The 72,089-nt window shown below is 37.0% G+C and overlaps 1 protein-coding gene and 1 long non-coding RNA gene across 2 annotated transcripts; both read left to right on the top strand.

The window, feature by feature from the left end:
• Positions 1-23,328: 23,328 nt before the first annotated feature.
• LOC146912809 (putative serine/threonine-protein kinase WNK4) lies at positions 23,329-26,706 on the top strand. Its single transcript, XM_085716142.1, has 7 exons — positions 23,329-23,635; positions 24,174-24,439; positions 24,522-24,745; positions 24,876-25,033; positions 25,120-25,423; positions 25,556-25,864; positions 25,958-26,706. Exons 1-7 carry the CDS (start codon positions 23,546-23,548, stop codon positions 26,185-26,187), a joined length of 1,581 nt encoding a protein of 526 aa, XP_085572268.1. The 5' UTR covers positions 23,329-23,545; the 3' UTR covers positions 26,188-26,706.
• Positions 26,707-31,717: 5,011 nt separating this feature from the next.
• LOC146912808 (uncharacterized) lies at positions 31,718-60,671 on the top strand. Its single transcript, XR_015013139.1, has 4 exons — positions 31,718-33,820; positions 57,858-57,922; positions 58,555-58,628; positions 60,469-60,671. It is a non-coding gene; the product is annotated as an uncharacterized LOC146912808 (long non-coding RNA).
• Positions 60,672-72,089: the final 11,418 nt, after the last annotated feature.

The following is a 72,089-nucleotide window of genomic DNA, read 5'->3' as shown; positions in this document are numbered from 1 at the left end:
AAGATAAAACAGCTGGCGACTTCACTGGGGAGATTCGAGAGTTACGCCTAGTCTTTATTTCCACGCTTGCGCTTGTATTTTTACTTGCTTTCCTATGTGGATAAATGTTTAAATTCTTGCAAACGTGTGGGGTGAGAATATCAAAAGTCCTGCACCCGGGCTGAGTGAACTTAGGATTTAGGAGGGATATAATCGACAATTCATTCCGGGGGTTGCCTCGTGTTTTGGATTATGCGATCAATCCCACATAGCTGAGGCATTTTAGGGGTGATGTTGTCGGCGCGTGTTGTCGCGTTTAGGCACTTTACTTCTATTTGTTCTATGACGCTATGAACCGTAGATAACCAAACCCATCCATGGCCATTTTCTAGGACGTAGTGCGGAGGCTAAACCGAGTGTTGTCTCGAATTTTAGTCGTCACGCGATACTACACTCAAGTTAGACCTTCCACGGATAATCATGGAGCGAGTGTTGTCTCGTGACACCGTGATATACGTCGGAGAGGTTGCAACTTGGGAACCTTTTTAGAACCCGGTTACTATTATCCTAAAGCCCTAGATTCACCGGACGCCGTGTCCACCCATGACTCCTCGACTTTGAACTTCACCCACCATGTTTTCTCCGAACTTGAACATAATCATGCATTCATGCATACATGCATTCATGCATAAACCTTTTGTCATGCATTGTTATCGAAGGGCTTAGACAAGTTGAATTTGTAAACATTGTAGGAATGAAGATGACTAAGTCCTACAAGTTCAAGGAAGTGGATTTGGCTAGTTTGAGAGATTTGGCACTCAAGATTGAGGATCCGACCGGTTTCCGACACCGTTATGGGGCTTTACTTCCTATTCTCCATACTAATGTGGATGAGAAGCTTGTGCACACTCTAGTGCAATTCTATGATCCGAAGTATCGGTGCTGCTTTACTTTCCCCGACTTTCAGTTGGTACCTACTCTAGAGGCTTATTCTTCCTTGATGGGTCTGTCTATTGCTAAGGGGATACCTTTCTCAGGACTTGAGCCTCCTCTTACTCCATTGGTTATTGCTAAGGATCTCTATCTCAGGACCACCGACGTCTCCAAGAATCTTGTCACTAAAGCACGCATCCGAGGGTTCACTTCAGAGTATCTTTTTGGGAAAGCCAACCTCAATACCACTTGTCAGGACACTCTTGAAGCTATTCTTGCACTTCTCATCTATGGGCTTGTTCTCTTTCCGAATCTTGATGGCTTCGTGGACATGAATGCTATTATGATCTTCCACTCCAAGAATCCGGTTCCTACTTTGCTAGCTGACACTTACCATGCTATTCATGATCGTTCCGGCAAGGGTCGTGGCTATATCCTTTGTTGTGTGCCTCTCCTCTATAGGTGGTTTATTTCGCACCTTCCGGAGTCTTTCCACGCCAATCCGGAGAATTGGTCTGTTTCACAGAGGATTATGGCTCTCACTCCTAATGAAGTGGTTTGGCTCACTCCCGCTTCTAGGGTTAAGGAAATTATCTTTGGTGGTGGTAAGTTTCTTAATGTACCTCTTCTTGGTACCCGAGGTGGAATTAACTATAACCCGGAGCTTGCTTTGCGACAATTTGGTTTTCCAATGAAAGATAAGCCCATCAATCTTGCTACAGCTCCTTACTTCTTTCACTACTGCAATGCTCCCACCGGAATTAGAGAAGATTTCATGGAAGCTTGGACCAAGCTTCGGAAGAAAGAGGTGAAGCATATGGGTGTAAGGTCCGGTATTGCTCACGAGGCCTATACACAGTGGGTGATAAACCAAGCTGAGGAGATTGGTATGCCTTACCCCTCCATGAGATATGTGTCTGCATCTGTTCCTACCATGCCTATACCTCTACTCCCACCTACCCAGGAGATGTATCAGGAGCATCTAGCTATGGAGAGTCGGGAGAAGCATCAGTGGAGAGCTAGATACTATGAGGCTGAGAACTTGATCATGACTTTGGATGGAAAGGATGAGCAACAGACTCATGAGGTCTTGACACTGAAGAAAGAGTTAGCTAAGGCTAGGAGAGAGATTGAGGATAAAGATAGGTTGCTTATGAGGGACTCCAAGAGGGCTAGGAGTGCCCGTGACTTCTATGCACGATACTGCGACTATGAGTCTGAGTCTGAGGACGACGCTTCCACTTCCTATGCTTGAAGATTTCCATTCTCTGTTGTTATTTCCATTTGTTTACGTTGAAATCGCCTTGTAAAACTATATGTTGGTTGATTGTTTCCCGTTTATGTTGATTGTTGTTTAGTAATGTTTACAAGTTTCTAGTTTGTCTAAAACCCTTCGATAACACAAAAAGGGTCTTTTTGCATATGCATTTACACATTTCATGCATCATATGCATCCATTGGTCACAAAAAACTTCTCTCGTGCTCATTGCCTCCTGGTTTTGTCCGCCGCAGTCTGAAAAGTGGCTCGTGTTCGCAAAGTCTACCAACCAGATAGAATTCATCAGACAAGATTTCACAAGAGAAGGATGATGGCTAACTTTGAAGAAGAAAACGCTCAGCTCCGTGCCGAATTGGCTGCTATGAAAGAAGACTTGGCTAAGGCTCATGACACTATGTCTGCTCTGATGGCTGCACAAGAACAACCGGCCACTTCTGTTCCAGTTACTGCTGAGGTGATTCCCTCTATCCCACTGTCTACTGTGGCTACTGATGCTCGGTTTGTTATGCCCAACGGCCGTCCTTATGGCCTCTCAACTTACTACTCTCCTAATACTGCTGCTGGTGTCTCTGGTGTTGCTGGTCAAGGACAGATTCCTGTGTCTACTGCTATGCCTCAAGTAACCACTGTTGTTACCGACCCTATTGTACACACTGTGCAACAGGTGATTGATGTTGATACTCCGCGTGGACAAGATCCCGCAATAGAAGCTATGAAGAGACAGTTAAGGGAGTTGGCTGGAGAACTCCGTGAGGTCAAGGCTAGCCGGGGAAACAATGGTGCTCCTACTAAAGCTCGCGATCTATGCTTGGTATCCCGATTTGAGGTTCCTAAGAAATTCAAAGAGCCAGAATTTGACAAGTACAATGGGACTTCTTGCCCACATAACCATGTTATCCGGTATGTCCGAAAGATGGCTAACTACGCCGACAATGATGCACTGATGATCCACTGCTTTCAGAGTAGCTTGACAGATGATGCAGCAGATTGGTACACTAGTCTGAGCAAAGATAACATCCATACCTTTGAGGAACTCGCTGCTGCTTTTGAAGGTCAATATGAGTTCAATACCCGTCTAAGGCCAAATAGGGACTCTCTTAAAGCCCTATCTCAGAAATCAGATGAGACCTTCCGTGAATACGCTCAGAGGTGGAGAGGGGCAGCTGCCCGTGTTTCTCCTCGACTCGATGAGGAGGAGTTAACACAGACATTCCTGAAGACTCTGAAGAAGGAATATAAGGAGAGAATGATAGTCTCTGCCCCAAACAACTTCTCCGATATGGTTACAATGGGAACGCGCCTAGAAGAGGCTGTCCGAGATGGTATTATTGTCCTTGAAAAGGGTGAATCTTCAAACAGTGCACCAAAGAAGTACGGTAACGGTCATCACAAGAGGAAAGAATCTGACGTAGGAATGGTGTCTGGTAACCCATCTGCAGCTGCTACACAATTACCTCTGCCTTATCACTACATGCAATACTCTCAACACCCTTTCTTCCCACCATTTTATCAGCAATATCCTCTACCACCGGGTCAACCACCAATGCCCGTCAATGCTATCCCTCAGCAAACACAACAACAGCCTCCTGCTCAACAGCAACGGCAGCAACAACAGGGTCCTCGACCCAAACCTTCTTTTCCAACAATACCAATGCGGTATGGTGAGCTGCTCCCAACTCTATTGGCTAAGGGACACTGTGTTACTAGACCAGGCAAGCCTCCGCCTAATCCATTGCCTCCCAGGTTCCGTCAGGACCTAACATGTGAATTCCATCAGGGTGCTCAAGGCCATGATGTCGAAGGTTGCTTTGCTCTGAAATATATTGTGAAAGATCTAATAGAAAAGGGACGGTTGACTTTTGAGAACAGTGTTCCTCATGTCCTTGACAATCCGCTTCCAAACCATGCTGCTGTTAACATGATTGAGGCCTTTGAAGGGGTCCCCGTTCCTCAAGAGGATCCCATGTTGGATGTCCGCAATATCGTTACTCCTTTGGTGCCATTACATGTCAAACTTTGCCAGGCTTCTCTGTTCAAACATGATCATGATTCTTGTTCAGAATGTCTTCGGAATCCTATGGGCTGTTGTGTTGTGCAAAATGATATCCAGAGCCTGATGGATGACAAGTACTTGATTGCCAGTGATGTATGTGTGATTGTGCCAGTGTTCCATGACTCTCCTGTTGAAAGTGTATCTCAGGCAAAGAATGTTGAGCCTTTGGTGATCAGGCTACCTGGTCCGGTATCTTATACCTCTACCAAAGCAATTCCTTACAAGTACAGTGCAACCATGATTGAGAACGGAGTAGAGGTGCCTCTGATATCCCCGGCTACAGTTGACAATGTTGCTGGTGAAGTTACAACTCTGAGAAGTGGAAAAGTCCGTCCACCCTTGTTTCAAAAGAAGGTGGTGACACCCATTGCCACGATAACTCCACCAGTTGCTCCTCCTGTTGACAAGAACACCGGTCCAGCAGGCCAATCTATTGAGGAATCCAATCTGGACGAAATCCTGAGGCTTATCAAGAAAAGTGACTATAAGATTGTTGACCAGCTGCTACAAACCCCATCAAAGATATCCATCTTGTCTCTACTTATGAGCTCAGAAGCTCACAGGAAGGTGTTGATGAAAGTACTGGAGCAAGCTTATGTTAACCACGAAGTCTCTGTGGATCAATTTGATGAGATAGTGAGTAATATTACTGCCTGCAACAACTTGGGGTTTGGTGACGATGAGCTCCCTGAAGCAGGGAAACGCCACAACTTGGCTCTACACATCTCGGTGCACTGTGGGTCTGATATGATATCCAACGTATTGGTGGACACTGGATCGTCTCTGAATGTAATGCCTGAATCCACACTAAGGCAATTGAGCCATCATGGAATTTCTCTGAGAGGTAGCAGCTATCTGGTTAAAGCTTTTGATGGATCCCGCAAGGATGTTCTCGGGGAAGTGGACTTGCCAATTACCATTGGTCCCGAGACATTCCAAATAACTTTCCAAGTCATGGATATCAATGCTTCCTACAGTTGTCTCCTCGGAAGACCATGAATCCATGACGCTGGAGTGGTAACTTCCACTTTGCATCAGAAGCTCAAGTTCATGAGGAATGGTAAGATTGTCACTGTGCATGGTGAGGAAGCATATCTAGTTAGCCAGGTATCATCGTTCTCTTGTGTTGAAGCAGGGTCCGCTGAAGGGACGTCGTTTCAAGGCTTGACTGTTGAGGGTGCAGAGCCCCGGAGGGCTGGTGCTAGCATGGCTTCACTGAAGGACGCCCAGAAGGCTGTTCAAGCAGGGCAAGCTGCTGGCTGGGGCAAAGTAATTCAGATCTTGGAAAACAAGCGCAAAGAAGGCCTTGGATTCTCCCCGACATCTGCTGTTTCAAAGGGAACTTTCTACAGTGCTGGGTTCATCAACGCTATTACTGAAGATGCTGCTGAAGGAAGTCACGTGCCTACATTTGTTATACCAGGAGGCACTGTGAGGAATTGGGAAGCCGTTGATGTTCCTTTAGTCATGCATGCTTCCATGTAATGTGTTTTGTTGCTCATGTTTTTTTGTTTTCAAAATAACAATCCTTTCGCTCTGCCCAAGGCGAAAGTGATATCTTTGTAAGGGCGTGTTTGTTTCGGCATTGCCGTTAATCAATAAAAAGTTGTCGTCTTTCTCACGACTCTTTGTTTTTTACTTTTTAGTGCCTTTTTCTTGGAGATAATGGTAATGCCAGAAAAAACCAAAACATCTGTATTTTCTTATTAATTTCAAAAATCTGCATGAAAAACTTTTTCTAAAATCATCCCAATCATATTATGCAGATTGAACCACAATAAACCCGTTGAACACAGTGACCCTATGGTTCCTCCAAATTTTGAATTCCCTGTATATGAAGCTGAAGATGAGGATGATGATGAAGAGATACCGTATGAGATCACTCGACTGCTTGAGCAAGAAAGAAGAGCCATTCAGCCTCACCAGGAAGAAATTGAGCTTATCAACCTGGGTACTGAAGAGAACAAGCGAGAGATCAAGATTGGTGCAGCACTTGAGCCAGAGGTGAAAAAGAAGATCATTCAGCTTCTACATGATTATCCAGATGTCTTTGCGTGGTCCTATGAAGATATGCCGGGCTTAGATCCCAAGATTGTGGAACATCGGATACTGACAAGACCTGAATGTCCTCCTGTCAAACAGAAATTGAGAAGGTCTCGTCCAGACATGGCTCTTAAGATCAAGGCTGAAGTACAAAAGCAAATTGATGCAGGTTTCCTCATGACAGCTGAATACCCTGAGTGGATTGCCAACATCGTACCAGTACCAAAGAAAGATGGGAAAGTTCGAATGTGTGTTGATTACAGAGATTTGAATAAAACTAGTCCAAAAGATAACTTCCCATTGCCTCATATTGATGTACTTGTTGACAGTACGGCTCAATCCAAATTGTTCTCCTTCATGGATGGTTTCTCTGGTTATAATCAGATACGAATGTCTCCTGAAGATAGAGAAAAGACGTCCTTCATTACTCCATGGGGAACGTTCTGTTATAAAGTGATGTCGTTTGGCTTGATAAATGCTGGTGCTACCTATCAAAGGGGTATGACCACTCTGTTTCATGATATGATTCACAAAGAGATTGAAGTATATGTTGATGATATGATTGTGAAGTCAAGTGATGAAGAGCAGCATGTTGTGTATTTGAAAAAGATGTTTGAAAGACTGAGAAAGTACAAGCTGCGGTTGAATCCTAACAAGTGTACATTTGGTGTAAGATCTGGAAAGTTGCTAGGCTTCATTGTCAGTCAAAGAGGCATTGAAGTTGACCCCGACAAAGTCCGAGCCATCAGAGAGATGCCGGCCCCTCAAACTGAGAAGCAAGTCAGAGGTTTCCTCGGACGTCTGAATTATATTTCAAGATTCATATCTCACATGACTACTACTTGTGGTCCAATTTTCAAATTGCTCAGAAAGAATCAGCCTGTTGTATGGAATGATGAATGTCAAGAAGCTTTTGATAGCATTAAAGAATATCTGTTAGAGCCACCTATCCTCGTCCCACCAGTGGAAGGAAGGCCTTTGATTATGTATCTGTCAGTGTTGGATGATTCTGTGGGTTGTGTTCTCGGTCAACAAGATGAGACTGGTAAGAAAGAGCATGCTATCTACTATCTGAGCAAGAAGTTCACCGACTGTGAGACTCGGTATACAATGCTCGAGAAGACTTGTTGTGCTTTAGCTTGGGCTGCCAAACGCCTGCGTCATTACATGGTGAATCATACAACTTGGTTAATATCCCGAATGGATCCAATCAAGTACATCTTTGAAAAGCCTGCTGTTACTGGAAAGATCGCGCGTTGGCAGATGTTGTTGTCTGAATATGATATTGTATACAAAGCTCAGAAAGCAATCAAAGGGGGTGTCCTTGCTGAGCATCTTGCTTGTCAACCTCTTGATGATTACCAGCCAATTAAATTTGACTTCCCTGATGAAGAGATTATGTATCTGAAAGCAAAAGACTGTGAAGAACCATTGATCAATGAAGGGCCGGATCCCAATAGCAAATGGGGACTGGTGTTTGATGGTGCTGTTAATGCTTATGGTAAAGGAATTGGGGCCATCGTTGTAACTCCGCAGGGGCACCACATTCCTTTCACCGCCCGAATAACTTTTGACTGCACAAACAATATAGCGGAATATGAAGCATGCATCTTGGGCATTGAAGAAGCCCTCGATCTGAGAATTAAGCACCTTGACATCTATGGAGATTCTGCACTTGTTATCAATCAGATAAAAAGGGTGACTGGGAGACTCATCATGAGAAGCTGATCCCATACCGTGACTATGCAAGACGTCTGTTGACATACTTTACAAAGGTTGAACTGCACCACATCCCTCGGGATGAAAACCAGATGGCTGACGCTCTTGCTACTCTGTCTTCCATGTTTCGTGTCAATCACTGGAATGATGTGTCCGTAATCAAAGTGCAACGTCTTGATAGACCCGCTCATGTGTTTACTATCGAAAATATGCCAGATCAAGCTGACAGGGACGTGAGTGATAAAAAGCCTTGGTATTACAACATCAAACAATTCTTGCAGAATCGTGAATATCCACCTGGTGTTTCCAACAGGGATAAGAAGACTTTGAGACGATGGGCTAGCAGATTCCTTCTGGACGGAGAAATCCTATACAAGAGGAACTATGACATGGTCTTGTTGAGATGTGTTGATAAACAAGAAGCTGGGAAATTGATGCATGATGTACATGATGGTACCTTTGGGACCCATGCTTCGGGTCACACCATGTCAAGAAAACTGTTAAGAGCCGACTATTATTGGATAACTATGGAGCGTGACTGCCACAAACATGCTAAGAGATGCCACAAATGTCAAATTTATGCTGACAAGATTCATGTGCCTCCACATGCCCTCAATGTTATATCTTCCCCATGGCCTTTCTCTATGTGGGGCATTGACATGATCGGAAGAATCGAACCAAAAGCTTCCAACGGACATCGTTTCATCCTAGTGGCAATTGACTATTTCACCAAGTGGGTTGAAGCTGCTTCCTATGCAAATGTGACCAAGCAAGTGGTTGTCAAGTTTATCAAGAATAACATCATCTGTCGATATGGTGTTCCCAACAAGATCATCACTGACAATGGCTCCAATCTGAACAATAGCATGATGCAAGCTTTATGCGAAGAATTCAAAATTGAACATCACAACTCTTCTCCTTATAGACCTCAGATGAATGGTGCAGTTGAGGCCGCTAACAAGAACATCAAGAAGATTGTTCAGAAGATGGTCACTACTTACAAAGACTAGCACGAAATGCTACCGTTTGCCTTGCATGGTTACCGTACTACAGTGCGCAGTTCAACCGGGGCAACTCCTTTCTCTTTGGTATATGGTATGGAAGCAGTTCTCCCTCTGGAAGTGGAGATTCCATCTCTTCGAGTGATCATGGAAGCAAAGTTAACTGAGGCTGAATGGTGTCAAAGTCGGTATGATCAATTGAATCTGATTGAAGAGAAACGTATGGATGCTATGGCTCATGGACAGTTGTATCAAGTGCGAATGAAGAATGCTTTTGACCAGAAAGTTCGACCTCGAGAATTCAAGGAAGGCGAACTTGTATTGAAAAGAAGGATAAGCCAGCAGCCCGACCCAAGGGGCAAGTGGACACCTAACTATGAAGGTCCTTATGTTGTCAAGAAGGCTTTCTCTGGTGGTGCTTTGATTCTTACACACATGGATGGTGTTGAGCTTCCAAATCCTGTTAATGCCGATATAGTCAAGAAATACTTTGTCTAGAAAGAAAAGAACAGCGTGGTAGGTCGAAAACCCGAAAGGGCGGCCTAGGCAAAAATGCGCTTCCCGGTGGATCGAAAACCCGAAAGGGCGATCCAGGCAAAAGTTAGGGACAAAAAATGAATATGAAAAAGCTCGCTGAGATTGTACGCAACTCAGGCAAGAATGAGCGCCTCGATGAGCCGAAAACCCGAAAGGGCGGCTCATGCAAAAATGAGGTTGACAATAAAAGACAAGTAACTATATCTGGCAAATCACCATCCCTCCTCGGGGCATCTGCAACTGTCAATGATCTTCTTCATCAGAGGCTTCTATACTTGTGAATTCAAAGTTTCTATGAAATATAGTGGTCATCGTGTTCAATGTATCACCAACCAATAAAATTACCATTTTCCAAGCTTTGTAAACCCGTGAAGCCATGCCTTTGGCTGACTTTCACTCTTCTACATCAATTTGAGCCTTTCTATTGTTTGAAATTCTATTTTCTTTCTACTTTCAATGCTTTATACAAAATATTTTCTTTCTATTTGATAATGTTAATGTCTGAAACAAACATTTTTGAAAATTAAAACATCATTTCCTGTTTATTTTGAAAACAAACCTGAGCAACAGGGTACATTTCAATGAAACATGCATGAATAAATGAATGTCAATGTCTATTTCAATACATGTCACAAGCAGGTTACTCCCCGGGATGATCTGTGGTCAATGGCAAGAATGAAAAACAGAATGAAAATGAAAAAACGAAAAAATGAAAATGAAAAGCTCGCTAAGTTGAAAACCCGAAAGGGCGGCTTAGGCAAAAATGAGCACCCCGCTGATTGACAACCTATGAAGGCAATTCAGGCAAAAATGGGGCAATGAAAAGAATATTTATTCCCCGGTGAATCGAAAACCCGAAAGGGCGGTTCAGGCAAAAATGGGGTTTGAAAATGAAAAATGAAAGAATGAAGTATTGAAAAAGCATTGACCACAGATGCGAACATCCAATGTTTACCCGGCACTGACACGCCTAGCAATGGCGACCTGTATCCAAGAACCCTCCAAGGGTCTATCCTTTACAAGTTTTATTGCCCTCAGCCATGGTTTCGATACGTCTCTCAACGACGGTCTTGTCCAAAGAGGTTTTCCCCTGTGAATATGTTGCGGCACGAGCCACTACGTGCCCAACCTTCCAATGTTTTGTCTATCTCCGTGAAGCTTCTCTGTCAAATTGCCAACCAATCATGCATATCAAGCATTCATACATGCATAATCATGCATTTTATGTGCTCATACATCCAATAATCTTGCTATACCATGCATACATGTTGTATATCCAACTCTCAATTTCAAATCCCAATTCCAACTGTCAACTGTCAAATCCAATCTCAACTGTCAAGTTCAATTCAATTTCAACTGTCAAATTCGAAGCAATTTCCAATCTCCAATTTCAATTCCAATCTCCAATTCCAATTTCAATGTCAATGTCAACTTCAATTCCAATTTCAATGACAATCTCCAATGTCAATGTCAATGTCAATTCCAATGCCAATGTCAATATCCAATGTCAATGTCAATATCCAATGCCAATGTTAATTTTCGGTCCAATTTCAATCCAATTTCAATGTCAATTGCAACTCTCCAATCCAATGTCAATGTCTATGTCTCATTCCAATTCCAATTTCCAATGTCTTTGTCAATTGCAACTCTCCAATCCAATGTCAATGTCTATGTCTCAATCCAATTCCAATTTCCAATGTCTTTTTCAATTTCAACTCTCAATCCAATGTCTATGTCTATGTCTCTGCTCAATCTCAATACTCAACCCCTCTTTCAATGTCAACTTTCAATTCAAATCGATGTCAATTCACTCTCAATTTGCTTTTGGGCCAACAAAAATGGTCATGTCTACTTCCAAGTCAAGACAATGACAATTTACCCTCAATAGGTATCTTGTTAAACCAGACTTCCAATGTATCTTGTTACTGGTCAAGTGCCAGGTTCGATCCAAAAAAGAACCACTTGTACCAGCTTATATGCCTATGCTTCCGGACAAACGACAAGTTCGATCTAAAAGAACAGTTTGTACCCAGCTATTGCTTTGTTATCGGTCAGACAGCAAGTTCAATCTGAAGAACAGTTTGTACCCAGCTTATGCTTTGTTATCGGTCAAACGACAAGTTCGATCTAAGAGAACAGTCTGCACTCTCCCACATGATGTGGTGATAATCCAACAAGCAAGTTCGATCCAAAGAAACAGCTTGTATCAACCCTTTTGTCTATGTCTCCAGCCAAACGGCCAGTTCAATCCAAAGAACAGTTTGTGTCTGCCTATCTGTTTGTATCTTCAATCAAGTGTCGAGTTCGATCCAAAGAACAGCTTGTATCTGCCTATATGTCTATGTTTCCGGTCAAGTGTCAAGTTCAATCCCAAGAACAGCTTGCACCTATCTCTTGTTTTGTATTCCTTGGTCAAGTGACTAGTTCGACCCAAAGAACAACTTGTGCCCTATTTCTCTACTCCGTGGGTTGTCTACCCTGTCAATGTCCACCTGAATCCCCAGTGACATGACAGGTTCCATAGACTCCAGTTCGTTTGTCTTGCATTCATAATCAAAGTATTGCATGACATTCATGTTTTGAAAATCTAAGAACGTATTTTTATGTCCAAAAACAGTGTAAATGTTAATATTTAAGTATCTTCGTCCCGTCAACTCTAAGACTTCGTCTCTTGACTCTCCGGACAAAGAAACTTAAATAGGGGCAGCTGTTATACCCTAATTTTGGACCTAAAAATACTAACTCAATTCATCTTATCTTGCATTTCAAGCCATTTGATATGTCTCTGATCAATTGCATCTCTCTCGGCATTTTATTTCAATGTTATTTGCAAAATTCACATGTAAGGGTATTTTAGTCATTTCCTATGTCAAAACCTCTTCCAATCTTCAAAACTTTGTTTGAGTCCTTTCAAGTTGTGTGAATAAGTATTCATCCCATTCTATGTCAAAATCCGTTGCAAAAATTGCATTTGAAGTCATTTTGAGTCAGTTTTGCCCCTAGGGGCATTTTAGTCTTTTCATGTGTTAAAACCCTGTTTAAATCCTAAAAATTGTCTCTGAGCCTGTTAATTTTGCTTGAATAAGTCTTTGCTTCAATTTCTGTTAAAAATCCATTTTTCAATTGCATCTGAGTCATTTTTTAGTCGTTTTCAGCCCCAGGGGCATTTTAGTCATTTCACACGAAATTTCGGCAGAGAGGTACTTTAAAGTACCTCATTTAGGCCATTGGTTCGTTTTAGTCCGTTTTGTCAAATTTTAGACGTTTCACTTTACGTTTAGTCAAATTACCATTTTTTATTCCAATTTTATTTTTAGTTTTTTTCTAAGTCTAAAGTGTCCAAAGTTTCATTCAAGTCCCTTTAATTTCGCTTTTTTTACATAATAGTCCTTCTTATTCCAATTTTCTTTTTAAGTTTTTTTAATTGCAATTAAGTCCTCTTTTCCATTTTTCAGTTTTGTCCCTTTAAGTTTTCTTAGTTTGCAGAACAGTCCTCCAAAGTTTCAAAATTGCAAGAAGGTCCCAAAGTCCAAAAATAGTCCAAGGCCGAGCCAAACAAGCCCAGATACAGGTGTCACAAGGCTATTGGTCCAGAACATTACACTTGGCCTATAAATAGAGGCCACATCACCAATTACACAGAAGTTTTTCGTCAATCATACAGTGCCACATCACACAAACGCATTTGATCCATTCTCTCTCCTCTAACAGAATCCAAAACCGTTTTCCAGAAACATGATGAAGTTCATGAAGAACTTCACCCCCAATTCATGAACCCTAACTCAATTCCAGTTCAATTCTACACAGAACCGCACCAATTTCATCACAGAAAGCTCAAATTCAACAATTGCATAATCAAAACAGTTCAAAATTGAGGTGATTTTGTTTCACAATTCTCAGAGATTCGAAGGAATCATCATCATCGAATTGAAGACTGCAATTCCAGCACAATTTCAAGGAAATTGTACGATCACAGTTCGAAGAAGAGAGAAGAAAGGGGAAATTGAAGCAAGATCACAATTCGAAGAAGAAGAAGATCAAAACACCGATTTATTTTCGGTTTCGAAGCCTACCAGAGGAATTCAAAGCAGCGTGGATCTTTTTTGTTCGAATCTCCGAATCAAATTCAGGTAATCATCCAAACTTCTTCGTTTTTCATCGCAAAAAGCTCAACGAAGGCTTACAATCACAAATAAACGGTGAATCGAAGAAAGATTTTGAAAAAGATTCGAAGAAGTTCGAAACAAAACCCTAAAAGTGCAGATCGTTCAAGATTCACCGTTTATTTCATAAACCTAGTTTCGAATCCATGATTAATGAAGAAAGTAGTTCGAATTAGGGTTTTGATTCAGAAAAGTTTGAAAAGAAAGATGAAACCCTAGAAAAACCGTAAAGATCCAAAATCAAACCTGTGTAAACACGTAGATCGAAACGTTTTGAGCATCTTTCTTCAAAGAACTTGTAGATCGAAACGTTTCGAACTCGTTTTCTTCAAAAATGCCAAAATCGAACGGTTCGAACAACTTTCTTCAGAAAGATAGCAAGATCAAAGTGATTCATGTTCATTCAGTGTTAATTTGAGTATCGATTCATAGTTTGTGAGCCAAAAATCATGTTTGATGTGTGAAAGCCATGAAAGGCGCCGTTAGGGTTAGGGTGAGAAGAAGAGAGAACGAGAGAAATCTGAGAGAAGAGAGAGAAACGAATGGTGATAATGGACTGGACCGGTCCAATAGCCTTTGTATAGGTGACTGAACCGGTCTGGTTCAGTGTTGGTTCACCAGCCTTATGTCCTGGCCGTTAGATCTAGGGGTTGATCCAGTTGGATCAATCCAACGGCCCTCGTTGATTCCTGAAGGATCCAGGATCCGTTTCCTCCTTGGGCTTGGGTTTGGGCTTAGTGTTCCTGCGAATTTCCCCTTTTTTTTGCTATTTTTGTCACCACTTCTTGCTACTTGCACGCCTTCTTGCTCAAAAAATTTGTTAAAAATTCCATTTAATTTTTCATGTGTCTTTGACTAGTTTCTTGACCTTTTTGTGATGTTATTATGTGTTGAATTGGTTAAAAAACAAGGTGTTAATTTTTTTTTGCTATTTTTGTCATATTTTGTGCTAAAAAATAAGTGAAACTTTGCTTGATTTCAATCCAAATTGCTTGATGAATTTTGGTGACCTATGCCACTTGATTCCATAGAAGTTTAGCCACTGTTTGTGCTTGATTTTACTGCATGTATGGGAATGTTGATGGATTACTTAGTTTACAAGTTACTTGTGTAAATAAATAATGCAAATATGCTTGAAGTTTGTTTTAAAATGCCAAGTAAATCATGTTGCCTTAATTCCCATTCCAAGACCTAATTCTAGACCTTTAAAAATGTATTGGAATGTGAGAATTATAGGTCATATGGTTCTTGCATTCTATGAATAAATTTTAGACATATTTGCACTCATTTTGTCTTTACCTTCCATCCTTTACATTCTAGTGTTTCTCTTGCTTTATTTTCTTTGATATTGTCATGTGCTACTAACTCCTTTCACTTCATGTTTCATCATTTCATAAGCATCTCCACTTCATCCCATATTCATCTCCAATTCTTTCTTACAATTTAATTTGTACCAAAGTTAGAATGTAAACACTTAGGAGTTTTGTAATATTTTTCCTTTATGCACTTTTAATTTCTTGGCAAAGAGGCCATAGAATGTATCTAGGGTATGATGTAATGGACAATGGACTCTAATGATGTACACCGACACAAGCACCGACACATGCACACACATCACCATATATAGTTAGAATATGCATGTTTAGATGTATGTTTAGGATTGTATGTTTAGATGAATGCCTAGGACTTATACTTAGAAAAAACCAATTTCCCAAACAAATGTGAACAACTTCACTCAAATCTTTTCCAAATAAACCTTGGGATCCAACATCCCATTGAATTTTCCTTTTGTTTTCTTAATCAAAAGTCCAATGAAAATAATCATACTTTGACCTCTTTTGCAAATGATTAATTCAACCTCACAATTTTTTCAATCTCATGCCCTTGAGGCCTCTTTCTATTCTTCAAACTCCATTTTTTAAACTTAAAATCAACCAACAAAAACAAAAACATTTTTTGGAAGAGAACTACGGTGGATTTGATCCCTTAAACGGGTACGTAGGCAAGGAACAAAATTCCTTCAATTCAACTAAAATAAAAATTCAAACACATTCTTCTCCCTCCAATTCTTCACTTAGAAACTCTTAGGCTTAATATTTTCTTTCAAAATAGCATTTAAAAATAAAGCGCGCGCGTAGAAATTAAAGACGGTTCCTATAGGATACTATAGTCGTTATGGGTGCCTAACACCTTCCCGTAGCGAAAACAACTCCCGGACCTCGATTCTCAAGGGTTTTGCTTACTTTTTCCCTTCCCAAGAAAAAATAAGATATCACCGGTTAGAAAGGTTCAAACGTAATCAATGTTTGACACCCGAAAACCAAGATAAAACATGGTCTTTTTTTTTTTTTTATGTATTATATATATATTTGGAAAAACTATGTCAACTATAATACTCCTCCCTCCTCCCATATTATAAAAAAACTAAAAACATAATAGCGTGTAACATAGTTGTTTGTGTTATCTTTGAAATAAGTTTTATAGGAAGATGTAAAAACAATTTTCATTGCTAGTTGATTATAGAAAAAATGAAAAAGAGAGCAAATTGAATGCACTTAGCATTTCATTTTCCTTTGAAAAAGATAATTTTTGAAAAAACATAATTGAATGCACTTTGCATTTAATCATCTTCTTTGTGTATATGCTTATTTATTTAGTTATGGATGATGGTCACTTTTAAATTAGATTTATTATAGTTACAGACACAGATGATAAGTCTCAGATCAAATATCGGAGTAGACACATAAATCCTAGTTTTGGTTGTGAACAACATAAGAACAAAGTTAGGAAAAACAAGTTGTTTATGCAATCTGTTATTCTTCAGCAACAAAAACAATTAACGAAAAAAAAGAGAGAACAAATTCAAAAATTAATTTATATCTATATAGTAGTATAAGAAAGGAGTATGTTATGGAAAATTCAAAAAAGAGAGAACAAATTCAAAAATCAATTTATATCTAGTTAAAGTAGCACTAATAACATTTTGACAATCGTTTCGAGCAAAATTTAAATTATACATCTTGAAGTTAAAAAAATAAAAATCCTACAATAGCACATCAAATCATTATATTTCATTTCATTATACATACATACACACACACACACACACATATATATATATATATATATATATATATATATATATATATATATATATATATATATATATATATATATATATGAGTTTTGTTACAAGCCACCCTTTGGTGGTGTCTTTTAACAAGTCACACCTTAAGGTGTGATTTTCACTTTTTAGTTATAACTTTGCTAGAAGACACCTTCATAAAAGTAAGTTGGTGTTTTTCGCAAATGCTCATAAAGTAAATTGATAAAAGACACCTTCATAAAAGGTGTCTTCTATCATAACCCTATATATATATATATATATATATATATATATATATATATATATATATATATATATATATATATATATATATATATATATATATATATATATATATATATATACACAACTAAAATGATGTCATTCTTTAAAAAAAAATAGAAACTAAAACGATATCATCTTCTTTGTAAAAACCACTAAAATAATCATTATCTTTGTAAAAGAAAACGATATCATTACCTCATTAAAATTCAATAATCCACAACATAGATAAGAGATTGATCACCCAAGAGCTCCATTAGATTTTTCTAAAGTCAACTTCAAACATGCAATGTACTTACATGGCTTTACTGTTTAATTTAGACTTTTAGTGGCTTGTCTTTTCTTTGATCTTTTTGCGCCATATATAATGGTTTGCGACCTATCTTGAGCTGCCAAAGTCAACTTTGTTTCTTTTTTTAATAAGAAAAGTCAACTTTATTCCATTGACAAGAAATTTAAAAAAAAAAGATATTCGAATTAGAAGGCCAACTTGCTCTCTAATAATTAACAACCAATTTTTACCAATTTATGGAAATTATATTTCTATAGATTTGAATGTTATATTTATTTTAAGTTTAGCTGCACTTTTAATCGCCTATTTTATCACACTCATAAAAAAAAGTTTCTCATCTTAAAATCAAACTTGTATCTATTACTTTTTTAACCAAAAAGTGGCAAAATTACTTGGTATGCAAAAAATAGAAAATCATAAAATATTATTTATGGTGTGTACTTAATAATGAGATAATAATAAGTTGGTAAAAGTGAAGACTCAATTTGCTCTTCATAATTTTCTATGAGATCAATTTGGTTTCTAACAAAAATAAAATATAAAGTAGTCTATGATATATTCATATTAGACAAATTAATTTCTCTGTTGTAACGAGTCATAAACTAATTTATTCCTGAAAATTACGAAAGGATGAAATTAGATATTCACTCTCTAAAGTTAAAAATGCTTTGATAAAAGGTTTCAACTTTCAAAGCAATGGAGTATGCTTCACACGTGTATTTATATTGCTAAACATATCTTAAGTTAGAGGAAAACTAGATTGTAGAGACTTAAATTTAGAAAGGCAATATCATGTTACATCATATTGATACTTAACTTTGGTATTGGTCTTTTACTTGATCAACATATGATATGAGGATCAGAAAATGGGTGAACCACGTACGATTACCACTTTAATTGGCTTTGAAGTTTCGTTTGAGATCTTTGTTCAAGCACAGCCAGAATTAGTGGGTTGTCAAAGATGGAAAGTTTTGATTGGACTGTTTGGTTGGTACGTGGGACTTTTGGCCCATGACAGCTGCTCCACATTCAACAAAAAAACACAACTACTTTCCCTTGTTTGATCCAGCAAACCTCTTCGAACCAGAGCAATTGGTAATCTGTCAATAAGCAGCCTCCATGCAAAGGCTTTGATCTTCAATGGAACATCGGTACTCCAGATTCACCTCAAAGCCTTACTAAGATCGTTGTCAATTTCTTCATTTTCGACACACTGCTGCTGCAGAGAGTATCCCGTCCTGACAGTGTGTCATCCAACCGCATCACACTTCCAGATCAACGAATCCTTAGCCCCTCTGTTTGGGTAAACACCAGTCAACAGTTCCAGCAATTCTGAATAAGTCTGCTCTTCCCAACTGAACAGAAGCCGGCGACATGACAATTCCCAGCTCTAAATGTCAGCAGACCAGGCACCAGCTTCAGCCACAGTGCAATCTTTATCTCCTGCAACTGTGTACAAGCGCGGAAAAATCTGCATAAGTGGCTTCGGTCATAACCAAGAAACGCTCCAAAAATTAACTTTCAACTCATTCCCCATTCTTAGCTTTACATCGGTCATGAACCAATCTGGCTGATTATCAAATGAGCACCCCCAAAGACAGACAATATTACACTTTTCTTCTTTAAATTGGTGTAAACAGATTGACCGAGACAAATACGCATAAAAATAGTATTGATTGAAATTGGAAATTGATGTAATCTAAACTACTCATACTCATGAAGAATAAAACATACATAATCAATTTTACAAAATCAATTCATTTAAAATCAATTTTTGTTACGGCATAACCAAACATACATTGATTTTACCTCTAGAATTGATTCTACTTAAAACTAAAAATTAAAGCTTCTGATTCTAGAATTGATTTTTACACTCAAATCGAAGCATCTGATTCTACTTAAAATCAATTTTTGTGAACGCATAACCAAACATACACTCTGCTCTCTATTAGTATTGATTTTACATCCATAATTGATTCAAACCTAAAGCTAAAAATAAATAAAATGCAATTAAGAAAGGGAAAATGAAAACATGACAATGAAATTGGTGGGATAATGAAGAAACCTGTATGGCGCGAAACAATTGAAGAATAGAGGAAGCATGAATTGAGTTGTTCGTTAGAGATAGAGAGTATAATAATAGTGTTGTTGAGTTGAACAAGATGAGTAAATTAAAACCATTTTCATCGTTGAAAATTGAAATTGTAAGATGCAATCTTCAAGTTCTGTTTTTATAATAACAACTCAATTTTGGGTCCAACCAGGTACGTGTGGTGAAGAGATCAATGCCATATAAGCTATTTGGGGGTAATCCCACGTGTACTTCGAAGTTAGTTAGATACTCCCTCCGTCCCGCAATAGATGACCCATTTTGAAAATGTGTAATTTTGATCTAACTTACTTATTTTTCTACTAATATACAAAGATAAATAATATCATATAAGATGTCGTTAGATTTGTCTCGATGAGTATTTTCAAAATATCAAATTTTCATAATTTTTTCTAATATATTATTCAAGATATTTAAGCTCAAAATTATGCATTGACATGCGTAATAAGGTCAACTGTGTCAAGTATTAAGGGACGGAAGGAGTAACAGGTAACTTTACTTTCTTTCATGTTCCTTGAAATCATACCACACATGCAATGCAAAAGTTCAACATTATTTTTTTTTGTTGAAAAATGAAAGAACTATTTATTTATTTTTTTAAAAACAAGTTCGATATTCAATCTTATGACTGATTAATTTGAAGGGTTCATTCTCATTGTCTACTTGTGTAAGTCTCGTTTAAAGTTAGTGTGAACTAGACGGAAATAAGCAACGGAGGAATCAAATTTGAGACATAGAGATGAGCACTCTCAAATGTCTCAAGTTAAGCACCACTATACAAATTTAAGTTAGTTAAATAAATAACTATTTGTAAACTATATTATATTATATTATATTATATACTATATATAAAGAAAATATATGATTTTAGATTGACTTTGGTCACTTTCAATTATACCCTTAAATAAATTTGTCAATAATAATGTTATATTGTTGGTGTCTTGAAGTAAAATTTTAATTTTTTCTTATAATATAAAAAAGTCTTACAGTATTTTTTTGTTTAATTTAAACTCATAATCCAAGTCAAAGTACAGATAGGCTTGTTAGAGCATCAACAACGCTGGTTCTTCATATTGTTCTTAAAACACTAGAACATAGAATTTTGTTCTAGGCCATTGGAGGAGAATGACTTGGCAGACAGGTTGTAGAACCGTTCTCCCAGGGGAACATGTTCTTGCAGCTTCTATGTCAGAGAAAGCAAACAACAAGGAGAGAGAAAAGAGGGAAGGAAAAGAAAATACATATGAAGTTCATGGTGGAGCCCATGTAAAACAAAATAAGAACTTAAATGCATTGTAGTGAAAATGAGGGAGTGTTCTTGAATCCTACGGTATGTGGTAATTATCGGCCCACAAAAATTAACTTGAGAACATCAACATTGTTATAGTATTGGAGATGCTCTTAGATCATGGCCCATGGGATATTCATCCGTCAAAACCTTATGGTGAAATTATTTTTTGTTTAATTCAAACTCTCTAAATGCTCTCTTTGTTTTTACGATGCACCAACGCATAGACACACGTTTGTCTAAAGTCACTATTTTAAACTTCTTAAAAATCACATAAATGAGTATTAGAACACGATAATTGTGCTCCCACCACTAAACCAAACAGACACTAGATAAAAGTTAACATTGAACTAAATTCCTCGACATGGTTCAAAAATTGAATTTATTTTGTCTAATTTTACATTACTATTTTTTGGTGCATTGGTTTCTTAATATATATAAGATAAGATAAAAACTTTGTTGCGACTCAAATAAATTAGTGTTATGCCTATAGACCTTTTCTCATAAATCAATATGCATCAAAGGTACTGTATCCTATGATTTGGATAAACATCGAAAATTATCAAATAGATTTTAATATTTAGAATATTAAACTAGTATATGCGACAACAAAACGTGACAAAATAAAAAACATAGATACAATTTCAATCTGAAAGCCATAGAATCAATCATAAGAGCTCGAACCTACTAGTCCTCAAAGTCAAACTTGTCGTCCTTTGACTTTCTCAACCAAATGATACAATCACATTCACAAGCTCTCAAATTGTGCCACCTCACTCACAATGTGGTCAATGATTACTAACGTGCGTTATAGATTCGTTGTATTGTGTAGTTTAATGCAGAGTCGGTTTTTTTTTTTAATCAAAGCTAGAAAAATTAAAATGCAAAGCAGGATTAGAATTTAGTTTTAGATCATACGGACAAAAAAGTCATTTAGTAATCACTCCGTTGGTTGTGTTGACCTACAACTTTAGAGTGTAACTCCTCTCAAATCTTAACCTTGGAGTGTCGATTCAATAGTAAGACTATTAGAATTATTGTATTAAGTCCACTAATAAAAATATATTTTTCATTAGTTTATAAACAAAAGTTCCACGTACAGTTAAAACTCTATAAATTAATAATGTCAGGATCGGAGAAATTTATTAATTTAGAGAGTTATTAATTTATCGATAAATTAATAATTATTAATTTAAAGAGTTTTTAAGTAATTATACCGTACATACCAAACAAAAAGGTAAATTAGTCTATGCCTCTTAGAATTACGTTGCAGCGAACCTTGGGACTCAACGTAAATTAGTAACTACTGTGTTCATATGCATTGGAAATCAATAATGACTTTTGAAGTACAGTAAATGTAAACAAGAGGAACAGATGCGTTTAATGTATTTTTAATATATTTTTTTTCAGTTTCTATAAATTATTAATTTATGATTTTCTTGGGACCGAAAATTATAAAGGGATCTCCCGAAAAATTATTATCTTATTATTTTATCGAGTTTTTCAATTTTTTACATTGGCCCAAGTCAGGACCGGACAAATTTATTATTTTAGAGAGTTTATTAATTTACCGAGTATTAAATTAAAGAGTTTCTACTGTATATAGATAAAAGATGACTTATATATTAAACCTTGTTTTTTTTAAGTAAATTATTAAACCTTGTTTTATACCTCACTTAATGTTACCAAACATGATAATCACGAAAAAGTTGAGCAAAAGCTATGAAATTTTTGTATTTTTAGTAGTGAACAATCTTAAAAATGAGGAAGTTAATGACAATATGACTAGCTTAAACCTATTTATATGTACAATAACTAACATAACTAACCTACTATAACTTTAATACTTCCTATAAAAAATTATTGAGCCGATATTAATCATATTTTTGTGCATTTTACAAATCTTCGCGCAATCGCGACTACAATTTAAAACCATATTCAATTTCCCTATCATGTTGTACGACCATGTATACAAAAAGCTTGAAATTGAACCATCCAAATTTGGAGAAAAAAATAAATAAATAAAACTAGTTACAATCCAAATTTTTTTTTTATTTTCACTTAAAATGTTTATAATAAAGCCTCCCCACCCACATATTCTTCAAAGTTACGTGCACTACTTCTAGATCTATCCGTCTCTACAGCAACAATCAGTATGCTTTGTAATGTGAATGTCCAAAACTAACCCTGCTCAACATTCAAACATGCATGCAATATAAAGGGTAGTTAGGGCAAAATGTCACTTTCATAGCAAAATAATTATCCGCTTATTCCTTTGTCTTGTCCCTTGTCAAATCTTACACCTTCCACTTTCCCACCAATTTTATGATATGATGCAAAAATAAAATAAATCTTATATAATGTACAAATTAATTTTTATTATTTTGAGGAAAAATATCTTATTAATTAATTGATAGAAAAATTACTTGTGTATGTTGCAAAATCATTTTTCATATGCATGGGTTAATAATGCAAATACATAAACTCTTTCTTATATGACAAATAAATCTCTATATATAGTTTTCGTTTTCAAAAAGAACAAGAAAAAACAAAAACAAAAACAAAAAGCAAATGGTTCCTAACAAGGATTATGCTTGGTTACTAGTCAACACACGTGGTTGTTGTTGTAAAGAAGAAGATGAGTATATGATAATAATGCATGTATATAAACTCTTTCTGTTTTAGGTGAATATCATATATTCAAACTCTTTCTATTTTTAATCATATTGTTATCTATTTAGTTAAAATCAAGAATCCAACATGTATTATTGTAATCATAAAAAGGAAAACAACAATGGTAGAGATGAGCATAGGTACATGGACACTGACCCAACTGGTCGCTATGCCAAGGTATGTTCTAAATCATAATCTTAAGTTTTTTTCTTGATTTCTTGAGATGATTGTTATTTATTTCTTTTGAATTTGGGTATTGAAGTTAGTTTAGTTTGAGCTTTTTATTTTTTTCATTTATGGTGTGGGGAGTTTTGGTGATTTTAGTAAATGAATGATTTGAATGTAGACACATGTTTTGGTGATTTAATCAGAAGTGTCGGTGCTACATAGGTTTTGAGTCAAAATGGGATACAATTTTTAACATTTTTGTGAGGCTCGTGGGCTATGAAACATCAAGACAAACACCGAATATGACACTGACATGTGGACACCGAAAACAATTTGAGAAAATGGAATGCAATCACATGTCTTAATGTCGTGTTAGGACACCAACACATGTTTTCGATCTTAAGTGTCACTTTTACATAGTTTGTAAGAAAGACTTTCATGTATATTTGATGTTTGGTGTGAAACTAGTTAGAAAAAGTGTTCAAACTTGCAGGCTATATGATGTTGGTTGTGACAATGACATTGATAATAGTTTCTGATTTAATAGGTTGGAGATATTCTTGGAAAAGGAGCAATTAAAACAGTGTATAAAGCAATTGATAAGGTCCTTGGGATAGAGGTAGCATGGAATCAAGTCAAACTCAATGAAGCACTTCGTACACCAGAGGACTTAGAAAGGCTTTATTTAGAGGTTCATCTCCTCAGTAACCTCAAACACCAATCCATCATGCAATTCTATACCTCCTGGATTGATGTCGACAACCGCACTTTCAACTTCATTACAGAAATGTTCACTTCGGGGACACTTCGAGAGTAACTACATGAACATAATCCGTATTTTTTTTTGACTAATTTTGTGTTTAATCGGTAATTGATAAGTTTTGGGATTTTGCAGATACAGGAAGAAATATAAGCATGTAGGAATGCAAGCAATAAAGAGTTGGGCTCGCCAAATCTTACACGGTCTTGTTTATCTACATGAGCATGATCCTCCGGTAATTCATAGGGACCTTAAATGTGATAACATATTTGTCAATGGCCATCTTGGACAAGTGAAAATTGGTGACCTGGGTCTAGCAGCGATTCTTCGTGGTTCGCTGCCGGCACACAGTGTCATAGGTACTTATTTTGATATTGCAGGATTTTTTATATCCTTCAGTATACCAACTCATATTATAGGCTACATCTTCTTTTGCAAGTAGTGAGCCGCTCTAATAATTCTGCGTTAATACTTTCTCTTCTATGGCAGGAACTCCGGAGTTCATGGCACCAGAGTTGTACGAAGAAGAATACAATGAACTTGTTGATGTGTACTCATTTGGCATGTGTGTTTTGGAAATTATGACATCAGACTATCCATATAGTGAGTGTACTAACCCAGCACAGATATACAAGAAAGTGACATCGGTAAATTAAGAACTTGGTTTGAAGTTTAATGATACTAGTAAAGTCGAAATAATATATAAGCACTTTTTCTATCTTTCAATGTTCAGGGTAAGCTACCAGCAACACTTTTCCGAACTGAAGATGCAGAAGCACGAGAGTTTATTGGAAAATGCCTAGTAAATGCAGCAAGGAGACCATCGGCAAAAGAACTTTTGCATGATCCATTTCTTGTGTCTGATGATGAATCATCGAGAACAGTAATTCGTATGCAGGATCCATTTTTAAACTACACTGAAATGGATAAACTTCAACTGAGGGGCGATTCAGCTAGGACTTCAATGTCAATAACTGGGAAGCGAAATCCTGACGATGATGCTATCTTTCTCAAAGTGCAGATTGTTGACAAAAACGGTACCTGATGTTTTCTTATTACTCAAAGCCATATCTGGTTCATTGTAGAGAAAATTTTGTTTTAAATCTCTAACACTACTTGCTTCGTCCTATTTAACCGCAGCAACGTTTCCTATTCTACCTTTCCTGCAGGTTCTGCTAGGAATATATATTTCCCCTTTGACATTTTCACTGACACCCCAATTGATGTTGCGAAGGAGATGGTGAAAGAGTTGGACATCACAGATTGGGATCCTTCGGAAATTGCTACTATGATTGAAGCAGAGATATCCATGCTACTTCCAGATAGGAGGAACAGTTATCAGGACAATGAGAATAATGAAAGTCCTCGTCATTATCATCATTTTCCCTCTGTCTCTTCTTGTTCATCGTCACAAGAATCATTGTCGGGTGCAGTCAATACAGCTGGTGACATATCAAATGGATATTGTTGGCAACAAGGCATGTCTTCTTTTTCCCTTCACGCGGCTGCATTGTGGATATCATATTTCATTGATGTCCTGAAACGATTAACTTGATAAACTGTTGTTGCAGATGATATGCTCGATGATGCCAGCTCGCAATGCTCTTCACACGGGACATATTCCGACTTGAACTTTTGTTCTGTGGACGACCAATATCACAACATGGCTTCTGCAAGAAAAGATAAACATCCCATCATAAGTCACAAATGTACAAGGTTTTCGCATGGTGAAGATCAACTCACTTTGAACCGGTGCAAAGTTTTAGCTAAACCACAAGAACCTTTTACAAGTGAAAGTTAGAGGATGATAGAGAATCGTATATTAACAAGGAACAAGTCACTAATTGATATGAGGAGCCAATTACTACACCGATCACTCGTTGAAGAGGTAAACAAAAGACGGTTATTCAAGACAGTTGGAGCTGTGGAAGATATTGGATATCAAACACCTTATAAGATTACAAGCAAAAAGTCACAGCCAGTATGTAGTAATTTCGACATTAGCTTTTCAAGGAGTGACAAGGAAGTTAACATGACAACTAAAAAGATTTAGAAACAGCCAGCTTTCTCTTGAGCATTTGAATTAAAAAGAACAAAAAGAAATGCATACTTTCCGTGTCTTGGATAGTGAAAATGGTAAGGTTGATGTTCTTTGCTGTTTTCAGACTTTCAAGGAATAATGGATGTGATTTGAAGCAAAATTCATCTGTTGGCCACATGGACACATAAACAGAATGTTATTAAGGTGATAAGTTCATATGAATGTAAATATATGTACATGGAGTGTTCTGAACATAAATAAATGTTTTTTTATAGACCATTATCTGTCCTTAAAGTTTTAACTCTGCAGTCATGTTGATTGTCAATTAATTTTATGAAGTCTATTACATGTTTTCTAACCTCACTTTTATTTTTCATGAGTGATATCTACTGAAATTCAATTTCAGTTAAGAAGTAGGCATGACCATAACAGACTTTATAGCTAGCAATAGGGTCCAATGTAACAGATATCAAGACCTAACTCATCCTTACAAAACCGGGGACGATGTAGGAAGCCCAACGATGGACCCGATAGGCTCTGATACCATGTAACGAATATCGAGACCTAACTCATCCCTACAAAACCGGCTTGTATTGGCTGCTAACAATTATAACAAAAGGCTTAACAGCTTTATTAAAACTTCTATCAAAGGGTAACTTTCTATGCTTACCAAAATGACATACATCACACACTGCCTTAGAATCTACATTAATGAAAGGAAACATTGAATGAAGAGAAAGCATCCTAGAAAAAGAAAGATGACCTAGTCTAAAGTGCAATAAGGCACTATCTGGTAAAGTAGAACTAGAACTAGAACTAGTATCCTTACTTGAAGAACACACAAGCTTATTTGAAAGAGCTAATAGTACAATTTTTCCAATTTATCATCAGAAGCAATACACAACATTGAAACTGAAATCAAACTAAGTGAAAATTTAGGCGCATATAACACATTAGAAATGACAAAATCAGAAGAAAATTTAATGGTTCCGGCATGTTTTGCTATTGCATAATGGCCAATTGGCATTCTAACATTTATAGGAGTGATTTCATTGTAAGAACGAACCACTTTAGAGAACCACAAAGATGATTACTATAGACTAGGGTAAAACTATGACAAGATTAGGAATCGGTGAAACTAGTACCTTGTATACGATTCGATAAATGACCAACTGAAATAGAAGAATAAACCTGATTAGAAGAGTCATAAGCTTCTCATATTGTTTATGAGTAATGGTTGGAAAACCTGCTTTGATGTCAGCACATTGTGAAGAATCATCCACAAGATTATCATCACTGCTTGAAGATGCAACATTATTTGCAGTAGAATTGAAATTCCTTTGAAGATGTGGAGGATAACCATGCTTCATGTTGAAAACATCAACAGATTGCCAGACTTAGAATCAACGCTTTTGATTTATCAGGAGGAGTGAAATTGCCTTTCCTCCCATGTTGCAAAATTATAGGGAAAAATCTTGTTCATAGGTGGAAGAGGATCCATTAACAAAAATTGAGGCTTAACCAAATCACCTTGTGCGAAGCATTCCTTTAGATTGATCCAAACATCCATTGCATTTTCCATAAACAAAATAAATTTTGCAATTGAAGGAGAAACAAAATTGAGGATCATTGAATGAACGAACATGTTGCAGAGATTCCATACTTGAAACGAAGGATCAAACGGATCAGCAAAAGGAGGGATTGTACCATCAATGAATTCAAACTTCATTTTAACTCAAAAGAGAACGAAACATAGATTGCGCCCAAGAGTGATAATTGGAACCAATGAGAGCAGGAGTAACATAAACTGATGAAAGTCCATCACTATGATGAACGAAATATAAATTAGATTGATCCAAAAGAGGATCAGAAAGTGGCAGTGGTGCGAGGAGCCATGAACGCACAAGAAGCACTCTTAGATCGAGAGACTCATGATACCATATTCAAAAAGTGAAAAATGAGATAAAACTTGATGTAAAAGTGATAAAATTTCACATAATGATAAAATGTAAAAGCTTACAAGTATTTGTTCTAAGATAACTAGAGTATATGCTTAGCTAATATGTGTACAAGCTCATAGGATAATAAATAACTATCCTAGAAAACTGGAAGTTAGTTATAACTGTATTTTGAACTAGTTAGACTAGTTAACTTGTGCTGCAAGAAACTGTGGTGTATCGTGTTCTTCCTCCATCTGATCAATCAACTTATCTTCAATGTCTTCTGTTTTTTAATCTTTTATCATTCAACAATTACAATTATCTTTTAATATCTATGCTTTCTTTCTATTGGACTCATTCTTACCAAATGTACTAATTCTAATATCTATGCTTTCTTTCTATTGGACTCATTCTTACAAATAGGTTGGTTGAATTTATGGTTGGAATGTGATTTCATGATCATTGATAACTTTTCATTTAGAACCGGTGGTTAAATTGTTTGAACTTCATCAAAATGTTTCGAAGTAGGGTTTCTCACATTTTTAAAGACGGAAAAAGTTACGCCGATAAATTAGTAAATTATGTGTTTCAATGTAATGATTTTATTTGGTTGGACTTTGCCCCTCATTGCATTAGGGATGAATTTAACACGAATGAGCTTTCTTTCTTTAGATTTCGTTGAGAGTTACCGTTATCTTATCCCTTTGAATTTTCACGATAGGGTTTTTAAGGAGACAACTGTTGTTTCTATTTGATATCTTTAGTTTTGATCATACTCTTTTATATTAATAATATTAATTAGGGTGTTAGGCATTCTAATTTTTGCCAGAAAAAAGTTAAACTTATAAATATAAAGTATAATAACTAATTTCTAATACTTACCTAAAAAAAAACTAATTTCTAATACTGTCTACTTCAACAAAACAAAAATACTAACATTTGTTTCAAAAATCTAATTTAAACTTACTTTTATTTTTTTTTTAAAAATGTAAATAAAATTTAAAACATATAAATCTGAGAAGGTAGGTGTACTAATACCTACTTCTCTCTACTTTGATATTTGGCCAAAACTTACTTTTTGTTAGGTATTTTGATTTTTCTATTTTGTGCTAGCAAACTGCAAAGACACGGTTGAGACATTGACCAGTTTTCATCAATGGTACATTTTGTACTATTCACACAATGCTTCTCTCCCACCGTTTGATTTGCATTGTTCTCATGCTACTCAATCTCAGCCATTCAACAAAAGCACTATGCTTGTCTACTTAATTACTCTAGCCAATCATAAATTAACAAACCCTTGTTATAAATTCTTAGCATTGGTTGTTATATCTTCAAGCAAAAAAAAAATGCTACTAATTTCATAAATTAACAAACCCTTGTTATAAATTCTTAGCATTGGTTGTTATATCTTCAAGCAAAAAAAAAAATGCTACTAATTTCATTAGTCCAGAGGGCTCTTCCTCCTTCAACTCTTTCTCTCAAGAGATCAACCAATTTCTTTACCTTCACCTTACATATTAGAACAATATAGTGGAGATTCCACAAGAGAGGTATCTTTTGTAAACATAAGCTTCTTCATCTTCGTATTCTTCGTATTTCGTTCGCTTTGTCTTTCTTTTCAATATATTTATTTGACTTAATTGATTTAGTTTCCCTATTTTTACTGTTTTTAAAATTTGACAATTTTGACATCTCAATAAAATATTTGGTCTAAAATATGGTGATATAATATGTTTTAAATAAAATTTTTAGGAATTTTTCTTTCAATTTCATTGTTGTGGATCTTTTCTTCTCACTATATCTTATACCACATCATTTAAAATATATTATATCATCAATTTTATGTTAAAAATATTATTAAATGACCAAAACTGTCATATTTTAAAATAGATGATCAAATCTATAAAATGGTGAAAGTAGGAGACCAAAATTACAAATAATCTCATTTATTTTTGTTGTTATATTTTAGAGTGTGGCCTAGGTTGAACATTATCTCAGTTAACAATAGTGAGTTGAATAAAGATTAGCAAGATTATACATAAACTAAAACCAGCAATAAACTCATCAACAACAATGTAAGTAGATTTTCTCTATGAACAAATCACAACGCACCTAGAGAGATTCTTGAGAAAGGAAAGAGGGACAAGAAAAAGAAGCATTGGATAGAGACTAATCAAAAGAGTAGCAAAAGGTAACGATATCTCTCCACCCTCTTCCATTTATGAAATGGATTTATAGTGTTGTCGCAAGTCATGAATTTGTTACAAACATTCAAAACCGTTCTTTCAATTCATCTAAAATTCTATAATTTAATACGTCATTTCAAAAACAACCCCTCCGATGAAAGATAAATTTTTCTTCTTCCTCATGAGGTATTTTTCTTTCTCCATTTTATTTTTAATTATTATTGTTTTTTCAAATCCAAATTATATCTTTCTTTTTATGCATAAATTGTAAAACCTTAACATAATTATAAAATTTCTATCTCAAATGACCTAAAGTTACATGCACTTGTGGGAAGCTGGTTTGGCCCATTCAGAACTTCATTCAAATAAAAACGCTACACAAAATTTGTCTATGTATAATTAGTTTTTATATGGAAATAGTAAAATTCAATAGAGATACAAAAAATGGTCTTGTAAGATTCAATAGAAATGAAATTCTGAAAGTCTTTATCTGACTGAACCAAACCAAATTACAATACTAATGCATGTTTCTGCAAGTCTTTTAAGATGGAAATTTTCTAATTTTGTTAAGTTTTTCCAAATTTAGGCTTTAAAAAGAAAAGATAAGTTGGATTCAGAAAAAAAATAAAAAACATAACCATGAAAAATAAGAGGGAGAACATAAAACATCGTGTAAGAAAAAAGGGAAATTTGTATGTCAAGCATTGGTGTGGGTTGTTTCTGAGATAACATGTTAAAATGTGAAGCTTTGGATGAATTAAAATGTCAAATCTGAGTGATTGCGGCACTTGCAAGGTTGCTTCAAGTGCAGTAAATCCATGTCCCATAAATTCTATTAATTGTTTTTATCTTATGATTTCATTTCTATTATTTTTTGTTATTATTTGTTTATTTATTTAACTATATTTTTTTATAAGGGTGAGTTGTAAGATACCAACTTACTTTTACATATCTATATTTTGTTTTATGGGGGTGACTCCACTCCACTTTTACCCTTTCTTAGAATTTGCGTTTTACTCCTTTCTCAATAATTTTTTATTGAGTTAAATAAGTTTTTAATCCCTGTAAATATAGTGAATTTTGTTTTTAGACTTCATAAAAAAAGTCACATGTTTGTGTTTCTACAAATAATTTAACACATAGTTTTAGTCCCGATTAAATTAAAAGTTGTTTAATTATAATTAAATTTTAATATTTTTGAATGATTTTTTAAAGGCATGTTAAGAACATTTTGAAAAACTCTCTACTCTACTAGTTTGATATTTGGCCAAAACTTACTTTTTGTTAGGTATTTTGATTTTTCTATTTTATGCAAGCAAACTGCGAAGGTAAACAATTGACAAGACACGGTTGGGACATTGACCGGTTTTCATCAATGGTACATTTTGTACTGATCACACAATGCTTCACTCCCACCATTTAATTGCATTGTTCTCATGCCTCACTTACTCTAGCCAATCATAAATTAACAAACCCTTGTTATAAATTCTTAGCATTGGTTTGTTATATCTTCAAGCAAAAAATTCTAATAATTCCATGAGTGAGAGGGCTCTTCCTCTTTCAACTCTTTTCTTCAAGATATCAATCAATTTCTTTACCTTCAATTATATATTTGAACACTATAGTGGAGATTCCACAAGAGAGGGGTGTCTTTTGAACCTTCTACTGCTCACCTCCCTTTCTCATTTGAGTTTATTGCTTTTGGAAGCATGAGCTTCTTCTATGTATTCTTATTTCCTTCGTTTTGCATTTCTTTTAAATTTATTTATTTGGCTTAATTGCACTATAAATTCCCTTATTTCCATTACTTTGTAAAACCGGTCTCCCTTTTTTAAAATTTGACAGTTTTAATCTCTCAATGAAATGTTTGATCTAAAATATGGTGATATAATGACATAGGTTTTAAATGAATTTTTTTACAATTTTATTGATGCTGATCTTTTTGCATCATTAAATCATATACTACGTCATTTGAAACATATTACATCTCCAAAAAACAAATAGCTCAAGTATCATTGAATTGATAAGGATCAAAATTATTGAAACTAAGAACTCCTATGCAACACAAGATGTGTAAGGAAAAGATTCACAAAGTATCCGCAACTTCACTTTTTAACACGATCACGAAAAGAACCAACACCAACCCTTTGATAACACAATTTTCTTCTCCATCGCACATAATTGTATCTTCTCCCTATTATTATTTTTTTTCAAATCCAACTTATCTCTTTCATTTTAAACCCTAAAATTTTAAAACATTTGCAAAAATCATAAGACTCTCATCTCAAAAGACCCATAGCAACATACATTCATACTAGAAATTGTTGGTTTCACTCATTTGAATCTTTGTTATTGGTATAGAAAAAATAGTGAACTTACTTGAAATAGAAAGGAGATTTTTGTTGAATCTTGGTTTGGATTGTTTGCTTGGTTTGTTTTGCTTGTTTGTATTTCTCTTTTTTATCCAAAAGGGTATCACATAATGCTTTTGATTTTGGATCTGTTGCATTTTTCTGTGAAATTTTGGTTTTTGATCATACCCTTTTGGTATTTGCTGCTACTATTTGGTGCTCTAAAGGTGTGTTTATGCGTCGTTAATTTGTGGTTAGACCAGACAACTTGATTCACTATTGATTTTCAAATGGAAGAGCTGCTTGATTTGTGTTCATATAATAGGTATAAATTAAAACTAAGCACTATACTACAATGATATCATGTCAGATACTTCCTATACCATGCAATGGGTAGTTTTAGGACAATTTTATGTCTTGGAATTTCCAATTTAATCTTAATACGAAACTTGTTTTATGGGTTGTTTTGTTTGAGTAACTTACTGGTTTGGTCATGTATTGTAAAATTATTTGCTATAATTTAATTTTATTTCTGTTATCAACTTGAGTCTTCGAATGTTACGTGCTTAATCTATGTAATGTTTGATGCACCACAGTGGCTCAAATGTCACAGACTTTTCTGATTTTGTGCACTAAAGCATTTGTTATTTCTGCAAGCTCAAGTGAACTTTTTTATGAAATGAATTAACATGATCTAGTATTGCGCAAGATAAATCTTCATAATTCTGAGATAAGTTAATTTGTTTCTTTGAGACTTGAGAGTTTCTAGTTCCAAACAAAAGAAGATGGTAAAGAAAACAAAGGTGAAGAAGATGACGTCTTGGCACCATGCTCAAGTACTTGCGCAAAAGTGGAATCATGCACAGTGACAATGCACCAATGTCCTATTGGTCATTTCCGTCACGACATTCTTGTAAGTTGTCTGGATATATTGCTTTTCGTTTCATGTATTTATTTGTTTAAGCTATGTCGGTCTTGTATTTAAGAGCATGCAGCTGTGTTGAATACAATACTTAACAACTATTGATATGTGGTCTCTTTATTGTATAGTGGGTGATGGTGTGAGTCTTGTATTTTAATAACGAATGCAGTTGTGTTAAAGACAACACTCAACAAATTAGCATAAAAAATGAGGAGAGAGAATCTAGAGAGAGAAGGTCTGGGGGGAAAGGTGAAAGAGATGAATGTTGTAATGTATTGTCTGTCTTTTCCATTTGATCAATGGGATATATATACAATGAGAATAGGTTGGTCAAACCTCTATATCATGGCAGGCATATACCTACTATACAATAAGGAAATTAATGGCAGACATCTACCTACTATACAATAAGGAAAGTAATGGTAATGGCATACATCTACCTAATTATTCTATATTATTCTATCACACCCCCGCAGTCGAAACAGGAGGTTCACGAACGCTGAGACTGGTTCGAAAATCATCAAAAAGAACACGAGGTAGGCCTTTGGTGAAGATGTCAGCAATCTGATGACGAGAGGGAACATGAAGGACGCGTGCCTGGCCACGAGCGACTTTTTCGCGAACAAAGTGAATGTCCATCTCAATATGTTTTGTGCGCTGATGTTGTACTGGATTACCAGAAAGGTAGATGGCACTAACATTATCGCAGTACACCAAAGTTGCCAGAGAGAGTGGGAAGTGAAGCTCCAAGAGAAGGTTACAAAGCCAACACGATTCAGATACCACATTAGCAACACCCCTGTACTCAGCCTCTGCACTGGAGCGAGAAAGCGTGGGTTGTCTCTTGGAAGACCATGAAATGAGGTTGTCACCAAGAAACACACAATAGCCAGAGGTAGAACGGCGGGTGTCAGGACATCCACCCCAATCAGCATCAGTATAGGAGATAAGTTTCTCGATAGGGGATGGATAGAGATGCAAACCATAGTGTAGGGTTCCCTGAACATAACGCAGGATGCGTTTGAGGGAAAGCATGTGGTCGGTGCAAGGGGCATGCATGTGAAGACACACCTGTTGGACAGCATAAGAGATGTCAGGTCGGGTGAAAGTAAGATACTGCAAGGCTCCTGCAAGACTTCGATACAGAGTGGGATCGTCATATGGTAAACCGGCAGTGGTACTGAGCTTCTGTTTGGTGTCAACTGGAGTAGCAGAAGGTTTGCACGAGGCCATGCCTGCTCGAGCAATAATATCACTAGCATAAGTACTCTGGCTGAGGAAGAGTCCACCATCATGTCTAGTCACGGCAATGCCCAAGAAGTAACTCAGTGGACCCAAATCCTTCATGGCAAATTCAGATGTAAGGAGTGCCATGATGGATTTTCGAAGATCATGGGAAGAGGTGATGAGGATGATGTCATCAACATAAAGCAAGATGTAAGACATATCAGAGCCACGCCGGTATATGAAGAGTGAGTGATCTGAAGTGCTATGCTGAAATCCAATGGTGGAGGCAAAGTCAGCAAAGCGCTTGTACCAGGCACGAGGCGATTGCTTTAGACCATAAAGTGATTTACGCAAGCGGCACACATAATCTGGGCGATGAGGATCACGAAAACCTAGTGGCTGATGCATGTAGACTGTCTCATGAAGGTCCCCATGTAGAAATGCATTCTGAACATCTAGCTGATGAATAGGCCATGATTTGGACAGTGCAATGGAGAGAACTGTACGAATCGTCGCCGGTTTGACAACAGGGCTGAAAGTCTCATCACAATCCACACCTGCAACCTGTGACCTGCCATCACCTACAAGACGAGCCTTATAGCGCTCAAAGGAGCCATCAGAATTTTTCTTATGTTTAAAAATCCACATACATCGAATAAGATTGGCATCACCAGGACGAGGAACTAAATCCCACGTCTTATTTCTAATAAGTGCATCAAATTCAGATTGCATTGCGGATTTCCAATTTGAGTCTGATAAGGCCATTTTGTGATTTTTAGGTATGGGAGAGATCATGTTGTTTGAGTGAGAAATTGATAAGTTAAATATTTTTCGCGGTTTGGTAATGCCTTTCATGCTACGGGTTGTGATAGTACGTGTAGTTGGTGGGGGATGCGATTGGATTGGTAGGGGTGAGGTAGAGGAAATTGTAGTGGGTGAGGATTGTTGGTTTATAGAGGAGAGTGGCTGGTCAGTTGTGGTTGGTGGTGTTGGTTGGTTATGTGCAGACGGTGGTGATATTTGATTTTGCCATTTATGTACAAGGTAAGGGTGCATGTCATCGTCTAGGAAGTTATAAGAGTGAGGTGAAGGTGAGTGTATCTTGGTGAAGGGAAATTGAGTTTCATCAAAGATAACATGCCTCGAAATTATTAACTTTCTGTTTGACAAATCAAAACACTTGTAACCTCTATGGTTCGGTGGATATCCCAAGAAGACACACGGAGTAGAGCGAGGTTGTAACTTATGAATGGTAGGTGACGGGAATAACGGATAACACAGACAACCAAAAACTCGTAAGTGTGTGTAAGTGGGATCACGATGGTACAAGATTTGAGTTGGTGACTGATTTTGAAGTGTTTTACAAGGAAGAATGTTTAACAGATAAGTTGCCATGTTGAGAGCATGATGCCAAAACGATGGTGGAACAGAAGAATGAGCTAGCATAGTGCGTATCATATTGTTAATGGTTCTTATTTTTCGTTCTGCTTTCCCATTTTGTGAGGATGTGTGAGGGCAAGAGAAACGAAAAACAAGGCCATGATTAGTACAATATTGTTGAAATAGCTCATTATTATATTCACCACCATTATCACATTGAAAAGATTTTATATTTTGCAAAAATTGTGTTTGAATAAGGTTTGTAAGTGACTTGAATATTTCAAATACTTGAGATTTTCTGCTCATAGGAAAAGTCCACAAGAAATTTGTAAAATCATCTAAAAATAAGACATAATATTTATGACCAGCCGAACTTAAAATTGGAGATGTCCACACATCACTATGTAAAATATCAAAGGGCATCACAGTAGTAGTTTTAGAATCAAAAAATGGCAATTTAACCTGTTTGCCTAAAACACAAGAGTCACAAATAACAGAAGATTTAAAAGGTTCACAACATATGAATTTATTATTGCGAAGGGAATTTAAAACAGACACGCCAGGATGACCAAGACGATCATGCCAGAGACTGGACGTAAGACCGACAAAACAGGAGGGAGTGGTGACTGGATATAGATCGCCACTGCTGTCACATCTCATGAGAGAGATCCCCGTCTGAAAATCAGATAAAGTAAAACCAAAAGGGTCAAAGGTAATAGAGACATTGTTGTCAGTGGTGAGTCGCCTCACAGAAATTAAATTTTTAATAATTTTCGGGGCATGCAGGACATGGTTTAAGTGAATGGGTTGGTTAGAGGTGGAAATTTGTGTGTGTCCGGTGCCGTGAATCAGAATTCCATGGCCATTGCCAACAATAACTTTCTGATTTGAATAACTTAAAGGAAAATAAGACGAGAGATTACCTCGTGATGCTGCCGTGTGAGATGTTACGCCAGTATCCATGTACCACTGATTGTCAGGAGTGTGGAGAGACATGGTGTGCATAGCTGCCTCAATGTCAGTCGGTATCTGAGATGGTGTACTAGCTGCATATGCCTGAGGACGCTGTCCTAGGATGTCTGACTGCTTCGGAGGACCTGTAGGACGTGTCCACTGAGATGTGGGGTAAGGACATGGAGGCATAGCCCATGGTGGTGGAGTCCAACCCCATTGTTGCCAGGCTGGATACTGTTGTTGCTTCCAAGGAGGAGAGGACCATGATGGAGGGGCGCTAGGAGCTCCAGATTGAGGTCCACTTCGGTTTCCACGTCCCCCTCCGCAGCCATGGTTGCCACGAGAACGAGAACGATTATTGGGGCGGCGGTTGCCACGCTGAGAGGTGTCTTCAGAAGGTCGCTGCTGAGTGGTGTGCATGGCAGCTTGAGAGCCGGTGCTTGCCATTTTAGCCATACCGGCTTCTTCTAAAGTGAGCATGGAGCGAGCCTGATAGAACGCTGGAAGAGGATTACTTTGGCGAATCAGGGTGGCAACACTGCGGTAAGCTTCTGGAAGACCAGATATCAGTTGAAGAACTAGACGGTGATTGTTGACTGGAGAGCCGACATTTCTCAACTGGTCAGAGAGCATCTTAAGACGTTGACAGTAGGCAGAGACATTGGGAAAGTCCTCCATGCGAGTGTGGGAGAACTCTTGCTCAAGAGTGACAGCACGAGCATTTTGATTGTCCTGAAAAATATCTGTTAAACGATTCCATGCTTCCACGGCGGTGGAATTGGGTTCCAGAATAGTGGTCAACAAATCAGTAGAAATGGTGGAATAAATCCACTGAAGAACAGTGGCGTCAAGAGTGGTCCATTGTTCATACTCGGTGTCGGTAGGGGCTGGCGGAGCTTTTTCTGTAGATGGGACAATGTGATGCAAGAGTCGATGTGAGCGAGCATGAATACGAAAAAGCTCAGCCCAGGTTCCATATTGATCTTTTTCCATCTCAAGAATAATAGGAATATGGTTCCTAATATTGGAGACGGCAAAGGCGGGATGAAACTCTTTCTTGGAACCTTTGAGCATGGTGGCTTTGGGCTGGCCGGAACCATTAATGGCAGAGGCGGTGTCGTTATTGCTTTGTTCGGAATCAGACATGGTTGTGCAATGGGAATAAACCAAATCACGAATAGAAAATACGGCGAAGTACGGTTACAAACGGAAATCTCAAACACCAACAACAGGTACGAACAAAGTCTGAATGTGTACAATCACAAAACAGAAGTGCAGGTGCAGAGAAGTGAAAAGCACGGTGCAGTGTTGTTGTTTTTCGTCGGAAGCGTCAGAACAGAGCACTGGAATCAGTAACACCGAAATCACGTTTGGAAGCTGATTCGTAATCGCGGCGGAGGAGAGGGCACAGAGGCGGTGCGGTACAGATCGGAATCTGCAGGTGATGAAGAATTTGGAAACGCAATCGACAAAAAAACTCTACAACAGAGAGAGATGGATTGCGTTTACAACAGGTGTTGTTCGTCGGCGGCTGCGTGATGAAGGAGGAGGTACGGCAGCGGCGGATTAAGGAACAACAGGCGTGTGGAAGAAAAAACACGCGTTCTGTTCTGTTTTTTTTTTAATGAAAGGGATCGATTTGCTCTGATGATACCATGAAAGAGATGAATGTTGTAATGTATTGTCTCTCTGTCTTTTCCATTTGATCAATGGGATATATATACAATGAGAATAGGTTGGTCAAACCTCTATATCATGGCAGACATATACCTACTATACAATAAGGAAATTAATGGCAGACATCTACCTACTATACAATAAGGAAAGTAATGGTAATGGCATACATCTACCTAATTATTCTATATTATTCTATCAAAAGGGGCATCAAGGGTCACAAACTGAGAGTGGTTCTACGAGGTTGCACAAACCGGCTTTTGTCCATCCTCTTGACAAAGATACTATCTCCTTCTTCTTTACGGACTTCCCGGAGGAGGTGGAGTCGATGAAATTGTGGAAGCTCTTCGCCAGATTTGGGCATGTTGGGGAAGTTTACATCCCTAACAAGGTCGATAGATGGGGTCGGAAATTTGGGTTTGTAAAGTTCAAAGGGGTTTCTGATGTGGTGGGGATGGAACGGAAATTGGCAAATGTGACGATGGGCGGCTCAAAGCTGAAGGTGAACTTGGCACGTTTTGGTAGGGAAGCAGCTGTTCCGGCGGCGGAGACTGTGAAGGTAGCGAAGCCAGCAGTGGCTCCGGCGAGGGTGGTGGACGGCCGTTCTTATAGTTTAGCAACCAAGAGCGGATCCGGTTCAGAAATTTAGGCGGTGGCAGAGCAGGTGCAGTTGGAGGTGCTACCAAGTGAGATGGTTTTGGAGGAGCTTAGTAGAGCTTTTGTTGGTTTCATGAGGTTCCCAATGTTGGCAAAAAACCTTCAAACTAGCTTGTTCATGGATGGTAAGAAAGGTTTTAAAGTAACAGAGATGGGTGACGGTATGGTTCTTATTGTTGGAACAAAATGTGTTTAACAATGAACCTTAAAGGGTTTTGATGATAACAAGGTATTAAAAATTGTAAATTGGACTAGCTAATATTTGTTCAAGTGTACAGGACCATAATTATAAAGTTACATCATCATTGGTTCTGAATGAGCAAATAAAGAGCTATGGAAACAACAAAAATTTGAAGCTTGGACGCTCCTGAAGGCAACTTGCTACTGAAGAGAAAAAGCGCTCCTGAAGTCAAGCTGCTCCTGAAGAAATAGCGCTCCTGAAGTAAGCTGCTCCTGAAGAATAGTGCTTCTGAAGACAAGAGGTCCAGAAGCCATATCATCAGAAGCTGCGTCATCAGAAGCTGCAGAAGTCATATCATCAGAAGCTGCATCATCAGAAGCTGCCTCATCAGAAGCCATTTCACCAGAAGCTGAATATCAACTGGATTTGCAAAGAATCAAGAATTGAAGAATTATCAATGCAAAAGCTGTCTATTGGATTCGAAAACACAAACAAAGGATTAGTGGAGTTTGCAACGGTCATTTCAAAGGTGTTTGAAGGCGTGTGTTTGCAATTTGGACGAAAGCGTTGACATTGTACTTTGTACGAATTGTACAACCACGTTCTCCACTACTCTGTTTTGTGTCCGCGCTACAGGACAAGAAAACAGCTCCAGAATACGGTTTCGCCTGCATAGATGTTCCTTTGGATAAGGAATGGATTTCAAATTTGTTCTTCATAGGACAACAGCCAAATCAGGCAAAAGATTATTGGTGAAAGATCAAGCTTCAACAACGACTCTTTGGTGTGCTGGCAATTTCACAACGTCTCTCTCACACCTCTATATAAAGGAGTGAAGACCTAGAGAATTGGCAATGCAAGAACGCTGAACGAAAGACTCACAAGATTTTCACAAGTACCAAACCTCTGCTGAAATTGTTCTGCATTCACTTAGAATTTCTGTGTCTCAAAGTCATATCTTAGAAATTCTTAAGTCCATTGAGTCTGTATCTGATTTGTATTGTGAGCACCTCTGATTGTATATCAAGTGTTCAACCTTAAACAATTTTCTGTGTAATTTTGTTTAGTTAGGAAGTCTCTTGCAGTTGTGCTTGAGCAGGAAGTCTCTTGATTGTGTTCTTGAGCAAAGGAAGTCTCTTGCTTGTGTGCTTGAGCATTGGAAGTCTCTTGCTTGTGTGCTTGAGCATTTGTAATCAGATATTACTCATAATGAAATCTCCTTGGAAGTGCAAGGGGGACTGGACTACTTCCGGATTGTGGAAGGAACCAGTATAATTGCTTTGTGTCGTTCTTCTTCTCTCTCTCTCTCTGTTTTATTCCGCTGCATTTAGATTCTGATTATCACTTCAGAAGCTGTCTCGCTTAGCTTCTGATCAGTGTGTTCAGTTTTTAGGAGAAACGAAGAATTTTTCTAAAACACAATTCAACCCCCCTTCTTGAGCAGGAAGTCTCTTGATTGTGTTCTTGAGCAAAGGAAGTCTCTTGCTTGTGTGCTTGAGCATTGGAAGTCTCTTGCTTGTGTGCTTGAGCATTTGTAATCAGATATTACTCATAGTGAAATCTCCTTGGAAGTGCAAGGGGGACTGGACTACTTCCGGATTGTGGAAGGAACCAGTATAATTGCTTTGTGTCGTTCTTCTTCTCTCTCTCTCTGTTTTATTCCGCTGCATTTAGATTCTGATTATCACTTCAGAAGCTGTCTCGCTTAGCTTCTGATCAGTGTGTTCAGTTTTTAGGAGAAACGAAGAATTTTTCTAAAACACAATTCAACCCCCCTTTTGTGTTTTTCTCACCTTCAATTGGTATCTAGAGCCTTGGTCTGTTGTGTAACACTTAACCGTGCAACAGTCAAAGATCTGAGAAAAACATGTCTACTCCTACTCCTACTGGTCCTGGTGATACTAGCTATAAACATGTCTCACATGATTTTAGTGATAGTAAGAAAACCAGTATTGGAAAAGTTCCAAAGTTCAATGGAGATGCTGAAGAGTTCTCTTGGTGGAAGACCAACTTTTACAGTTACATCATGAGCTTAGATGAAGAATTATGGGATATTCTGGAAGATGGTGTTGGTGATTTAGTCCTTGATGAAGAAGGAGCTGCTGTGGATAGAAAGAAACATACTCCAGAACTGAGGAAACTCTACAAGAAGCATCATATTATCAGAGGAGCTCTTGTCACTGCCATACCCAAAGCAGAATACATGAAGATGAGTGACAAATCCACTGCTAAAGCTATGTTTGCTTCTCTCTGTTCAAATTATGAAGGGAGCAAGAAGGTCAAAGAAGCAAAGGCTCTCCTGCTTGTACATCAGTATGAGCTATTCAAGATGAAGGATGATGAAACCATTGAGGAGATGTACTCAAGGTTTCAAACCTTAGTTTCTGGGCTACAGATTCTAAAGAAGAGCTATGTTGCTTCTGATCATGTAAGCAAGATACTCAGAAGCTTACCTGCCAGATGGAGACCAAAGGTGACTGCCATTGAGGAAGCTAAAGATTTAAACACTTTAAGTGTCGAAGATCTTGTTAGTTCTCTCAAAGTTCATGAGTTAAGTCTTAATGAACATGAGTCTACTAAGAAGAGTAAATCAATAGCTCTTCCATCCAAAGGCAAGTCATCAAAAGCTCTCAAAGTAGTTGAATCTGAAGAGGAAGAACAGTCAAGTTCAGATTCTGAACCAGATGCTGCTGAAATGGCCATGCTCTCAAACAGACTTCAATATCTGGCCAAGAAGAACAGAAAGTTTCTCTCCAGAAGGGGTAACTCCAGAAGCTCAAAGAAAGAAGATCAGAAGGGATACTTCAACTGTAAGAAGCCTGGACACTTCATTGCTGAATGCCCTGATCTTCAAAAAGAAAAGTCAAAGGACAAGTCAAAGAGGTCTACATTCAAACCAAGCAAACTCAAGAAGCAGATCAAGCAGAGTTTAATGGCAACCTGGGATGATTTGGGTAGTGAATCTGGATCTGATAAAGAGGAAGCTGATGAAGATGCAAAGGTAGCTGTTGGGTTGGTAGCAACAGCAACTTCAGAAGTTGGGTCAGATTCAGACTCAGAAGATGAAAACGAGGTATATTCCAAAATTCCCAGTGATGAACTTGTTGAGTCACTTAAAGAACTTCTTACACATTTTGAAGTAAGAACCAATGAGTTGAAGGATTTAAAAGAAAAATATGCTGATTTGGTACAACAGCAAAAATCAACTTTATTGGATCTGAAAGCTTCTGAATAAGGACTTAGGGGCTTTGACTTCATGTGTAAAACATATGAAGATCAGCTCAGGTTCTTATGTCAGAAGCTACAAGAAAAGTGTAATGAAAAACCTTTAAGTAACCATGAAATTGCTCTTGAAGATTTTATTATATCTGGCATTGACAGAAGCAGAGTGGCTTCTATGATTTATAGCATTTACAAGAACAATGGCAGAGGAATTGGTTTTCCAGAAGTGAAACTGGAGAAAACCAATCTAAAGTCTTGTTGTGAATGCATCAAGGAAGGTCTGAAAACATTCTTTGTACCAGAAGGGGCTGAGTTGGAAACTGTTGTTCAATCAGAACCTGAAGCTTCTAGTTCTAAGGCTAAGATTACTTCAAAGCCAAAGAACTCTAAGTCAAAGGCTATGATCAAATCTGATTCTAAAACTTCAAAGGTTAGGATCCTGAAAAGATCAGAACCTATTCCTCAGAGTCTGGTGAAACCAAAATCTGGGGTTCTGAAGTCTAAGTTTCAGAAGAAGACAGTTACTGCTTCTGAAGTACCAAAACCTAAGGTGATGGTTAATCAGAAGCAACCCAACTCACAGCACAAGGTACAAGAAGTGAAGAGTAAAGCCTTAAGTACTAACCTTCCAGGACCCATAGAACAATGGGTACCTAAATCTAAAAATGTCAATGATGCAGGTATGTCTAAGAGCAGTGCCAAAGCAAAGATCATGGTACCTAGACAGCGGTTGCTCAAGACACATGACAGGAGACAAGTCCATGTTCCTCAGCCTAACAATGAAAGAGGGAGGAAATGTGAAATTTGGAGGCAACCAGTCAGGCAAGATCATAGGTACAGGAACTATCGGTAATTCCTCTACCTCAATTAATAATGTATGGTTGGTAGATGGTCTTGAACATAACCTTTTGAGCATTAGTCAATTTTGTGATAATGGTTATGATGTGCTTTTTGAAAAACCCAACTGTACAGTAATCAACAAGAAAGACAAATCCATTGTGTTCAAGGGAAAGAGAGTTGACAATGTCTATAAAATCAATTTTTCTGAACTGGCTGATCAGAAGGTGGTTTGCCTACTATCAGTGAATGATAAGAAATGGATGTGGCACAGAAGGTTGGGACATGCTAACTGGAGGTTAATCTCTAAGCTTAGTAAGTTACAACTTGTGAAAGGGCTACCAGACATTGACTATCATTCAGATGCACTCTGTGGTGCATGTCAGAGAGGGAAAATTGTGAAATCATCTTTTAAAACCAAAGACATTGTTTCAACCTCAAGACCTTTAGAATTACTCCATATTGATTTATTTGGACCAGTGAGTACTGCATCCCTATATGGAAGTAGATATGGATTAGTCATTGTTGATGATTACAGCAGATGGACTTGGGTGAAATTCATAAAGAGTAAAGATGTTGCGTGTGATGTATTCAGTAGCTTCTGCACTCAAATTCAATCTAAAAAAGAATCAAAAATTTTGAAAGTCAGAAGTGATCATGGTGGAGAATTTGAAAATGAGCCATTTGAAGCTTTTTGTGAAAAACATGGAATTTTCCATGAATTCTCTTCTCCTAGAACACCACAACAAAATGGGGTTGTAGAGAGAAAGAATAGAACTTTACAAGAAATGGCCAGAACCATGATTCATGAAAACAATTTACCAAAACATTTTTGGGCAGAAGCAGTGAATACAGCATGCTATGTTCAAAACAGGATCTATATTAGACCTATTTTGGAGAAAACAGCATATGAACTCTTTAAAGGAAGAAAACCCAATATCTCTTACTTTCATCAATTTGGATGTACATGTTACATTCTGAACAACAAGCTCTACCTAAAGAAATTTGATGCCAAGGCCCAAAGAGGAATCTTTTTAGGTTACTCTGAAAGGTCAAAGGCATACAGGGTGTATAATTCAGAAACACTCTGTGTTGAAGAATCTATGCACGTTAAATTTGATGACAAAGAGCTTGAAGATAAAACTTCAAAGCAAGGTGAAAGTTTTGCAGAGATACAGGTTCCTGAAGCTACTCCAGAACCTGATCAGATAGCTGAGTCTGAAGATAGTCCAGAAGCTGAACCCACATCAGAAGCACAAGATGAAGCTGCTTCTGATGAAGCACAAGATGACTCACATCAAGAAGATCCTCCCAGAAACACATTCAAACACAAGTCTTCACATCCTGAAGAGCTAATCATTGGAAACAAAGATAGTCCAAGAAGAACAAGATCACATTTCAGACAAGAAGAGTCAATGATTGGACTAATCTCAATGATTGAACCTACAACAGTTGATGAAGCACTTTCAGATGATGGATGGATCCTAGCTATGCAAGAAGAGTTGAATCAATTTCAAAGAAATGATGTGTGGGATCTGGTACCCAAACCTCAGCACAAGAACATTATTGGAACAAAATGGGTATTCAGAAACAAGCTGAATGAGCAAGGTGAAGTAACAAGAAACAAAGCCAGACTTGTTGCACAAGGGTATAGTCAACAAGAAGGCATTGATTACACTGAAACGTTTGCTCCAGTTGCAAGATTGGAAGCAATCAGGTTACTTCTTTCCTATGCAGTTAATCATGGCATAATATTATATCAGATGGATGTCAAGAGTGCATTTCTCAATGGTGTCATAGAAGAAGAAGTGTATGTTAAGCAACCTCCTGGATTTGAGGATATTAAATATCCTGACCATGTTTTTAAATTGAAGAAATCACTATATGGCTTGAAACAAGCTCCCAGAGCTTGGTATGATAGACTAAGTAATTTCTTAATCAAAAATGATTTTAAGAGAGGACAGGTTGACACTACACTCTTCAGAAGGACCCTTGGGAAAGATATTCTTGTTGTGCAAATATATGTTGATGATATAATATTTGGTTCTACTAATGCATCTCTTTGCAAGGAATTTTCTGAGTTAATGCAGGATGAATTTGAAATGAGCATGATGGGAGAGCTGAAGTTCTTCCTTGGCATTCAAATCAATCAATGCAAAGATGGAGTCTATGTTCATCAATCAAAGTACACAAAGGAGCTTCTGAAGAAGTTCAAACTTGAAGATTGTAAAGTGATGAACACTCCAATGCATCCTACGTGCAACCTGAGCAAAGAAGATGAAGGAACTAAAGTAGATCAGAAGCTGTATAGAGGTATGATTGGTTCTTTGTTATACCTCACTGCATCTAGGCCAGATATTTTATTCAGTGTATGCTTGTGTGCAAGATTCCAATCAGATCCTAGAGAATCTCATATGACTGCTGTCAAGAGAATCTTCAGGTATTTGAAAGGAACAACCAATCTTGGACTCCTTTATAGGAAATCCTTAGATTATAAGCTAATTGGATTCTGTGATGCTGATTATGCTGGTGATAGGATTGAAAGAAAGTCAACCAGTGGCAATTGTCAATTTCTGGGTGATAATCTTATATCCTGGGCTAGCAAAAGACAAACAACTATTGCTATGTCTACAGCAGAAGCAGAATACATTTCAGCTGCAAGTTGTTGTACACAACTACTTTGGATGAAACATCAGTTGGAAGATTATCAGATAACTGCTAACAGTATTCCCATTTATTGTGATAATACTGCTGCTATTTGTTTGTCTAAAAATCCAATTTTGCATTCAAGAGCGAAGCACATTGAAATCAAACACCATTTTATCAGAGATTATGTTCAAAAAGGAATTTTAGATATACAATTCATTGATACTGAAAATCAATGGGCTGATATATTTACTAAGCCTTTAACTGTTGAAAGATTTGATTTTATAAAGAAAAATTTGAACATGCACTTTGTATCTGATTAAATGCTTGCTTGCTCCTGAATAGGATTTTAGGTTCTGAAGTTAGTTCAGAAGCAGTAGTCCATCAGAAGCTCTTTATTGAGGTTCTGAGGAGAACTCGCTTCTGATGATGACGTCAGCATCTGAAGTCCAGAAGCTGGATTTATTGCTTCTGAATAGTTGAATTAGTGGAAACGTTGGAAGTTACCTTTTAAAAAGTAACTTTTGGCCCACTAACTTGGTAGTTACTCTGTGAACTTCTTACGTGGCCTGTATGTGTTGGTGTATAACTAAAAGGGCAATGATGATTTAAAAGCTTTGAAAGTACTTTTCACGCGCCCCCAATTTTTGTCATTAATGTTATGTTTGTTTGTCTCTTTTGAATTGCAATCGTTTTACTTTTAACACTTTGTCAATTCACACACTACTCACTCACAACAAACACATTTGCTCTCAAACCTCTTGCGAAGTAAGCGCATTCTTCTCAACCTTAGAACCCTAAAATCTTCATCTTCTTCAAATCTTCGTCAATCATCAAATGGCATCATCAAGCTCGCAACGAAAAGTTTCAGAATCTACTTCATGGATGGTCCCTGAATTTGACTACAAAGGAAGAAGCATGAAATTGGAAGAATGGGAACTACAAGTTCAAATAGAAAATCCGGTGGATTTTGAATCACTCGCCTTCCATGAGTGTTGGATCAGAAGCTACTATGAAGAGCAGGAACTTATGCATTACTTCAAGATGTTGAATGGACCAACATACGAAGCATTGGTAAGACACTTCTGGGTGAGGGCCAAGGTTTTTGACAAAGCTGCGTCTATAACTGAAGAAAGTCAAATGGTGTTGATTTATCCCGAACTGGAAGGAAAGACCAGAGAAGAAATGGGACTTGAGCCATTTACAGGCATTGAAATCAGGTCAAGTATTTGTGGTATTCCAGTAAGAATTGCGGAATGGCAGATAGAAGCTGTACTCTGTAGAGAGGCCTCTGGAAAATACTCTGGAATTGATCTCTCAAATACAGCTGAAGAACGCCTCTGGAAGGAAAAAGTAAACTTGGCACTGTACAACTCAACGCAAGCAGGAAAGTATGCTGATCTAAGCATGGATAAGAAGCTGCTTCTGAAGATTCAGAATGAGGACTTACTCCCATGTGGTGGAAGTGAGAAACCCAATTTGGCACAGAAGGTCTTTCTTCAGCACTTCATTAAGAAGGAGAAAGTGAACGTGCCAAAATATATGTTCAAATACTTGATAGAGTGTCTGAAACAGAGTCAGCTGCAGAATAGAACCTGGGTACCTTATGGAAGACTCTTGTCAGAAATATTCTATCAAGGAGGAGTCTTGGACAAGCTGAGCAGTGCTGAAGCCTTCACAGATGAGCTGCTTGATACTAAAACAGGAAAGGTCATTAATGCACAAACCCTCAAGAATATGAAGTTGATCCCTGCTGTCACCAAGCTTCATACAGATTTGAGTGAATCACTTGTTAAGTCTGATCTTATGAAGGACTTTCCACCCATCTGCAAGAAGGATCCCATTGAAGTGCAGATGTACTATATCAAGGAACATTTTGAGGCAACCAATCAGAGAATCAGATTGGAAGATATTCCAGAGGAAATGTATGGTGGTGCTCTGCCACGAGCCAGAGGCAGAAAGTCAAAAAGAAAGATGACTGCAGAGCAATATCTAGAGGTTGAACAATCTGCTAAAAAGGCGAAAGTTGCTGTTGACAAGCTCAAGATTGGTGGTTCATCAATACCTTCAATCGAAGAAGCTATTGAAAACATGGATTCCAGGATGATCATGGATGTTGGCATTACTCTTGATCAACCTGCAATACCAAAGAAGAAAAGGAAGCAAGCAGTAAGGAGAACCAAGAACTTCCCTCATGTGTCTAAGAAGACTGAAGCTGCTACTAGTGTGTCAGAAGCTATTGGAAAAGCTATGGAGATTGCTGCTGAGCTACAAGAGTCTGTAGTTTCAGAAGCCAAGCAACTGTTGCTGATGACCAGTGAGTCTGTTAAAGAGGATTCTGATCCTGAACCAGAGAAGGTAATTAATATATCATCAGATTCCGCATCCTCACCATTATCAGATTCTGATGATTCTGATGATGATATACCCTTAGCCCAACTCTTTCAAAAACCAGTAAAAAGCCAGCCAACATCAACCAAAACCAACAAAAAGCCCTCTCAGTCAACTACTTATGAACCAGTTGGTCACATAATTAATGAGAAGTTGGCTGAAATGGCTGTGCAGAGAGAAAGAGTCATTGAGACTATCTTTCGCCTTAACCCTCAACCTCTTAACATTCAACCTCTCAACATGATTCCTCCAGAAAATGTTGAGTTTACCTCAGAAAAGACCTCTGAAGCAACTCCAGAAGCAGCTGCTTCTGAAAACGTTGTTTCAGAAAACCCCCATCAACAAACACCTGAACCACAAAAACCCACAACACCCCCACAATCACCAACAGCTACCATTGACCCCCAACTCAACACTCAAACATCAACTTCACCACAACAACCATCAACTGAAATTGAACACTCCCCACAACCAACTCCCATGGATGTTGACATCTCTCTAGTCAATGTTCAAGCCTCAACCTCTACCACTCACATTGCCTCTGACCAGCCTTCATCTTCAAACACACAAACACACTTTACCATTCCACTTCCTAACCCTGTTCAAGATCTGGAAATCAGTGATTCTGATCTTGAAATCCTTGAACAACCACCCTCAAACATCCTGGAATCTGGATATATTACTTCTGAGCTTCTGACAATCCTTAGTCAATTGCTTAATCTTGTGGATCAACGAAGGACAATTGATCTCACAAGTGCATATGAAGACTCCTGGGCATCACTTCAGAACCGAGCAACTGAGCTAATTGAAAGCTTAAGGGCTAAGTGCATCAGAAGCAAGGAAGCCTCTGTCAGGAAGTTAATGGAGCATCTGAATCAGAGTCTCAGAGTAAGAAGTTCTACACTGCTCCTGGCAAACCAGCCTTTCTTCTCAGAAACGGACTATTTGACCAGAGAAGCCAGGTTGTGTAAGCTTCTGAAGAAACAGATGGCACAGCAGCAGCAAGAAGCCAGAGAAAGGGAACAAGCTCTTCTCCAGAGGCAACAACAGCTTGAAGAAATGTTGCAGAAGAAAATTGAAGAAATGGAGGAGATGAAGAAACAACAACAAACCAACCCTTAGTTGCACACCTTAGTGTTATCTTTTGTTTGTTGTTTGTTTTATATTCTTAGTCCTTGTTTCTGAAACCATCTTGTTCTACTTTTCTATGCTTCTGAATGCTTACTGCTTCTGACTGTTTAGCTGCTTCTGACAATTGATATGCATGTTCATATATTTTGCTCTGACTTATTTAGTTCACTTTCTTTTATACTCTCTCCTGTTTGAGTTTTTCTCATATCTTTTTGTCTTTTATGCTTAAATTTATTTTAATTTTTTTTGATAATGACAAAAGGGGGAGTATATGTGACAAGTATTTAAAGGCTCTGAGCCCCATTAATGGCATTTGAAATTTTTGAAAACCTTCTATCATTTTTTTTACCTTATTGGTATAAGCTATGAACGAACGAAGGAGTATCAAAATTCAAGTAAAATTAATTGAACCATTCTTCTTATCTATAAGTTAATTCTTTCAATGATTCAATTTTGTTTTTAAGCTCTGATAATATTATTGCGCGAAAAATGAATTTAATTAACCTGGATAGAACTTAGGGGGAGCTTACAAACCTCACCTTAAAGACTATCAGACTCAGGGGGAGTTTGAGCTTACAAACCTCAGATTCTGAGCTTACAAACCTCAGAACCCCAAAGTCAACTTGTTAATTAGATTAACAACAATTGATCAATTTTAAATACTTTTGTTTGTCATCATCAAAAAGGGGGAGATTGTTGGAACAAAATGTGTTTAACAATGAACCTTAAAGGGTTTTGATGATAACAAGGTATTAAAAATTGTAAATTGGACTAGCTAATATTTGTTCAAGTGTACAGGACCATAATTATAAAGTTACATCATCATTGGTTCTGAATGAGCAAATAAAGAGCTATGGAAACAACAAAAATTTGAAGCTTGGACGCTCCTGAAGGCAACTTGCTACTGAAGAGAAAAAGCGCTCCTGAAGTCAAGCTGCTCCTGAAGAAATAGCGCTCCTGAAGTAAGCTGCTCCTGAAGAATAGTGCTTCTGAAGACAAGAGGTCCAGAAGCCACATCATCAGAAGCTGCGTCATCAGAAGCTGCAGAAGTCATATCATCAGAAGCTGCATCATCAGAAGCTGCCTCATCAGAAGCCATTTCACCAGAAGCTGAATATCAACTGGATTTGCAAAGAATCAAGAATTGAAGAATTATCAATGCAAAAGCTGTCTATTGGATTCGAAAACACAAACAAAGGATTAGTGGAGTTTGCAACGGTCATTTCAAAGGTGTTTGAAGGCGTGTGTTTGCAATTTGGACGAAAGCGTTGACATTGTACTTTGTACGAATTGTACAACCACGTTCTCCACTACTCTGTTTTGTGTCCGCGCTACAGGACAAGAAAACAGCTCCAGAATACGGTTTCGCCTGCATAGATGTTCCTTTGGATAAGGAATGGATTTCAAATTTGTTCTTCATAGGACAACAGCCAAATCAGGCAAAAGATTATTGGTGAAAGATCAAGCTTCAACAACGACTCTTTGGTGTGCTGGCAATTTCACAACGTCTCTCTCACACCTCTATATAAAGGAGTGAAGACCTAGAGAATTGGCAATGCAAGAACGCTGAACGAAAGACTCACAAGATTTTCACAAGTACCAAACCTCTGCTGAAATTGTTCTGCATTCACTTAGAATTTCTGTGTCTCAAAGTCATATCTTAGAAATTCTTAAGTCCATTGAGTCTGTATCTGATTTGTATTGTGAGCACCTCTGATTGTATATCAAGTGTTCAACCTTAAACAATTTTCTGTGTAATTTTGTTTAGTTAGGAAGTCTCTTGCAGTTGTGCTTGAGCAGGAAGTCTCTTGATTGTGTTCTTGAGCAAAGGAAGTCTCTTGCTTGTGTGCTTGAGCATTGGAAGTCTCTTGCTTGTGTGCTTGAGCATTTGTAATCAGATATAACTCATAGTGAAATCTCCTTGGAAGTGCAAGGGGGACTGGACTACTTCCGGATTGTGGAAGGAACCAGTATAATTGCTTTGTGTCGTTCTTCTTCTCTCTCTCTCTGTTTTATTCCGCTGCATTTAGATTCTGATTATCACTTCAGAAGCTGTCTCGCTTAGCTTCTGATCAGTGTGTTCAGTTTTTAGGAGAAACGAAGAATTTTTCTAAAACACAATTCAACCCCCCTTCTTGTGTTTTTCTCACCTTCACTTATCAGCTGTGAAGAGGTAGGAGGGGTGGATAGGGCCAGGAAGGAAGATCCAAAATGGTGGGAGGGTATGTTTTCGAAGGTGAGACCATGGTCACCGGAGTTGGTGGCGAGGCGGAGGTCGGTGTGGTTGAAGATTGTGGGCATCCCTCTCCATGTGTGGGATGACAATTTTTTCAAGTTGTTGGGGAACAAGTTTGGTACCTTTTTGGACTATGATGAGGAAACAGCTAGTAGGCAAAGGATGGACGTGGCTAGAATTAAGATTTGTACGGAGAGGTGGAGTTTGATTGACGAGGTGGTGGTCATAAAGGGGGTTGGAGCTGAGTTTAGGTTGTGGGTGGTGGAGGATAGGAGGGTAGAGGGTTTGGTGGTGGAGGATGAAGGAGGGAGAGATGATGGTGACTCTTTGGTGTTCGGTGATGGCAGGAGGGGAGAGGGGTCGGAAAACTGTCTTTCCGGCGAGGAGGTGGATAGCTCCGGCGAAGGGGATGATTCAGCAGAGGGTGAAGAAGATGATGACGTGGCAAAGTTACCTCTTGCCATAGTGCCAGATAGGGAAGTCAGAGAAAGTCATCCTACTACTGAGTTAGCGGGACAAAAGGTTGGGGGAGACAGTGTGCTTTTGGGATCCTTGCAAATAGTCCACATTTTGGGGGAAGTTTCCTTACCTAGACCAGGGATATCTTGTCAGATGGTTGTCCTGTTTCTGTTGATGGAGACTTAACTGGGTTGGGTAAGGGTCAAAGGATGCAGTCCCCCTAGGAGGGAGGATATGCGCGTGCAGTTGGCAGAGGATCAGGCGCGTGATCCCCACGACTTGGAAAGGGTTGGGGAAATGCAATTCCCAGGTGTCCCTCTTGATGTACTTGTGCTGAATTTGGAGGGTAGTTCTAATGCAGGAAGTGGGTCGGGCCCAATAGATTTGAAAGTGGGGGCAGCTATTCCTGTTTGTGCTGATGGTCCAAGTGTGGAGGCTGGGGGGGTGTAGAAAACAGAAGGAGTATTCAGATTTTTCTGAGTCTGTCTCCAACACTGTTTCAGACTCGGAGGTGCAGTTCTGTCCAACAGCTGCTGACCAAGGTGCGCTCCCTAGGAAAAATCATGGCAGTAAATGTCCTGTGGGGATGGGTTTAACTAAATGTGGAAGGTTTGCGGAGGCGGCAAAGGTGGGAAAATCAAATAAAAAGAGGAAGGGTAGGAAAGGTGGTGTTGAAGGGGGAAATAGTAGGAAGGTTGACGTGGCTAAAATTGTACCGGAATACTCTAATTCTTTAAATCAAGTAACTTTGCAAGAAGCCTTGGATCCGGAAAGGATTCTAAGAATTAAAAAGAAAAATGGAGTTTCTTTTGAGGTGCCGGATGGTCCGATTTTGGATAGACTTGCGGTTCTTGAGAAAGTGGATGTTGGGCAGAATGTACTTAAGGAGATTTCTAAGGTTGATCAATGATTGTGTCATCCTTTAATATTAGGAGTTTGGGAGGTGCATTGAAGAAGAAGAAGATTAAGGAGTTGATCCGGAACCATGGGGTGGATTTTATGGCAATTCAAGAAACAAAGTTGGAGAATGTCTCTCCGGAGTTGTGTTATAAACTTTGGGGGAGTGTTAATTGTAATTGGGTTTTTCTCCCTTCGGAGGGAAATAGTGGTGGAATTTTATCGTTGTGGAATAAGTCAAGCTCTAAACTTATTTTCTCGTTTAGTGGTGAAGGTTTTGTGGGTGTGTGTTTGGAGTGGGGTCCGTTGGCGACTAAATGTTTTTTGGTTAATATTTATTCAAAATGTGATCTTATCTGTAAAAGGAGTTTATGGGATAACTTGGTGGAGTTGAAGGAGGGGTTAGGCGACGGTGTTTGGTGTATGATGGGAGATTTTAATTCGGTGCGTGCTCGTGACGAGAGAAGGGGGTTCAAGGGGTGGAACCTAGTGGGTGTCGTAGGGAGATGAGACTCTTTAATGAGTTTTTTGATAAGGTTGAGTTGGAAGATCAAAATACGCTTGGAAGGAAGTTTACGTGGTTTCATTCTAATGGGGTGGCCATGAGTAGGATTGATAGAGTCTTGGTGTCGGAGGATTGGGAGTTGGTGTGGGGTACCCCATCTTTATGGGTCCTACCTAGAGACGTCTCCGATCATTGTCTGTTATTATTTAAGACGGACGATTGTGATTGGGGGCCGAAACCTTTCCGTTTTAATAATTATTGGATCTCTAATCACAAGCTCAAAAAGGTGGTGGAGGAGAGTTGGAGGGCCGATGGTGAGACAGGGTGGATGGGGGTGGTGTTGAAAAACAAATTAAGAAGGTTGAAAGATTGCCTTAGATTGTGGAGTAAGGTGGAGTACGGGAGTGTGGAGGAGAGAATTGTGGGTTTGAAGGAGGATATAGAAGAGTTGGATTTGAAAGGGGAGGGAGGAGTTCTCACCTCTCAAGAAGTGGATTTAAGGAAGTTGAAGTTTGCTGGAAGCTTCTTAAGAGCAAAGAGGCATCTCTAGTGCAAAGGTCCAAATCGAAGTGGCTCAAGGAGGGGGATGCGAACTCTAAATTTTTTCATAAAAGTGTTAAATTGAGATCAAATCATAACTCAATTAAAGCGCTTCAAGTGGATGGAGGTTGGGTTCAAACTCCAGAAGGGATTAGAGGTGCCGTAGTGGAGTAGTTTGGAAGGCAAGTGGCAACTACTCAATGGGAAAGACCAAAGTTAGATGGGGTGGTTTTTGATATGCTTTCGGAAGATGATAATATGGGATTGATTGCTCCGTTTACGTTGGAGGAAATCGAAAAGGTTGTCAAAGATAGCGATGGTAATAAAAGCCCAGGTCCGGATGGATTTAACTTTGTTTTTATTAAAGAATTTTGGCACCTTATCAAGCATGAAGTGAGAATTATGTTTGACCAATTCTATGCGAATGAGAAGTTGCCGAGGAGTTTTTTGTCTTATTTTGTTACTTTAATCCCTAAGGTAAACAATCCTCACACTTTGAAGGAGTTTCGCCCTATTTCCCTCTTAGGGTGCCTTTACAAACTTCTTGCTAAAGTGTTGGCCGGTCGTTTATCCAAGGTCATGAATTCTATTATTTCATCGTCCCGATCGGCTTTTGTTAAAGGGGGAAATTTAGTGGATGGGGTGATGGTGATTAACGAGGTGGTGGATTTTGCGAGAAGGGCAAACCGAGAATGCTTAATCCTAAAGGTAGATTTTGAAAAGGCATATGACACGGTTGAGTGGAGCTTTTTGGAGTATATGCTTAAGAGGGTAGGTTTTTGTCCGAAGTGGGTAGCTTGGATGAAGGCTTGTGTTTTTGGAGGTAATATGTCAATTCTTGTTAATGGCACACCGACGGAGGAGATTTGTATACAAAGAGGGCTAAAGCAAGGGGATCCCTTAGCTCCGTTCCTTTTCCTTTTGGTGGCGGAAGGATTTAGTGGATTAATGAGGAATGCCGTTAATTCCAATTCCTTTAAAGGGTTTGATTTTAGGAATAATGGCATTGTGGTATCGCACCTTCAATATGCCGATGACACTCTTTGTATTGGGGAGGCGTCCGTGGAGAATCTTTGGACTTTAAAGGCGTTACTTAGAGGTTTTGAGATGGTGTCGGGGTTGAAGGTTAATTTTGCCAAGAGTTGCTTGATTGGAGTCAATGTAGAAAGGGAGTTTATGGAAGCGGCGTGTAACTTTATGAATTGTAGGGAAGGCTTTTTGCCGTTTAAGTACTTAGGTTTACCGGTTGGTGCTAATCCGAGAAGTGCATCGTCTTGGGAGCCGTTGTTGGAATGCTTGCATAAAAGGCTTAACTCTTGGGGGAACAAATATGTGAGCCTCGGCGGCCGGGTTGTCCTCCTTAATGCGGTGTTGAATGCTATCCCAATTTTTCATCTTTCTTTTTTCAAGTTACCGGTGAAGGTGTGGAGGAAGGTGGTGAGAATCCAACGGAATTTCCTTTGGGGATGTGTCAACGGGGGTGAGAAAGTGTGTTGGGTTAAATGGTCGACGGTTTGTCTTCCTCGTGCAAAGGGGGGTTTAGGTGTGAGAGACATAAGGTTGGTAAATCTTAGTCTTTTGGCCAAGTGGAGGTGGAGGTTGATGCAACCGGAACAAGCGTTGTGGAAGGAGGTCCTCATTTGTAAATATGGGAACCGTATTCTTTTTTCCCTTGTATCCGGGGGACAATGTGTGGCCGTCGGTGGCATCTCGGTGGTGGTTAGATTTGATGTCTTTGGAAGGTTCGGTGGGGACGGATTGGTTTAATAGGGAGGTGGTGAAGAAGGTGGGGAATGGTGATACTACTCGTTTTTGGCTAGACCGGTGGGTGGGAAATGACCCTCTTTGTGTTACTTTCCCGCGTCTTTTCTCTATTTCTTGTCAAAAAGAAGCGATGGTGGGGGAGATTTGGGTGGATGGAGTTGGTGGGGGAGATTGGAATTTTATGTGGAGGAGAAACCTCTTTGTGTGGGAAGAGGGGTTACTTCTTAGCCTTTTAGAGAAGTTGGAGGATTGGGAGAGGGAGGAGTTGGCGGACTCGTGGTGGTGGAATTTGGAGGAGGAAGGGAGTTTCTCGGTGTCCTCTTCTTATGTTGCGCTTGTAAATTTGTTAATGCCCATTCAGTCTTTGGAGAATACTATGAAAGTGGTGTTTGACTTGGTTTGGAAGAGTCCGGCACCGTCCAAAGTAGTGGTTTTTTCTTGGCAATTGCTCCTCAATCGTATTCCGACAAAAGACAACCTTTTGAAACGGCGTATATTAGCACCGGTGTTGACGGGGACATGTGAGTTCTGCGACCAAGTTGGTGAAATGGCGGTCCATCTCTTCCTTCATTGTGATTGGGCATTCATAGTGTGGTCAAGGGTGGGTGTTTGGTTGGGGATTAATTTCATCACTCCTCAATCCTTATTTCAACATTTCGAGTGTTGGAATGGGGAGATCGGGAGGCGCAAGTTGCGAAAAGGCTATTGGATGGTTTGGCATGCGGTGTTGTGGTCGATTTGGAAAGCGAGGAATGATAGGATTTTCAATTCTCTGGTCAAGGATGTTGCTGAAATTATTGATGATATCAAGGTGCTCTCGTGGAATTGGGCGAATTCTAGACTTAAAAGTCCTCCTTGCCTCTTTTACGAGTGGTGTTGGAACTCCAAGGAATGCCTTTTGCGATAGGTGGGGTAGTTTCAGAGGTGTCAGGGACTTTTGTAGTTGGTGTTTTGCTGTTTTTCGGTTGTGCCTTTCTGCTTCTGTTTATCTGTAGTAGCAGTTTTTGGCTTCTGGTTTTTTCTGGTTTTAGGTAGTGCTGGTTGGTTCTGCTGTAGTTTGGTTCGAACCTTAGCTGCTCTTTTTTCTGTTTTGGCTATTTGGCCATCGCCTTGTAATTGTACTGCTTGTATAATTTGGTGATTAATATTATAAGCTGTTTCAAAAAAAAAAAAAAAAGACAACACTCAACAACTATTGATATGTTGTCTCTTTATTGTATAGTGAATGAGTTAATTGATGATAACTATATTGCTGATTATTTCTTGTTAATTTGATCTAGCTTAAACCATTAAGATTCATCTATCTTACATAACATTGCTAATTCAGGTGTTTTGTTTGGAACATTGATGTGCGTACACAAGATTTGACTCTACATTGAAGGTTAAATGCAGGTGATCTGTCTTTATAATTAGTTTGATCTATCATTCTAATTGGTTTGACTCTAGAATCATTCTGTTAGAAGATAGGACAAAGAGTTATTCTATGAAGAGTCATAGGACTCTGGGTCAGTTGTAGAGAGTCACCTCTCATCTGAAAAAAAACATCATCTGCATAATATAGGATAGGTGTATGTCTTATCTTTGAAAGTAATGATAGAAACACTCACTTTAATATGCTCTTTTAAACTCTCACCAGCTTAACATGAAGTTAAGCCAAGAGTTTAAAAATCATGTCCTGAAGCAAGCTATATGTGAGTGCTTATAAACTTATACCATTACTAGTTACAAGTATTGATGTTGCACATCTACTGCTGCTTCTTGTGTTTGTATGATATGGTTATGAAAATGGATATACATTATAGGTCAAGTCAAGAGATGTTTTATCAACTTATTTCAAAGCAATAAAGGCTAAGAGCTTCTTTGTTACCAACTAAAACCTGAATTTTTTATGTTTAGATTATGTTGTAGTTTGCATGTGTGGTACCTTTGTTTTAAGCTCTTTGGGCTATGTGTTAGCTTTTCAACTTGCTTGTTTTGCTTATCTTGTCCATAAAACAACCATTTTTGTTTCTGAAATTTCTTAGGCATACAATGTTCTCAAAAGACCTGCTGATGTGATTGATAAATTTGACAGGAAAGCTTTAGAGCAATTAATCAGGTAAGAAATCTAGCTTTCTATTCATTTCCTCCTTGTGCTATGGTGTGATTTTAGTTTGGTGCCTTACTTATGTTGCCTCTTTGATGATAGCCTCGTTGTGGACATGTTTGACTACTTTTTCTAATTCATAGTGTTAGTACAAAAGAGTTATAATGCATCTGCTAGTGTAATTCATAATATAATGCATCGATACTTTCTACTTCTTACTGTTATAATGTGTATGCCACTTTAATTCATATGATAGAGTTATTGTTTTCTAATTCTATTACTTCAATCTTTGCTATCTATATAAATTGCTTACTTGTAGGAAGTGAGAGATGTCAAAAAATATTGGAGGGGAGAAATTTATTCTGTTTCTCACAAAAGAGCCTTAAAAACCATAACTTTCACAAGCTTACAGTAAGGCAGACCCAAAACCTATGCAAGTTTATGAGTCTACCCAAGTTCACACAAATGATTATATAAGCAGTTAACTTGATTATGATACCTACAATCATACTACAGAAATATAACATGAAAGGAAAACCCAATACTATGTGTGGATAATTTAGGAATGTTATGATTTTACTGGTATATTTCAGCTCCCCTGCAGTATATGCACTTGTCCCTTTTAAAAACAAAGTTCTAAGGTCTTTGTGTTTGATGTTGCATATTGAGGAACACATGCTAAAATAAAAACAAGGTTCTAAGGTCTTTTGTCTTTGTGAACTCCACTGCCAAAAATATTTATCAATTGCAATTTGCAAAACACATGCTGAAATCTCCGCATATTTAAGTCAGGAAAGTATACTATATACTATATTGTCATCATTTTGTACTCGCCTTTGTATCAATTTTGCCAATATTGTCTTCTTTTTTTTTCCTAATCATTGTCTTATTCACCTGCCTTTTTATAAGAGCATCTCCGATGCTAGAACCATATTTATGTTCTTGAAGCATTTTTGTGGGGTCCAAAGGTGTCACATGTGTATTAAGAACATCCTTTCATTTTTACTCCAATGCAAAGAACAATATTTATGTTCTTAACTTACATTATAGGGTCTCACAATTGACCCCACATACACCCTCCGGTCACTATTATAAGCAAAAATCAACATTCTAGATTCATTCATTAAATGATGTATGTAGTCTTTATTATAGACTACATACATCATTTAATGAATGAACCTAAAATGTTGATTTTTGCTTATAATAGTGACCGAAGGGTGTATTTCTTTTTTATTTTAATATTTTTATATTAAAATACTTATTTATATTTTCATTTATTGAGAACAAGTTAAACCAAAGAGAAATACATAAAAAAAGTGAAAAATTAATTTTCATCATTATATTATTTTTCTTTTCATTTTGTTAAAAAAAAAAAAACACTTTCTAGAATAAACCAAACTCATCTCCCAAGTCCCCTGTTACCAACCACTACTTCATTCTCCCAAACTATCCTTCATCTCCCTCGTTGCCATTATTTGCCATCGGCCATCTCTTTTTTTTTTACGTTGATAATTTTCTCATCCTTTTTCTTTGAACAATTTTCAATTTGAATGGAGAAAACTCATATAGAAGGTAAAGAAAAGCCCAAAATCCAGATTGAGGGGGGATCTCAGATTTAAAGGAAAAATTTCTCATCCTTTCTCTCTCTCTTTCTCTGCTTTTTTTCATGTTTATTTTGACAGGACCTGCTAGAACGTGTTCTCCACAGAGAACGGTTCTCCAGCCTGGAGTCCACATCATTGATCTCCAATGGTAAAGAAAGCAAGAACTTGTTTGAGTTTCAAGAACAATGTGTAGAACTAGCGTTGGAGTTGCTCTAACTTGTTAATCATTGCCTTTTTTTTCTTTCCAGCCAACAAATTTAGAATCAGCAAGAGATGGTAGACATTCATATGAGTCTAGCTATAGTATGGAGTTTTAATCCTGATACAATTGTTTTAAATGTCTAGCCACTAGTATTTTGGTTTTTGAATGTTTAAACTAGGTACTTTATCTATTGTTTTGATTGTTAATATTGAAAGAATTATATTTATGGGATTTAGATATTTTTAGTTATATACTTATGTATTTTAAGTATTTATTAATACATTTATTTAAATTGTCAACAAAAATTGCCCCATTCAATTTTTTTTTTTAAAAGTAAACATTTGCGACTGTTGTGAGGGGTCGCAATTGCCCCATTCAATTTTTTTTTTTAAAAAACTAAACATTTGCGACTGTTGTGAGGGGTCGCAAGTCCATTTAGTTTAGATTAAACCATCTAATTTGCGACTGTTAGGAACTGTCGCAATAATGTTTGCGACTGTTCTATGAAAGGTAGCAAATGACTGTTGTGACCCCAACATTAGCGCCTGTTGGGGAACAGGCGCAAATGTACCTTTGCGACCCTTCTAACAGTCGCAATCATCAATTTTAAAGGTCGCAAAACACGTTTTTTCTTGTAGCGTTGCTATTGCAAATAGATGTTACTATAGATCTTTTGAGATGGAAATTTTATAATTTTTTTAGGTTGTTGTTTTAGGATTCAAAATGAAAGAGATAAATTGGATTAGCAAATAAAAAAAATATCGATGAAGATAAGAGGGAGATTATTGAATATTGTTTGAGGAAGGAGAAATATTTTCATGCGTGGGCATGGATTGTTTTTGAGATGACATGCTAAATGTGGAGCTTTGGATGAATTGAATGACCAAATTTAGATAACTGTGACAATTGCGGGATTTCAGCATCTATAGTAAAGTTGTATCCTTCCGTCCCCGTGAGCATAACCGAGCTGGCATGAACATTGCATAATACATACAGGGATCATAGTTTGAACTTTGGACACCCCATTTATCCATCTTAAAAAAACATATCTCTTCCTTTCTCCATTTTCTTTCTATTATGTTTCTGAAACGATCTCGCACCCACCCCCCCTGTTTATTTATCTCTTAATGATGTTTTTTTAAACAGATTAAACCAAGAACGTGTGAAGAACACCCAAACATGGACCAAAATGAAGAATTACAATGTGCCGTATATATACGGAACACCAAAAAGGTGAAAAATTCTACTGTATACATGAGGAACCTCAAAAACACACTCCGCCGAAAACAACACCTACTAAGTACACCAAAAACAATATAAGCCAATTCTGAATTGCCAAAAAAAAGAAAGCAGAAGAGGGAAAAATTGCACCAAACCACCAAAAGCCATGCCCCTTATGTTTGATTTAGTCCTAGGGTGGTTTCTTGTTATTATTTGTTTAATTTTTTGTATTTTTTTAAAATATAAATTGGAATCCCCTAAAAAAAAATTATGTTTTGTTGTATGGGTCCAACTCAACTTTTACCCTTCTTAGAATTTGGGTTTAATTGCTTTCTCAACAATTTTTTAAACATTTTAATTAAATCAAACAAGAAAAAAAATAACGTCAAATAGATTTTAAAAGGAGTTAGTTATTTTTGCATTCTCAATTAAATTGTATTAAATAATAAGAAAAAATGAATATTTTAAGGTTAATGCAGTTTGTTAACTAAAGGTTAATACATATTTTGCATGATTTGTCGGAGTTAATATTTTTTTTTCAAAATGATATTGTAAGATTCTAATACATTCCCTCAATACATCCGACTTTTGACTTAAAATATTGTTTAAGAGACCATTTTTTTTTCTTCGTAACACAATGTTTTCTTTATATAAAAAATTTTGGTAACCACTTCATTTGTGTAGACCTCTAATTTTAACTTTGTGTCATTTATTTCTCTTTTGCTTTCTTTAATTTTATTATTATGTTTTTCTTGCCACTACATTTTCAATTAATTTATACCCGAACATAAATCAAGTTTAAGATTAGACAAAGATTGTATAGTATTAGCCTTTTGGATACATCATGTTTGGTTGTTTTTGATGTTTCAGACTTTGAAGGAAAATTCATTAGAAGGAAAATTCATATGTTGGCCACCTGGATACATAAACAGAATGTTATTAAGGTGATAGGTTCAAATGAATGTAAATATATGTACATGGAGTATTCTGAACATAAATAAATGTTTTTTTTTCCCTTTCTGGAGATGATTCATATCTGCTCATATAAGCTGGATCATCATGCCTACTGTTTCTCTAAATTTCATGATGAAAGGATAATAGAATTGTGGCATAATGACATTGAAATAATGAAACCACTTTAGAGAGCCACAAAGATGATTACTAGCTCCTAAATCTACGATCAAGGAGTCTAGAGTAAAATTACGACAAGATTAGGAATAGGTGAAACTAGTACCTTGCTTACAAGTTGATAAATGACCAACTGAAATCGAAGAAAAAACCTGATTAGAAGCAGCAGATGTTGATTGTTGGATAAGAGATAAATTTTAAAGAGTCATAAGCTTCTCATATTGTTCATGAGTAATGGTTGGAAAACCGGCTTTGATGTCAGCACATTGTGAAGAATCATCCACAGATTATCATCACTGCTTGAAGATGCAACATTATTTGCAGTAGAATTGAAATTCCTTTGAAGATGTGGAGGATAACCGTGCTTCATGTAGCAAACATCAACTGTGTGCCCTGTTCTTCCACATTGTGTGCACACTCGATTGCCAGACTTAGAATTAAAATCTTAGAGTCAACAACATTGATCAATGTTTTTGATTCATCAGGAGGAGTGAAATTGCCTTTCCCCCATGTTGCAAAATCATAGGGAAAAATCTTGTTCAAAGGTGGAAGAGGATCGATTAACAAAATTTGAGACTTAACGAAATCATCTTTTGTGAAGCATTCCTTGAGATCGATCCAAACATCCATTGCATTTTCCATAAACACAGTAAATTTTGCAATTGAAGGAGAAACAAAATTGAGGATCCATGAATGAACTAACATCGATTCCATGCTTGAAACGAAGGATCAAACGAATCAGAAAAAGGAGGAATTGAGCCATCAACGAATTCAAATTTCATTTTACCTCAAAGAGAACGACGCATAGACTGCGCCCTAGAGTGATAATTGGAACCAATGAGAGCAGGAGTAACAGAAGCTTATGAAGGTCCATCACTAGGATGAATGAAATATAGACTAGATTGATCCAAAAGAGGATCAGAAGGTCCTGCAGTGGCAGTGTTGCGAGGAGCAATGAACGCATAAGAAGCACTCTTAGATCGAGAGACTCGTGATACCATATTCAGAAAGTGAAAAATGAGAGAAAACTTATGTAAAAGTGATAGAATTTCGCATAATCATAAAATATAAACGCTTACAAGTATTTATACTGAGATAACTAGAGTCTATGCTTAGCTAATGTGTGTACAAGCTCATAACAACTATCCTAGAAAACCAGAAGTTAGTTATAACTGTATTTTGAACTAATGAGACTTGTTAACTTGCGCTGCAAGAAACTGTGGTGTATCGTGTTCTTCCTCCATTGATCAATCAACTTAGCTTCAATGTCTTCTGTTTTTTTTTTTTTTTTTTTTATCTTTTATCATTTAACATTACAATTATCTTTTAACATCTATGCTTTCCTTCTATTGGACTCATTTTTACCAAATGCACTAACTCTAAAATGAAAAATGTTTGGTGTACACCTCATATTAGTGTATACACTTTGAGAGTAAGAGATAGAAAAAGATTGTGCTAAATGTAATATGTTGGTGATGTGATAGGAAGAGATAGAGATGAAATGAGATGTTAGATAAGTGTTTGAAAAATTAAAATTATACATGTATCATATTGTTCCTTAAAAAAAATGTATCATATTGTTGTTATAAAATTGCATATCAGCCAAATAAGTTTATTCATATTTTTTTAATCAATGTTATAGGTACAAATTATCCAAATGCTGCGCTGACACAACATACCTTGATTAGAAATATCTCAGACTTAAATCAACATTAATTTTTTTTTCCAATCATAAAACTTAAATTAAACTTGATTGGAAAGAAAGAAAAAAAACTAACTTGACATATATTTAAGATTTTATAGGACATAAATACATTTCATTCTTTTAGAGACCAATATCCTTCTATGTGTTTCTTCTTATTTAACTAATTTAAACTTATAAATAGGTTGGTTTAATTTATGGTTGGAATGTGATTCCATGATCATTGAGAATGCCTTTGATAACTTTTCATTGGTACCCTGAAAAATTTAGAACCGGCAGTTAAATTGTTAGAATTTCATCAAAAGGTTTCGTTGTAGAGTGTCTCACAGTGTCTCACATTTTTAAAGACGGAAACAATTATGTTGATAAATTAGCCAATTATATGTTTTAATGTAATTTTATTTGGTCAGACTTTACTCCTCATTGCATTAAGGATGACTTTTCTGTAACACGAATGAGCTTCCTTTCTATAAATTTTGTAGAGTGTCAACGTTGTCTTATACCTTTGAATTTTCATGATAAGGTTTTTAATGAGACAATTATTGACGTACCAATTTGTTATCTTGGGTTTTTTATCTATTCCCCCAAACTTTATTTATCATACTCTTTTATATTAATAATATTAATTAAGGTGCTAGTTGCACTCTAATTTTTGATCTAATTTTTTGTTATAAATATAAAGTTGGTTTAGTGTCTAAGGTAGAAATTAAGCTGATGAAGTAACAAATGTGGTCTCAAATTTAATTTACACTTCTATAAACAAACAAATCGACATACTAATGTTCCTAAATGAATGAGAACAAATTATTTAACAACTAATTTTTAACATTGTCTATTTAAAAAAATAAATACTAACGTTGGTTAAAAATTACTAATTTAAAACTTACTTTAATTTAAATAAAAAATGTAAAGAAAATTTAAAACATATAAAATAAGAGAAGGTACTAGTGTACTAAGACCGCTGTTCCTTACTCTACTAGTTTGATATTTGGCCAAAACTTACTTTCTGTTAGGTATTTTTCTTTTTATATTTTGTGCAAGCAAACTGCAAAGTCTAAACGGTTAACATAAGACCAATCTTTTCTATTTTTTTTATATGAGACATTGATCAGTCATCAATGGTACATTTTGTACTAATCTCACAATGTCTCACTCCCACCATTTGATTACATTGTTCTTATGCTGCTCAATCCCAGCCATTCAACAAAAGCACTATCCATGCCTCACTTACTATAGCCAATCATAAATTAACAAACCCTTGTTATAAATGCTTAGCATTGGTTGTTATATCTTCACGCAAAAAATGTTACTAGTTGCATGAGTTAGGGCTCTTCCTCTTTCACCTTTTTTCCTCATGAGATCAATCAATTTCCTTACCTTAACCTTATATATTTGAACATTTAGTGGAGATTAATACCAACTAGAACTAAACTAGAGTTCATATAGTTAGGATTTCCACAAGAAAGGTATCTTTTGAACTGCTAACCTCTCTTTCTCATTTGTGAGCTTATTGCTTTTGTACACATAAGCTTCTTTTTAATTTATTTATTTTTGTTGTTTTTATGTTTTAGAGTGTGGCCTGAGTTGAACGCTATCTCAGTTACCAATAGTAAGTTGAATAAAGATTAGCAAGATCATACTTAAATTAAAATCTAGAGAGGTTCTTAAGAGGGAAACAAAAATAGCTTTAGATGGAGACTAATAATTAAAAAACAACAGCAAAAGATGTCCATAAACTTTTTTTTCCCTGATCTCCCCAACCTCTTCCTTTTGAATATGGATTTACTGTGGTCCTTGAAATCCCACAATTGTGGTCCTTGATATACAAATTTTTATACTTCCTCACACAATATTGTATCTTCTCCCTCTTATTTTTCATGATTTTTTTTTCTTTTCCAAATCCAACTTATCTCTTTCATTTTAAAGCCTAAAATTGTAAAACTTTAACAGAATTATAAAATTTCCATATCTAAAGACATGAGGTAACATGCACGGGTGCTGGTGCTGGAAACTAGTTTACCCCCTTCAGAATTTCATTCAAATAAAAATGCTTTAGACAATTACATAAAATAGACCGTTAACTTGCAAAAAAATTCATAGCGAATAAAATAAAAAAGATAATATAGATTTAAAAAGAAATAAAAAGGCATAAAAATAAGATAGATAGAACATTGTGTCAGACACAAAAAGTAAAAATTATATGTTAAAGAGTTGGTTTGAGATGATGGAGATTTGAATGAATGAACCAATTTAGGTGAATGTGACAATTAGGGTTAGAATGCTTGCGAGAAATCTATATCTAAAAGGAAAGGGGCATGGATATGGATTTGTTGTAATCATTGAATTCTCAAGTTTTTACATTCAACCTTGTCTGTTCTATCATCCAAGTTCTTCATCATATCGAAATCAAGCAACACTTTGACGTACAACTTTTTCTTTTGTCACATAGTATTCTACCTATTTGTTTTTTTTTTTTTAATAAACATAGTATTCTACCTTCTCTCCTATTTGTTCATGTTTTTTTTCATTAACATTGCACGAGGAGGAAGAAGACAAATTTGTATGTCAAGTATGGGTGGCTATCAAAAGACACCGATTGAGATGATTTTTTTTTATGGAAGACAATTATTATGATACTGACCGGTCTTTTTTATTTTTGATGTAAGCATTTGACCAGTGATCAATGTTGCATTTTGTACTGATAAGCCAAAGTCTCGCTAATTTGATTTGCATTGTTCGCATGTTACTAAATCCTAACCATTCAACAAAAGCACTATCCGTGCCTCACTTACTCTTAGGGAAGACCAATGCGGATCAATCTGATCCATTTATGATCGCCCTGCTATTAGTCCGTCATAAACGGGGTGAGACGGGGTGGTCTACCTTGAGGTTGTGAGCTCAAACATAAACTCAACCCCGTTAAGAGGTGGGTTGGCCTGTCAAACAATTTTTTTTTTAAATCCTTTTTTTGTGACAAATATTACTAAAAAATAAAATATCATTATACAAAATCATTTTTTATTTTTTCATAATCATTTTATTCCCATTCTAATCTCACTTAAAAGAAAAACAATTGTCTAATAAAGAATTGTTTAATTGCTTTTAGGAAAAACAACTTAAAAATTGCATCATTGTTATTTATTAGTACGATAAAAAATAAATAAATATTTTTAATGAGCCTACGAGCCATCCCGCCACGGCCCGCTTTTTCAGCGGGCTAAATTGAGTGGGCCAACTATAGGAGATGGGCTCAAAACCTCAGCCCAACACGCCTAAAATGACAGGTTAAACTAGGGATATTCAAAACCGAACCAATCCAATAGAAAAACCGCAAACCAAACAAACCCAAATCGAAACCGCATTTGGTTTGGATGTATTCGGATCACTTTTTTACTCAACCGCATAGTTTGGTTTGGTTTGCGGTTTTCATTTTACCAACCGAACCAAACCAAACCAAACCGCAACATAATAAAAACACTAATTAAAATTTATGTCACCTAGACCACTCATAGAAACTCAATGAAAACTTTTATAAAATAACATATTTTTTCTTTTGTTAAGTTTCTTCTTTGCTTCTTTGCTTTTTATTTCAAAAATGCATTTATGTACTAATTAAACTTTTAAAGAATTGTAAAATCTAAGTATTTTACATTACTTGCATAATAGAATTAATTTTTGTCCATGTTTTTAATTTGATTTATGTTGTTTGGTGAAAATGAAAATGTAATGTGGAAGGAAAGAAAAGACATTGTCGGAACCTTGCAAAAAGTATGTTGTGTTTTACCTTTTTAACTTGATTTTAATATTGGAAACAAAAGATTGTATTGCCTAAAAAGAAAAACCGCACCAACCGATCCAACCCAAACCGCATTTGTTTGGTTTGGTTCGGATTGTGCTTTAAAAGTCAACCGAACCAAACCAAACCAAACCATATACTTTTTTATCTCGCGGTTCAGATGACTTTTAGCCTCAAAACCGAACCAAACCGCACCGCAAACACCCTAAGTTAAACGGATCAGACAGATTTTGCCATCCCTACTTGCTCTAGCCAATCATAAATTAACAAATCTTTGCTTTATAAATTCTTATAGTCGATTGTCAGATATACAAGCAAAAAAATGCTAGTAAATCCATGTGGGAGGGTTATTCTTCCTCTTTCAAATTTTTCAAGAGATCAATCAATTTCCTTATATATTTGAACAGAAGTACCTTTTGAACTGCTCACCTCCCTCTCTCATTTGTGAGTTTATTGCCTTTGTAAACATAAGCTTCTTCTACGTGTTGTTCTTATTTTGTTCATTTGCCTTTCTTTTTAATTTACTTATTTATTTTTGTTGTTGTTGTTATGGAGTGTGGCATGAGACGTTGAACACTATCTCAGCAAACAAAAATGAGTTAAATAAACATTAGCAAGTTTATACTTAAACTAAACTAGTAACAAAGTCATCAACAACAACCTAAGGAGATTTTCTCTCAAAATTAGAACAAAATACGTAGAGAAATTCTTGAGAAAGCGAAGAGGGATAAAAAAATAGCATTAGGTGAGACTAACAAAAACGGTAGCAAAAGGTGACGATAAACTTTTTTTTTTCCTCCTTTATCTCCCCAACCTCTTCGTTTTGGGATATAGATTTAGAGGAATGCTAGTAACATTCATTTTTCAACACTTTCTCTAACACTCACTCTTTTATTAGATAAAATCAATGTATGTCCCACCACTTTTTGTGGGTTCAATTTTCAAAGTGTAGGTCCACAATGATTTAAACCAATAAGAGAGTGAGTATTAGAGAGAGTGTTCAAAAGAAAATGTTGCTAGCATTACTCATAGATTTATATTATTGTCGATGAAGTTACGCGGTTGTTGCAGTCACCCAAAACTGTTCGTTCAATTCATTTTAGTTCCACATTTTAACACATCATTTTAAAATGTAAATGTTTCTTCTTCCTCACAAAATATTGTATCTTCTCCTTCTTAATTTTCACGATTTTTGGTTCAAATCCAACTTAAAATGCACTTGGAAGCTGGTTTTTCCCCTTCAAAATTTCATTAAAACAAAAAGGGTCTTGTTATCTTGTGCCCTTAGGGCACAAGTTAAGGGTACAAGTTAAGGAATCCAAAATTAGAAATTTTTCATAAAAAAGAACAAAATTTTGACTTTAAAAAGTTGAATAGAGTTGAATGCACAATTTTTAAGACATTTATTTCTATTTTAAATTCCTTAGCATACGCCCTTGGGACACATGTTAGCATTTACCAAACAAAAATGTGACAGACAATGACATAAAATAAACCATAAAAATTTTACATGGCGCATGAAATGAAAGAGATAACTTATATTTGATTTTAAAATGAAAAAAAACCATAAAAATAACATATATAGAATACTATGCGGGACGAAAAAAGAAAAAAATGTACTCCTTTTGTCCCAGATTATAAGTCGTATTGGACAAAAATTTGTCCGAGTTCTAAGTCGTTTTATAATACGAATGAAAAAGTAATGTTATTTTTCTTATTATACCCTTAATTATTTAATATTTTTTCTCCTTTCAATTCTTCAATTCAACTTTCCAATATTATTAATGAAGGATAATTTTATAAATTACCCATAATTTCTTTTTCCCATACACAATTGATTATATTTCTTAATCTATGTGAAATAGTCAAAACGGCTTATAATTTTGGATGAATAAAAACTGAGTCGATGACTGTAGTAATCGGATGCTAGTGACCACAATAAATCTATATCTGAAAGTAAGAGATTTGGATTTGTTGCAGTTACAGTTTTCAGGTTGTTATATATGGTTACTCAAATGACTATTGCTTTTTTGACTTTTAATATTTCCTAGAAACACATGAAAATGACTAAAAACTCAGCGGTAGTTAACTACCATGGATTTTCTAAATATAAGCCATGAGTAGTATTTTCGATGTGTTGTTAGGAAGTTTTTGATGTTAGAAAAGCAATTTTCAAGTGAAATTTGTCTATTCAATTCACCCGAAGATCCACATCATCTCAAAATCAATCAACGTTTTAACATAAAAAACAAAAACTTCTTCGTCACATAGTATTCTAGCTTATCTCTTATTTTCCATGGTTTTTTTTTTCTTTCTTTAATGCTATATGTGGAAGAAGAAATTTTGTGTATTTCTATGTGTGAGTTGTTTCTTGAGATGAAATGTTAAACTGCTGAGCTTTGGATGAATTAAACAGTCAAATTTGGCTAACTGCGACAACTACAGTAAATCTATATCCTTTCCTTTCTTCATTTTGTTACTATGATGTCTTTGAAATGACCACACACCCACCCCTTGTTTATCTATCTCTTAATATATTTTTTTTTTTGACAAAATTTCTCTCTTGATGATATTTGCTTTAGTCGTACGGTTGTCACTCATGACTTTATTTCCATTATTTTTTTTTAATTCTTTATTTATTTACATTTCAAAAAAAAAGTAATTGAATGAGTTTTTTAAGATAATGTTAAAATTAAGATTCTTTAGATATTCCTTAACAACTTCCTAGATTGATTGTTATTACAGCTAGAGTATTCAACTTCCTAGGCTAGTGCTTACTAAATAAGCATTGAATGCATTTGTAGTAAAACCATTATAAATCCAAGGTGTGTGATCTCATTGTACACATAAAATTTACGGAGCTCACATATTTTTACATGGTATCAGAGCTGATTCTGTGTTATTTCTCTAAGTTTCAGCGACATTTGTCGCCGGCAGCACCACATATTAGTAGTGTTTTGTTCATAGGGATGTGTTTATCATTGTGCTCATTGGTTTCGATGACCTTGACAACCTTTCCGTTGTGCAAATACCAGCTGCCAGAGGTTTTTAATTATCACTGTAGTGACCTTCACACCCTTTCCCGTTGTGCATATACTAGCTGCCACTTTTCCGGTACGTCTCAACACCGAGCTCCACCACCATAGCGTCGCGTAATCCTTCAACGTGCATGACGACTATTTCTCCGCTGCCATCTTCCGATGAATGCGTCTCCACGATGAGCCCCATGCGTCTCCGCTGCCATCTTCCCTGTGCGTGAGCCCCATGTGTCGTCGCCAAATCAACATGTAAAAGTGGGGGTCCAACTATCTGACTAATGGTTTCCAGATCTAGCCATCACATGTCCCTCTTTGCCACATTCAAAGGTGTTTTTCATCATTTGGTGACTCGATGACTATATTCACACAAATGATTATCAATGGTGCATTCTCTTCCCGTTGATGATCACTTGATGGTTGATGACATCTCATCATTACGTAATTTTCTATGTAATTTCATCACATTATTTCATCACATTATTGAGTTCACAGGGCAACTTAAGCAGCAAGAAAAGCAGAAAAACTGAAGAAAATGAGAAGAGTAAAAATGTGTCACGATTCAGACAAACATGACACAATTTCATGAGCCAAAAACATGCTCTCGACATTGAGCAAAACGTGTCACGATGACCAAAATGTGATACGATTATGGAAACCCTAATTCAGTTGTTTGTTACACAAGGTAAAAACGTGTCACGATTTATTTAAAACGTGACACGATTTAGGTGAATTTCTGAGCCTATTTAAGCTGAATACTATTCTGAAAACAAGGGTTACGAATT

This window comes from Medicago sativa, chromosome 6 (genome assembly GCF_051527215.1).
Source record: "Medicago sativa cultivar Bolivia chromosome 6, Bolivia_mono, whole genome shotgun sequence".
Lineage (NCBI taxonomy): Eukaryota > Viridiplantae > Streptophyta > Magnoliopsida > Fabales > Fabaceae > Medicago > Medicago sativa.
The sequence above is the reverse complement of the archived record's forward strand: the minus strand, read 5'-3'. Positions and strand labels throughout refer to the sequence as shown.

Excerpts from the sequence above, each read along its gene's own strand:
- LOC146912809 (XM_085716142.1), top strand. The coding sequence starts at position 23,546 with ATGTATTATTGTAATCATAAAAAGGAAAACAACAATGGTAGAGATGAG. Across the intron at positions 25,424-25,555 it reads GCAGATTGTTGACAAAAACG|GTTCTGCTAGGAATATATAT; the intron begins GTACCTGATGTT and ends CCTTTCCTGCAG. Across the intron at positions 25,865-25,957 it reads TGGATATTGTTGGCAACAAG|ATGATATGCTCGATGATGCC; the intron begins GCATGTCTTCTT and ends CTGTTGTTGCAG.